Source organism: Triturus cristatus, chromosome 7 (genome assembly GCF_964204655.1).
Source record: "Triturus cristatus chromosome 7, aTriCri1.1, whole genome shotgun sequence".
In the NCBI taxonomy this organism is placed as follows: domain Eukaryota; kingdom Metazoa; phylum Chordata; class Amphibia; order Caudata; family Salamandridae; genus Triturus; species Triturus cristatus.
The window spans coordinates 1,068,745,366-1,068,817,454 of NC_140590.1; positions in this window are offsets into that span (position 1 = coordinate 1,068,745,366).

Here is a 72,089-nt window from a genome sequence, read left to right on the forward strand (position 1 = left end):
TGCACAGTGTACACCTGTGGTGCGTGCTTCCTTTCCCCCATTGCAAAGTACACAGCTTAAAAATGGTGCGTGCTTCCTTTCACACTTCTGCGCATCTGTGGTGCATGCTACCTTTCACATCTCTGCACAGTGCACAGCTGTGGTGCGAGCTTCCTTTCCCCATTGCACAGTACACAGCTGTGGCGAGTGCTTCCTTTCACCCCACTGCACAGTAGTAGTGCGTGCTCCCTTTCACAACACTGCACAGTGCAGATATGTGGTGCGTGCCTCCTTTCACCCCAGTGCACAGCTGTGGTGTGTGCCTCCTTTCACCCCAGTACACAGCTGTGGTGCGTGCTTGCTCTAGGAGAAGACCTCTTGGAATCATATCAGACTTTCTGCACATTGCACATTGCACAGCCATGGTGCGTTTCCTTCACCCCACTGCACGTGCCCCCTCCATCACACCACGTGGTTCTCTTGTTTTCTGTTTAATAAAAAAAATTCACACACAGATGCCCAGGTTTCCAATGTTAGCATTTGTGAAGTGACTGGACCTCGCAGCTTTTCTTACAAGGCGCTTCCCCTCCACCCCGGCCGAGGGACAGACCCCACCGCCATAAGCTGGAATATAAAGTGCCCTGACAGAAGCACCAAGGCGCTGGACCTTGCAGCTTTTCTTACAAGGCACGTCCTCTCCACCCCGGCCGAGGGACAAACTTCTCCGCCCCAAGCTGCTGTATGATAATATTATGATTTTTTATTATTCCTAGCAACTTTGGCATTGACATTATTGCCATTTATTACACTATTTGTTAGTTTTTAATTCATCAGCAGCAACATTTGTGCCCCTGTGCTGCCTAGACAGGAAGCACACCAGTATCGCCACTGCAACAGGAGGCAGACCCACCACCCCTCCCACACTTCCAACAGACGGCTCTACAGTAAACAGTCTGTGTATTGCTTCTTATCGCTGCAATTTATCTCCCTTCACTGGCTCCTCACCCGCCCCCTTCACTCTTTCCCTCTCTCCCCCAACTGTCTCCTCCCCGAGATTGGTGCAACAGACGTAAGTGTTTAGGCTCTGTTAATCTGCAGGAACGTTAATACCCTTAACAGGCCCACGCTGCCACCGTTACTTTATTTTTCAGCTACACTGATTATATTGATATGCCAAAACCATCCAAACATCCAACATGGTGCCTCCTATACAAAATAAAGGACACGGAGCATTAAAAGATGTTTTGTTTTTGGGAATATTGTTAAATAAAGAGTTTTCCGTGGGAGGCCTGCACACGGGGACAGTTCAGAAAGCCAGCACATTTCACTCTACAGGAGGCCTACAGATCAGCCGCTGCGTACCAAGCGTCCCTTGTATTACATCTCCTTTGAGTGTGTTTCTGTGTGTAGTAGTCCAGGCTCCTGGGGCTCGCTCGATCTAAGGGCGTAACGCAGGCCCCTGCTGGGGCCTTAATTTGAGCCGGTGTCTGCAGGTGCGCACATGGGCACTTAATGATTAGCAATTGCTTTTTGTGCATGCTTGCTGGCACCGGCTTCTAAATAATGCATCTGCACAGCTGTGCTGCGTGCTACCTTTGACATGTCTCTACAGTGCCAAGCTGTGATGCGTGCTTCCTTTCCCCCATTGCACAGTACACAGCTCCAAAATTGACCGCACATTTTAACATTTGCGTTTGGCATTGGCATAGCCAATAGGACTCGCCTTTGGGACCTTATAAGTGTTTAGAAATGCAACAGTTCATGTTGTTGCACCAAGGATATTGTGCTGCATAACTTAATACTTATAAAGTGCCAAAGGCGAGACCTATTGGCTATGCCAATGCTTGTTTTATATGCGGACGATGCTGTCCTCATATCTTGGACTGTTAATAGATTGCAACGATTAGTAGAGCTGTATGTAGGGTATATGGAAGGTCTGGACCTCACCACAAATCATCTTAATTTCATGTGATGGTGCTGGGTCCTAGGAATACCAGGTCTAAAACCTTTTGCATCAAAGGGTCATCTTATTTCTAGGGTGGAGTACTTTTCTTATTTGGGGATTCTTCTAGACTCTAGGTTTTTCTGGCAGTGATGGAGAAAAAGTCGCTTAAATTCAAATCGGCTGCCGGGGGTGTTTCCCTTTTAGTTAGAGGCTTGGGTCAAACTAATGCAGAGGGGATGTTAAAGGTCTATAAGGCCAAATGTGTGACACTGGCCAGCTATGGTTGTGAGATTTGGGTTTATGTATCGTGCCCTCAGCTTCAGGTGGTTGAAAACTCTTTTCTTAGGGGCGCCTCAAAGTTTCTGTAAGCACTCCTTCAGAAATGTTGCATGAGGAAGTAGGCATTGGTATATAACAGACTGGATTGCCCTTCGTCCCTTGATTTTCTTGCTATCAGTCTGGTCGAAAGAAGATCTCTTGCTTAATAGGCTCACAATACAAGACTGTATGGTGTTGGATGGAGCGATGAGTATTTCTTGGTTAGCCTATATGAAGCATGTTTTTAAGTCTTTGGGTTGACTCAAGCTGTTCTCCATCCCTGAAGGTATAGTCAGGAGGGATATTCTCTGGGTAAAACAGGCTTTTTTTGAAAGGGCGGATTCATAGCGAGAGGCCCTAACCCTTCATAAGTGCTCGATGCGTCAATTCATTAGGATTAAGACAGTGCAGGGCATTGATCCCTATTTATCACTGGAAATGTCCAATTATCATAGGAGGCTCCTGACTTACTTCAGGTTTAACATATTTTATCAACTCTTGTTATGTAGAGGGGCTTGGTATACTGCCTCAGATCTCCATCATTGCTCCTGCGATAAAGAGTCCCTCCCCGATACTTTCCATATTGTTATGCTATGCCCCAGATTCAACCAGTTGCTCCATAACCTACGCCGGCCTCATCTGTTGAACCACAATTTTAATCAAGTTTGGCCGTTTTTTTTATTTTCTCCCGATATTAAAAACACACACCAATTCTTATTATTTAACCTGTTTTTTATCAGGGGTTGTTAATGGGTGCTCATAATGTATTATAGATTGCTGGTTTTGACAGGAGAGTTTTTTTAATTGATGAGACCGTTTATTTTTACTTTATATGTTTTTATCTTTTTTGTGACTATATACAAGTGTGGGGATATTTGGGATACTGATCCTTTAAATTGCCCGATACTTTTTCTATGTATTTTTATGATTTGAAAGAAAATCAAATACAGTTTTTTTACTTGCTTACTTACTGATGTACTTTTACGTTGATATCAAAGACACTATTTACAAGGCAGTATTTATTTCAGAGACAGTGTTCTAAAAGCAGCAGTTATTTCAAAGGAAGCAATCTCACCTTGATTCCATCTCTGATTACGGTCTGATGTCATGAATCCTGTAGTACATTGTTCTAATAAGTTTATTTTTATTTTTAAATAGAAAAAAAGTATTTTCTGAAGTCCTATTGTTTGAATACAGGGCAGACCAAAAATGAATGAAGGTTTAATAAGTAAATTAGATTTGCAGAATAAAAGAGCCTCTCCTTTTATGAAAATAAATGAGGGTTTCTAGATCTATTTTCCTTTGAGTGCAGCATGGTGTTTGTTTTACGCAAGCTATTTTGCTAGGTCGAAAGAACTATGAAAATAAATAGTGTACCCCTGCTTCCAAAAAAGACAGGAGCATATGTTTTCGTCGAATAACATTTTGAGTATGATCTGTTGGAAGTGTGTTGAAAATGTGTTGAACTTGACAGTGGGTAGTTTTAATACATATTTGATACGTATTTCCTATAGCAACAATGTTCCTTTCCGTTCAATATTTGTTAAAATGGCAAAAGAGATAAATAGTAATGTCACAAAATGTGCCTCGTAGTTAGCCTTTAATCATGTACAATGAGACAGATTTGTATTTCCATGTTAGAAATGCTTATTTCCAACAAAAGTAAGTTAATATGGCCGCCTTATGTGGTCTTACATTGCCTCATAATTTCATTGGCCTTGGCTATAAATCTCTTCAACACATAATGTTCCAAACACATGTGGGTGTTGGGGAGTTAAGAAAATGTGTTCTTGCAGCGAAGCTAAATCAAATATTTTCATCCTCATTTTGTCCGTCTTTTTTCAGTGAAGAGAAGAGGCAACAAGTGGTAAGTGTTTTACTCTGCGACGTTCATCTAAACCACTGCTGTTATCCCAGGAAAACTCTTAGCACATGCTGTTTTGCTTAAAATGGTCCCACTCGACTGAAATTCAAACACAGAAGGGTGCCAGACAAGGGCATATTTTTCACCCAAGTTGGAGAAATTATGGCATGGCTGTTTTTAAGTCCTTGCTTGTAAAAAGAGAAAGTAAATAAATAAAGCAGAAGACCAAAACAGAGAAGCATGTTATTTATCTACCGTTTATTGGTGCTCAGCCTATTCCAAACAGGTTTGGAATTCTGGGCACAGGCCCCAAGAGATGCAGTGTAAATATTCCCATTGGAAAGATGTTTCCCTGCTTTTTATTACTGCAAATAACGTACTGGCTGCTCCATCACGTACTTTGTGCACAAGCAGGGATTTATATATTTAGTTGCTGTCTGAAGGCACGGTAGAGCATTTTGCAAAATGTGTTTCAAAAAGAATTTCTTGCCCATATCACATTTCAAGTGGTATGCACAACTCTAAAGCTAACTGTAAAATGCACTAAATAATAATTTACACACCCAAAGTTCAATACTGACCTGTCAAGCTTAACCATAATGTGAACCAAACAACAATGCTTACAGTCACTGAGCCGACCCCTGAACCTCATGCACGCTAAATGTTATGTTATGTGTATTTTTTAAAAGCACACTACCACCCGCGAAGGTATCCTGGTGCTGAGCAGGTGTCTGTACATAGCCCTGTCTGTGGTAGGCTGCGTAATTGAAAAGCCAGGTCTTCAGCTCCTTGCGAAATTCAACAAGCGACGAGGAGGCCCTGATGTGGATGGGAGGCCATCCCTCACCTCCTGATCTGGTTCTGGGTATGTGTGGGATGTGTGGGAGTAGGAATCCTGCGGAATGAAGATGTCTGGGTGGTTGATGGAAGGAGATGCAACTGTTCAGGTAGGTGGGGTCAAAGTTGTGTAGTGCCTTGAATTTGTGTATGAGGAGTTTGAAATGAGAACATTTATATATCGAGAGCCAGTGGAGCTCCTTGTGGTGTGGCCTGATGTGAGTTCTGTGTCAGAGGTTGAGGATGAGTCTGGCTGCCAAGTTCCGGATCGATTGCAGTCATCTAGTGAGTTGCTTGGTAATCGTGGCATAGAGGGTAATCCCCTAGTCCAACTTGCAGGTGACTAAGGTGTGAGTGACAGTATTTCTAGTGTTGTCAGAGTGCCAGGTGAAGATCTTCCTCAGCCTCTTCAGGGTATGGAGTTGGATACAGTAATGGCCTTGACTTGTGCAGTCATGTTCAGTTTGCTATTTATGATTATTCTGAGGTTCCCGGCTTGGGTGCAAGTGTGTGGGCTCCAGTTCGGCCTGCCACCAGTTGAAGGCCCATGGTGATGTGTTCTTGCCAAAGATCACTATTTCTATCTTTTTGGAGTTGAGCTTGAGACAGTTGTCTTTCATCCAATTAGCAAAGTTGATCATGCAGGCAGTAAAATCGTTTGTTGTGTTGGGGTCTTGTCTGAGTGGGAGAGTATGAGTTACATGTCATTGGCATCGGAAAGGATTTTGATGTCATGTGCACGGATGACGGTGGCCAAAGGGATCCTATATGTTTTGAAGAGGGTGGGGCTTAAGGCACTCCACAGATGAGTTTGTAGGCTCTGGAGGAGCAAGGTGCCATGCTGACAGTCTGTGTTCTGTCAGCTAAGAAGGAGCAGATCCAGCAGATACCTGGTCTTTGGATGCCAATCTCGTGCAGGTGCCTGATGAGAATGGGGTGTGAGCCATGCCAAATGATGCAGAGAGGGCCAGGAGAAAGAGGACTGCTTTGTGTCCTCTGCAAGGATCATGTGGATCTTGTCAGTGGCGGCAGATAGTGCTTTTTCTGGACTGTAATTGGGCCTGAATCCAGACTGCATGGCGGCGAGGAGCTGGTGGTTGCTGATGTGCTCGGCATCGGTTGATTAGTTCTTCTAAAACATTAGTCAGGTATGGTATAAAGGAGATGAGTGTGTAGTTGGAAAGTCTGGGTCAGAGAATGGGTTTTTGAGCAGTGGCTTGACAATGGCACATTTCCAAGTGTTTAGGAAAGTGGTGTCATTGGAGGCATTGAAGATGGATGTTAGTGCTTCACTGATTGGTAGGAGTCCTTTGGTGAAGGCGTGGTGGAGACAAGGGTCAGATCGGGCCCCTGAGTTAATGGTCTTCACGGTAGCAACATTTTTGATGGTGGTGATGGTGGGCCACGAGGTCAGAGTTTGTTCTTGGATGTGATGGGAAGTTGAATTGCAACAGTAAGGGGGTTTGGCTTAAGGTTGAAGTTGCTGTATAAGGAAGTCATTTTCTTTACAGAAGAGTTCTATGAGCTTGTTGCAGAGGTCTTGTGAGGAGATGATGTCACTGGAGGCAGCTAGAGGCACAGTGAAATCTTTGATGATGGTGAAGAGTTCCTTGTTGCTGTTAGTCCTGGAGTCAAAGCGATCTGTAAGAGCTATATTCCTGGTGTTCTGTATCTTCTGGTGGTAGCGCCGTAGGACTGATATGAAGATGTCCCTACCTGTGGTGTCTATCTGTTCTCCAGTTGCATGCAGTGGTGTTTTGTCAGCCTGAGTCAACTCTGAAAAGGAAATCAATATCCCAAGCTGCTGGAGGCACTGTATACTGAAGAGTTGCCTCCTCCTAAACAGAACAAACAGTAATGTACTGGTATGTGAGCATACCCAGCTCTTAATATATACTTTAAAAAGTGCAGAGGCCCAAAGTTTTCCACAGGAGCCTATAACAGTTCTGCCAAATGTCAGAGTTAGCAAATACCAAGGCTTTTCAGTCTTTATTCCTCCTCCCCACAATCCCTGTATATTTATTTCAATCTTGCAGATTCTTTTTCATGCCCACATTTTCCGTTAGTCATTCCTTCCCTATCCTTCTCTTCTCCCTTCAGTATTGCTTTTCTGCCTTTCTCTGTTTTGCAATGGGTCAAAATCTGATGATGAAAAATCAGGTGCGGTGACTACCACCTTTTTAAAAAAATATTTTGAGATTTGTAGAGCGCATGGCTGCCCAAGGGCTACCCAGAGCTAAGAGACTGAATGCTAGGTGAGGCTAGAGGAAAGTTAGTGGTACTGTTTAAACAACTACGTTTTGAACGACTTTCGGAATTCTGCTTCCTTACTCAAGGTTTGCGATTCACGTGGTAGTGAATTCCACAATTTGGGTCCTAGGTGAGAGAAGGATCTACCTCCCCGCCTAGATTTCCTGATTCCTGTCATTTTTATCAGTCGTTCGAAGCTGGATCTCAGGCTCCTATTTTGGACATACGGGGTCACCAGGTTTCTGACTTTTCTTGGACCCAAGTTGTGTAAAGCTCTGTGCATCATAACCAGTACCTTGAATTTGATTCTGGCCTCATCCTGGAACCAGTGGAGTGATTTTTAATGGAGTCCTTTGGAGTGGGAGGGCTGCCAAGGCAGTTGGGCCAGCTTATTGACGCCCTAAGGACTGCCTTATTCCCGAGGACCATGAGCTCCGTTTTGTCTCCCTTTAATTTTAAGCAGCTGTTCGTCATCCATTCCATTACTCTCTCCATACAGGGCGCTAGCCTGTCGGAGTCCCTGTTGGTTCTAGGGTCTAAGGAAATCACCAACTGAGTATCATCGGCATAGGATGTCATAGAAACGTCGAACTCTTGGGCAATCCATGATAGTGGCTCCTTATAAACATTAAACAGTGTGGGACCTAGCGAGGAGCCCTGCGGCACCCTACAGGTCAAAGGCATCGAGTTGGAGAGGAGATTGTTTTCCATAACTTGAAAAGTTCTCCCCTCCAAAAACGAAGTCTTTCACTGTAGAGTGATACCTTGGACACCGATGGGTGAAAGTCAGTTTCGCAGAATGTGGTGGTCTACCGTGTCGAAGGTTGCACTCAGGTCCAGGAGTAGTAATGCTACTGAGCTTCCCTGGTCCAGCGACATTTTGAGGTCCTCTACCACTGTTAATAGAGCTGATTCTGTGTTGTGCTGTCCACGAAATCCCATCTGCAAGGGGTGGAGGCAATGGTGTGTTTCCAAGAACTCTGACAGCACTCTATTTACGTGTTTTTCCAGCAGCTTCCTGACAAATGGCAGCATCAAGATGGGATGGTAGTTCCCTAATTGCGCTGGGTCTGCGTTGGGTTTTTTGAGCAGAGGTCTGATTATGGCATGCTTCCATGCCACTGGTACTGCGCCCAACTCAAGAGACTGGTTCAAGATATTAACAAGTGTAGGGAGGATGGGTAGTTGTGACTTTTTTGAGAATTTGCAGCGGGCTGTGTCTAGTGGCGAGCCTGACCTGACCTTAGCCATCAGTAGTTTCACATCCTCCACGTGAACTGGGGGAAGGTCAGTGATGGTTTGTGGGGGGGGGGGGCAGTTTCCGCCTGATCCCCTTCCTGCCTAATGGTTGTTTCTCTCCCAGTCCTGAAAGTACTGTGGATGTCCTGAACTTTTGTGACACCTGCACTCACTGATACAAATTAAGCACCTTGGGCTCTTTTTAGAACATACTGCCTTTCTGGTGGTGAAAAAATGTGGAATCTACCCTATTTCAATGTTCAAACATTAAACACTGCAGGGCTTGGCTCAAACAGAAGCTCTAGTGTGTACCCCAAGTCTTCCCAGGGATGAAAAATATGACTACCAATCGCTTCTTCAGTCTGTGCGCTGCATTTAATTCTCAGGGATCTAGCTTTTATTCCAGGTGGTATACCTCAACATGCTCTAGATACACCAGAAAATTATGAACCTAATGGGCACACTTTTACCTTCTCCTAAATACAAAAAATAGCTACATTATCCCTCCTCTTAAAGAACTTAATTAGCCCTCAAAACAGAATTTCAAAACCTTGTAAAAGAGTTTAAAGAATTTAAGGAGTTAGCTTAAATTAACTTCAGAAAATGGCAACCAACTACACCAGTCAGCAGCTGTACATCAAAAAAGCTGTACATTGAACAATCCGTGACTAAATTTAACTGCAAGTTATAAGGAGGCAGGAAAATAAGAGTGTAGCAGCCTGAATTCTAGGATGCCTGTCGCATTAAGCATGCAGTCGGTATGTTGCACTAGCAGGACGTGTCATGATAGACAAAGCGGGCCACGCGGTGCCCTGTAACTGGTGAATCCACTCACCACCAACAAGACGCGTGTGTGTTTGTCGAGGCTCCACGATGCAGTTGCTACACTCCTTAGATGCGGGATGTATTTTTGGTGCTCCTCACCAGTCAATCCGCTCTCCAGGCACGATACTTAGTTCCATGCTCACACCGCGCTTCCAGTTGAGATCCAACAGATAATGTGTGCATTTAACAGGGCACCGCTCTCAAGGTGTCACAGGTTGATGGTGTGGGCCCCTCGCGGGAGGTCTTGATGTCCCTGAGCCCTCCACAAGACAACAGGGGGCAATCCTACAAGCACTTGGAGAGCATACTTCAGGGTGCCACACAGCAGCAGGTAGTCAGCCCATGCCAACCAGTATTCAGGAAGGGTGCACGGTCCCTTCCAATGGCAGCAATCCTCTTTATGCACAGCCAATTCCTCTGGCATTGTGCACCACTCAGCTCCAGGATCTCCGGTCCCACATCCCCACAAGTCTCTCTCTACGCTGCTGAAGTAGGCCATCAGTAGTTATACTGTAGTGTGCCTTTGAAGTTGGGGGTGGTTCAGAGGCTTTCCCTTTAAACTACAGATGTCTCATCTAAATTTCCGTCCTGTCTTCCATGGGGGCGCAGAATGCAGAACCTAATCTTTAGTGGGGCCATGATCTGGCTCTCAGAGACAAGTGTCAAAACCTTTTCCTCTAGTTTATCCAGCCAGGTGCTTAAATGGCAGTGGTCTGTCATTCCAGTTGCATGCCCAATGTTTATAGCTGTCTCTGAGGAAGGCACATATGTGCTCCACTATCCTCCAGTGCAGACTAGAGTCAAACTAAACAGCACAGAGATAGTTCTAGAGTAGATAAAGGCCCACTTTCTAGATGTTTTATATCCAGAAGACATGGGCAACGCTATTCGCATGGAACCAGGGCATACAATATATTAATGTAATAATAAACAATATTGTTTGTAAGCACAATGGCAGATTAAACACTGAAACAGAATGCAGAGAACAAACCTTAATACAGACAATAATAGACACCACCAAATACTTATTTTGTAACAAAAATATGACTGTATTGAAATAAGACACACCATTATTTATTTCAGTTGTCCCTTATTTCTATGGTCCTGATGAGACCCTGTATTGTTTTAAGATGTTGAAACACCTTCGACTAAGATTCATGACAAACCATTCTTTAGCCTACCTGGTTGAAAGGAGGCACTTGAACTGTATTATGTAATGACCTATGGTCCTTGTTATGTTTTAAGAAATCTCAATTTAGGTTACAAAAATTCACTTTGTTTTGTTGGTTCTTTTTTACTTGGAAGACTGAACACATCCCGCATGGTATTCAATACAGTCATTAGTTTTGTTACAAAATACGTATTTGATTGAGTCTATTATTGTCTGTATTAAGGGTTCTTTCTCTGAATTCTATTTCAGTGTTTAATTTGCCACTCTGCCTACAAAAAATATTGTTTATTATTACATTGTCTATGTGAACCATTGTTTTCCTAATACACTTTCTAGAAGTGGCATTTCTAAGCAATTAATGAGAAATCCCTCTTTACCACAGGAGAGGGTTTTTCATTGTGAATCCATGTTAGGAAACATTGTAAGCCACTATTGCAGCTTGAAGTAATCTCGGTTATTCCCCCTTCTCAACCTACAGGAAGAGCAAACCTCATAGGTGTTGAAAACACGTGTATTATTCACTACCTGAACAGAAAACATGCATGTGTACCTGCCCTGCCTTTCGCCTACCACTTACTTCACCCCTTAAGACTTACCCGAGAGGATGCCCTAGTGGTAGTGAAAGGTCCCCTCAGTATTGGCCAGTGGTTTGGAAAGGCCATTAGCAGAAGTGCAGTTGTGCACACAGAGGCCTGTAATGGCAGGCTTGACATGTTTGAAAACCTCATAGGTGCAAGTGTGCACCCACAGGCCCACAATGGCAGACTGGAGACATGTTTAAAAACATGAGGTAAGCACCACTTCCTAACATGAGTAGGAAGGGTGTGCACACTTTCACACAGCATTTACAGTGGGGAAGTGCCTAGAGCCCTAAGGCCACTAAAGGGGAGTCAGCAAAATCCCGGTTTTGTCCCATGGGAAGAGCCAATCTTCTAGGTAGGGAAAACCCACATGGGAGTTTTTCACTACCTGGGCAGTGAACACCCATGTGTGCCTGCCCTGCATTTTGCCTACAACTGTCTCCACCCCTCAGGGCTTATCCTAGGCTAACGAGTTAGAAAGGCCAACCTGAGCATAGGCGCAAGTGCGCACCTGCAGGCCTGCAATGGCAGGCTTGATATATGTTTGAAGGGCTATTCTGGTGGGTTGCTTCATCATTACCATCACATCTGCTGTTTTAGACTGGGTTCATTTTGTCTTCCTACACAAGTGCTTTTGAGATGGGAAAGTGACTAGTTCTGCAGATTTCATACCTTTCATACTTACTCGCATGGGAGGTCGCTTTCTTATGTTCCTTGGCCCTAAGCTCTGGAACAATCTGAGATCCTGCACCTCGCCGCCCTCTTTCTGCAGATGGCTAAAGACGTGGCAGTTTTGTATTCATCTCAGCAGGAAGAAATTTTATCTGTTGCTAAAGGCATTGGAAAACCCCAAGTGGGTAGCTGTCCGTGCTATATAAGCATTTTAATATAACACACTCAATGCTGTGTCCCACCATTAGCCAGTGCAGTACCTGCCCCGAGTATGTGGTGTACCTTTTTATGGGGCACTCACAGGTACACCACCTAAACCAATCAAGTAAGCACCACTTCCTAGCATGTGTAGGAAGGGCATGCACGCTTTCACATTGTATTACAGTGGGAAAGCACCCAAGGGGCTAAGGCCACGAAAAGAGTATCAGCAAAAACCAGGAGTAGAAAAAGCAAAACGTTTTAGGGCGGCTCAGTGCTTGCAAGGCCCTTTGATTTTAACATCGACTACCACCGCGCCTTACATTTGCCTTCCGTAGTAAAACATGGTGGCAGCCAAGGTTCATATCAAAGGGTCTTGCATACACTAAGCTGCTTTCACTGACTACCACACAAAGGCAGATATAAAGCATGATGGTAGTGAACACTGTCAATAACTATGTACATTTTCTGAGAATGGACTTTGTTGAGTCGGAGCATGAGTTCTAGCACTGAGTGAAGTGCTTTTTTAGAGAGAGTTGAGCATTGGCGTGGTGGTAGGTTTTTTAAAGGTTTGCACAAAAATGCAAGATGGTGGACATGAGCAGAGAGTGCAAGTCCTTTCTGAGAGCTTTGAAGGGTGTGTAGCAGCTGCAATACTCCTAACCCAAAGGAGATATTTACCATGAACGAAAATAATTCCTATGTAGATGCCATGGATTTACCCAGAATAGAAGAGAGAGGAAGACCATCAAATCTTGAAATCAGCAGGTACAGAAACTTGAAATAAAATCAATGGGCGCATGAGGATGAGTGCATTGGGAATGATTTGACATAAATGTTGCTGCTCAGCCCTGCATGAATTTACTCCACATGAGGCAATAAGAGGGCATTGTTTTTTTAGAATGATGAAAACGGCATTTAAGGACTATGGATTAAAAGTAAGGATGCAATGATGCCTAGTCACAGGTGCAAGGCATCATGGACATTGGAGTCCTGGCAAATGGGAATATTTCGATCATTGACTTACCAGCTTGGCTATTGTGAAAAAGTGTGCATTAACAGTATATTTGACAGAGTATGGACTATTATAAGTGTCATTTGATCCTCTAAAAGTACGAGAAACTGTGAACTTTACGTAACGATTGTCAGTGTATTTTCATATACAAATAAAAAAACATCTGCACTCTAGTCCTTCCTTACTGTTTGATGTTGCAGGGTATTTAAGACCTTCGAGCACCTGCCCCTCGAATTTACTTATGATTATGACCCGGCTGGATCGAAACGCGTTATGCCATGCTGTTGGACTGCCTGCTTGAATAAAAAAGTTTTTTCAAACCACTCTCGATTGAAGGGCTTGTCTTTCATGCAGTGAATGTGCATGGGTCTCCCGGTGCATATTTTCAGCGGTGACATCGTGACCAAGCCCCGACCCGCCAGGGCATCCTTCTTCGTCAAGGTTTGTTTGGAATTAATATATACATATATATATATATATATATATATATATATATATATATATATATACACACGGATTCTTCTGATAGAAGGACTCGCACTCGGAAGGTTTACACATAAAGTTTTAATCAACACTCGTAACGCGTTTCGTCAGTGAAACTGACTTGATCACACGAAGTGCAACAGGAAACAGGAAGTATTTATCTGGCTGTTAGAAACAAACGACAGATACAAATAAAATGGCAAGTATTGACAGTAACCATGGCGGCCATTGTTAAATGTCCAAATACAAAGTAAAGATATAGGACCTGCCATGGTTCAATAGATGTACTTAGTCCAAATATGTTCGGTAGACAAATCAAACCAACAGAAATTAAACACAAATAGTGCGCTTTCTTCAGCAACCAGGTGGATGTTCATGGTGCTTGTACTTTATCATTGATTATTATTGTTGAAGTCTAGTGCTCCTATCAACTGACACGTGGAGTGTCTGCGTTACGCAACCTGATAATAGTATATACAATCTAACAAATGCTGATGTCAAACTTACTTAGATATTAATTGCAAATAATGTATAAAACCTGTAAAATATCATGGTCACTAATTACCATTTACATGATTGCCGCAGGACACGATAAATGTACATCATTAGATTCCATAATGTGTGTATGTGTATTCTTGTACTACCAATAGACATCGGCATAGTGCCTGTAAAAGCCAAAATTCTTGAAAACCAAAATATCAACATAGATCAACACAGTAAATTATTGGAGTCTAGAGTCACAAGCCATTTGTGGGTCATTAAGAATCAACAGCCTCTTCGAACTTCCCTTTCATTCAAAAATAGTGCCCAAAACAATATCAAAATTATATAAAAAATACAGAAATCTTATCTGTGTTCAAGAAACCGGGAAGAAAAGGGTAGGGTAACCGGTGCGGATGAAAGTGGTCCGGTAAGATGGCGACCCTTCCTTTCCTCCTGTGTACAGAAAAGAAAAGAAAAAAGACTCTAGACTCCAATAATTTACTGTGTTGATCTATGTTGATATTTTGGTTTTCAAGAATTTTGGCTTTTACAGGCACTATGCCGATGTCTATTGGTAGTACAAGAATACACATACACACATTATGGAATCTAATGATGTACATTTATCGTGTCCTGCGGCAATCATGTAAATGGTAATTAGTGACCATGATATTTTACAGGTTTTATACATTATTTGCAATTAATATCTAAGTAAGTTTGACATCAGCATTTGTTAGATTGTATATACTATTATCAGGTTGCGTAACGCAGACACTCCACGTGTCAGTTGATAGGAGCACTAGACTTCAACAATAATAATCAATGATAAAGTACAAGCACCATGAACATCCACCTGGTTGCTGAAGAAAGCGCACTATTTGTGTTTAATTTCTGTTGGTTTGATTTGTCTACCGAACATATTTGGACTAAGTACATCTATTGAACCATGGCAGGTCCTATATCTTTACTTTGTATTTGGACATTTAACAATGGCCGCCATGGTTACTGTCAATACTTGCCATTTTATTTGTATCTGTCGTTTGTTTCTAACAGCCAGATAAATACTTCCTGTTTCCTGTTGCACTTCGTGTGATCAAGTCAGTTTCACTGACGAAACGCGTTACGAGTGTTGATTAAAACTTTATGTGTAAACCTTCCGAGTGCGAGTCCTTCTATCAGAAGAATCCGTGTGTATATAGATGCCGGGAGACCTGCTCGGTATTGACTCGCCACCTGCCTACGGGACAAGGATTTCGGAACTCTGGGTCATTCGTGTGCAAAAATATATATATATATATATATATATATATATATATATATATATATATATATATATTCACTGAAAAAACCATAGGTTTCAGGCACGTTATAGTTAGGAATTAGCATTTAAAAAACCTTAGAAATTCACTGAAAAAACCATAGGTTTCAGGGGTGTTTTAGTTAGCTGGACTTTTCACTCGTACAAAACCATTGAAATTCCCCCGTTATAGTTAGTTCAGCTAACTATAACTCGCGCGCCAGCAATGCACTGCTGATGACGTCACATATTACATCACTCATCACATGGTCAGTGACATCACTCATGACATCACTGATGACATCTCAAATGACATCACTGATGACATCATCCAGTGAATGTGTGTTTTTCTGAAAATTAAATATGTTTTATATATGTATATCTCAAGGTCGATGGAAGAATAAATTGGTATATAAGTGTCTAAATGGATGATTTGTTTTTGAAAAATTGATTGTATAACTGACTGATTAAGTGTATCTTAGTGAATGCATGACTTAGTGAGTAATGTTTAAATATGTAAATATCTGTATCAGTCTCTCACTTTGTGTATAAGTGGCTGCATGGGTTGGTGAGTAGCTACATGAGTGTCTATATAGGTTATTAGTTGGTTTTTTGAGTATCAGTATGAGTGTATTATTGTTGACCTCTGAGGCGGAAGCCGGAGGACTGTATTTTGCTCTGTTTTTAAAAAATTTACCTGCATTTGTCACTGCTTTTAAAAACGAACTCACCTTCGCTTGAAGCGCTTGCTAAACGCGCCGAGCAGCCCTCCTGACAAACCCTGATACAGCGGATCTTATCGCTGAGACAGGGAAACCCCTCTAACCGCCATCGCGGCTCGAAGGCGTAGACACGCCCACAACGAGGCCACGCCCTCCCCCTCCTCGCCTCAAATGTGTCGGCCATACCAGCGCAGCGGACGAGCGCAGCGGGAGCGCCGTTTGCGCGCTCGGCCGGGCTCAGGGTCAGAACCCATGCCGGACCCAGCATCCAGTAGGGTAAGCTATTCGCGTCGGGACCTCCTCAGTCTCAGACCCTCCAACGACAGTTCATGCAATTATGTTCACGGGCTAGAAGGACCATTTTTTAACTGTTCACTCTGCCGCCCAGCTCAGCTGCAACTCCCTAGGTCTCCCGGCAGTCCTCCGACGCTGAAACTGGCTACTCTGAATTGTCGCTCACTCCCTATGCATACGCTGCTCATCAACCACCTAATGGAAGACCACGAGCTAGACATTCTATTCCTCTCTGAAACATGGCTCACGGACCATTCGGATTCAGATGTTGTGCTAGCCCTCCCTCCGGGATTCCTCATCCAGTCCCAACCTCGTCCATCAGGCAGAGGAGGAGGACTGGCCATCATCCACCGGAACTACTTCTCCTGTAGAACCAATGACGCTCATATCCTGGACTCCGAAAGCCTGTACTTCACAATCCAGCTAGCGCCGACTAGCTCATTGTCAGGCCTCCTAGTCTATCGTTCCCCTGGCCATGCGGGCCCTTTTACCAACGCTCTCCTAGAGTCCATAGCCTCTCAGGCCCACTCCACATCTAACTTCTCGATACTAGGAGACCTCAATATACACTTCGATGACCCCCTAGACACAGGGGCAGTCGAATTGATTTCAGAATTGGCTGCCTATGGTCTCCACCTCACCAACTCTGGAGCCACACACATCAAAGGCCACTTGCTCGACCCGGTGTTTACTAACATCCCCACCCTCAAAGCCAAAGAGTCCCTCCCCCTCCCGTGGACGGACCACTTCATGGTCCCTCTTCAATTACCAGGAGCCTTTAAGAAACCCCACAAACCCAGGACCTATACCAGGGACAGGGCTTGGTCCAGACTCTCCGCGGAGGAATGGTCCACAACCCTGAACTCTACTACCCCCACCCCTTCGGAAGATCCGGTCACCGCAGATAGTAAATTCAGGGAGTGGATTTCCACATCACTGGACTCCATCCTCCCCATAAAATCCCGTGAGGACAAAAACGGGAAACTAGGTTCAGCCCCCTGGTACACCCCGGAACTACGGTCTCTCCGCAAGAACTGCAAAAAAGCAGAGCGACTATGGAGGAAAGACTGGCTGCACGCCAGCAAGGAAGCCTATCAGAGGTCAGTGAGACTTTACAAGTCAACTCTGAAAATCACTAAAACCTCGCACTACGACACCAGAATAAAAAATTCCACCAACTCGGAAAGAGAATCTTTTCTCATCGCCAAAGAGCTCTTGAAAATACCATCCCCCCCCTCCTCCAACACACTCCCAGCGGATAGAAGTGACGAACTGGCAACCTACTTCAATTCCAAAATCGCCCAGATCCTAGCCTCCCTCCCCCCTCCCTGCCTGCTGAACCCCATGGACCATGATGCATCTACCAACCTTACAGGAAACAACAGGCATCCTCAGCTGACCGCTTTCAGGGCAGTAACTTTGGACGAAGTAGGCTCAACAATAGCCAAAATGAAAAGCGGCTCCCCACTGGATCCCGCCCCCATTAGATTCCTGAAAACAGTAGCCCCTGCCATCGTGCCCACGATCACGGAACTAATAAACATCTCGCTCTCTCAAGGCTCGGTCCCCCCTAGTTGGAAGAGCGCAGTAGTTAAGGCACTTTTAAAAACACCTCATCTGGACCCCGCCGACATGGCAAACTACCGACCAATCTCACTCCTTCCATGCTTCAGCAAAATGGCAGAGAAACTGGTCAATGGGCAACTGTCTCAGTTTCTAGAATCGAACAACCTTTTGCGGCAGTCCCAAACTGGGTTCCGCCCGGGCCACGGCACAGATACCGCCCTTCTCGCTGTCATCAAAGAGGCAAGGTGCATTCTGGATTCAGGAGGGTCAGTGGCAGTGATCCTCCTGGACCTCAGCGCAGCCTTTGACACGGTTAACCACCGTGTCCTTCTCCATCGGCTGGCCGTTGCAGGGCTCGCAGGCTCCGCGATTACTTGGATAGAATCCTTCCTTTCAGGGCGCTCGTTCCAGGTATGGGATGGCAATTCACACTCTGCCTCCCTCCCCCTCCTGAGCGGAGTCCCCCAGGGGTCCTCATTAAGCCCCACTTTGTTTAATGCTTACATGGCCCCCCTTGAGGATGCCGTCACCCCCTTCGGGATCAAGATAGTAAGTTATGCGGACGACACGCAATTGGTCGTCTCTCTCTCACACCTTGACAAACACCCAGACAACCTACTGAATTGCCTCCAGGAAATTCACCACTGGATGTGCGAGTCATCGCTCAAGCTAAACGGCTCAAAGACAGAAGTCATGCTTCTGGGCAAGCAATGGACATCCATCCCCTCATCGGTCTGGCCAGATGTTTTCGGGGAAGTTCCCACCCCGAAACAAGAAATCAAGACCTTAGGAGTCTGGCTGGAACCCGAGCTGTCGCTGAAAACTCAAGCAGCCAAAACAGCAGGCATCTGTTTCGGGCTCATGCGCTCCATCCGCAAGATCCTCCCACTACTTCCGCCCCTATCTAGGAAACTCCTGGTCCAAGGTCTGATTCTGGCGCGGCTAGACTACAGTAACATGGTCTACCTAGGAGCTCCGGAAGCCACCATGGTGAAACATCAGCGCACGCAAAATGCAGCTGCCCGGCTCCTTTTGAATCTCCCTTCCAGAGTCTCAGCCAGACCAGCGATCAAGGCCCTCCACTGGCTCCCTATTCGACAAAGGGTAGAATTTAAGGCCCTGTGCACCGCACACAAACTTCTCAATGGTCTTGGCCCTGCTATCCTGAGAGACCTGGTCACCCCTTACAAAGCCCCCAGATCCCTACGCTCGGACAATGAGCGGCTGGCCAACGTCCCAAGATACAGGAAGGCACGCACCGGCGGCCGTCGCTTTTCTGTAAAAGTCTCCTCCGGATGGAATTCACTTCCTCGCCCTCTGAGGACGGAACCCAGCCATCTCCTGTTCCGGAAAAAATTAAAAACGCTGCTGTTCCCAAAATAAGGTCGCCTGTCCCCTCTGGTCTCTACAAATGCTTAAAGCGCGGGGATGCCTTCGGGTCACCAGGCGCTCTACAAATCGCTAAATAAATAAATAAATAGTGTCTGAGTGTCTGTATGGTTTGGTGGGGGGTATTACATAGTGCATAGGTGCATGAATGAGTGACTCACTGTTTGTATGTGTTGAAGACAGCATGTGTGCAGGACTGTATGGGTGGATGAGTGTGCGCATGAGTGTGTTAGTGAGTGAATGACTGTCTCAATAGTGTCTTTATGAGTAACTACATATGTTTTAAAATAGTATATGTGACTATTGGTGTATATAAGTGAGTATATGTGAGAGTGAGAGATTGGAAGAGTTCCTGTATGAATAAGTATGTGTTTCTATAAGTGATTGTTTAAAAGACTAAGTATGTGTAAGTTTCTGTAGAAGTAAGTGTGGTGGTGTGTGTATAACTGTATATGTAAGTAAATGTATGTTTGATTCTGTATTAGCATGAGTGACTATGTGTGTGAGTAACTCTATGGATGAGTGGTGTTGTGTAACAGGATGTATAGGTGTATGAGTACATATGATGAGTGAGTACATGTATGAGTGACTGTATAGGACTGTTGGTGAATGAGTAGATGTGTATGTGGATCTTAGAATTACTGAATAGGTTGTTGTAACTGGTATTGGTGTGTCCATTGTTTTGAACATTTTAGTTTCTATTTTTGAATGTGTGTATCAAAGGTTATATTGGGGTGAGAGGAGGTCTGCCACTCTATCACAAGGATGATGTCATCAGTGATGTCATCAGTGATGTCATCAGTGATGTCATTTGAGATGTCATGAGTGATGTCATGGGTGATGTCACTGACCATGTCATGAGTGATGTAATATGTGACGTCATCAGCAGTGCATTGCGGGCGCGCGAGTTATAGTTAGCTGAACTAACTATAACGGGGGAATTTCAATGGTTTTGTACGAGTGAAAAGTCCAGCTAACTATAACACCCCTGAAACCTTTTTTTTTTTCAGTGAATTTCTAAGGTTTTTTAAATGCTAATTCCTAACTATAACGTGCCTGAAACCTATGGTTTTTTCAATGAATTTCAAAGGTTTTTTCAATGCTAATTTCTAACTATGCCTACAGAAATAGGGCATGTGAAGAAAGAAGAAAAAACGCACAAAAAGAAAAAAAAGAAATGCAGAAAGAAGCAACAGAAGTCCTCAAAGACGAAGAAAAGTGCAGGAAGAAGGATAACGTGCAGAAAGAACAAACAGAAGAGCAGAAAGAAGCCTTGTTGCAAAATCATCCTGTACCCTCAACTTTTTCAGACGGATACTGGTGGTAACTGAGTCTGACTAACCAGTCATAGAGCCAGTGCTATGTTAAAAGACACTCAGAATACAGTGAAAACACCTACATACACTAGGGAACACTATGAGTTGGGGTCCCCCTGTGATTAGCATGACCTCCTCTGTAAGCCCCTAGTATATAATAGGGCAGGGGGATTAAAACTACCTCTTAAAACGCGCCACAGGGCGTGTTTGCACACGTCACCTCAGGCCCCGTCCCCTCCCTTCCCCACTGTGTAAACACTCCCTGTGGCCGTTTTAAGTTGGGAGATTACGTCCCTTTGAATCCTGAGGATCCCTAGGGTCCAACTAGACCACTAGGTACCTCCAGTAAGCGCCACAGAGCTGCGTTGCAGAGAGATTTAAAAGGGGGCATGGCCTAGACCACCTCTCTGCAATGCAGCGCAGTGGCACTTACTGGAAGCACCTGGTGGGCTAGTTGGCCCCCAGGGTCCCTCAGGATCGAAGGTGAATTATTTCCCCAACTTAAAACACGCCACAGGGCGTGTTTGCACAGGTTAACTCAGGCCCCGTCCCCTCCCTTCACCACTGTGTAAACTCGCCCTGTGGCTGTTTTTAGTTGGGAGATTAAGTTCATTTGAATCCTGAGGGTCCCTAGGGTCCAACTAGCCCACTAGGTACCTCCAGTAAGCGCCACAGAGCTGTGTTGCAGAGAGGTGTAAAAAGTGGCATGACCTGGACCACCTCTCTGCAACGCAGCTCAGTGGCACTTACTGGAAGCACCTGGTGGGCTAGTTAGCCCCCAGGGGCCCTCAGGATTGAAGGGGAATTATTTCCCCAACTTAAAATGTGCCATAGGGCGTGTTTGCACCCGTCACCTCAGGCCCCATCCCCTCCCTTCCCCACTGTGTAAACACGCCCTGTGGCCGTTTTAAGTTGGGAGATCAAGTCCCCTTGAATCCTGAGGGTCCCTAGGGGCAAAATAGCCCACTAGGTACGTCCAGTAAGCGTCATTGCAGAGAGGTGTAAAAAGGGGCACGGCCTGCACCACCTCTCTGCAATGCAGAGCAGTGGCGCTTACTGGAAGCACCTAGTGGGCTAGTTGGCCCCCAGGGTCCCTCAGGATTGGAAGGGAATTATTTCCCTAACTTAAAACGCGCCACAGGGCGTGTTTGCACACGTCACCTCAGGCCCCATCCCCTCCCTTCCCCACTGTGTAAACGCGCCCTGTGGCCATTCTAAGTTGAGAGATTAAGTCCCCTTGAATCCTAAGGGTCCCTAGGGTCAAACTAGCCCACTAGGTACCTCCAGTATGCGCCACAGAGCTGCGTTGCAGAGAGGTGTAAAAAGGGGCGTGGCCTCAGAACACTTGTCTGCAACGCAGCTCCCTGGCGCATACTGGAGATACCTGTTGGGCTAGTTGGCCCTCGGGGACCCTCAGTATTGAAGGGGAATTAATTCCCCAGCTTACAACTGGCCAGGGGGCGCGTTTGCAGAGTGCTGCAAGAAGAGGGCGTGGCCTCTGGCGCAATGCCGGTCTTTTATTTGTTTTATTTTTTTAAGAAGGAGGGCTGTGTGACCCCCTTCTTTTTCGGATTTATTGGCCCTGGGGACCCCATCCCCCAGGACCTGCCCCCTAATTATTTTTTTTGAAAAAGAAAAATTTGGAAGGGGACCGTGTGGCCCCCCCTCCCAAGGCCTTAAACAGCCCCGGGGACGCCAACCCCCAGGGCATGGCCATTTTTTTTTTTTTTATTCTTTAGGAGGGGGCTGCGTTGCCCCCCTCCTCAGGCCAGTTATAGCCCTGGGGACCTCATCCCCCGGTGCCGGCCTTTGTTTTTTATTATTTAAAAAATATATATATTTATAGAAACACCTAGGACATGCTGGACAAACCGTATGTACCTATCACCATGATGATTTGCATGATATTCATTAAAAGGCAACTATGCATACAATGAATCCACGGGGAATGTATTTACACCGCTAGTGAAGCTCTGACGTGTCTGATGCCCTACAGTGCCTTATCCCAGCGCCCCGCCGGTGGGTACTCGCCAAGTAGACACCCTTGTTGTTTATTTATACAAACATGGGTAGCTATTGACGGGCACATTTAATACACACGCACACCAAGCCATTCAAAGGGGATTCGACAAAAATTTGACGAAAACTATGTACGAAACCCACCTCACGGTTAATAAAACACACATCCACCGCCGGATGTGTAATACTTTTTATTTTACTCTCTGGAAAGGAGATGAACCTCACTTGAGAGTCACAGCGCGTTCCTGGCTGAGCCCACTGCTGTGTTACACCCACCAGTGCCCGCCGAGTGCCACACACCTCTGTGTTGTATTCCACCAGCTAGTGCGTATGCTATGACACTCTCTAGCCCGTGTGCACTGTAACACCACCCCGGAATATATCATGCCACACTTGCCTTCGCACGGGTTATATTGCCCCATCTAACGTGCCTTCCTCGATGCCTATGTTATAACGCACAGCGCTATGCCATACATATTACAATCTGGGATCCATAACTTTGTCACAGTGCATATGCAACGTTACACTCCCCAGCACATATTTTATATTACAACTTTAGAGACGAGTTAGGTTACACAACACTGCCCTGTGAATATTACACTCCAAGGCGCATATCGCATAGCACGCGCTAGTGCCTGTGCTATCTCGCGCTCTCCAATGAATCTGTCATTGCGCACAATGTATTGCACATTATATTTCATGCCCCGGTTCATCTTATATCACACTTTTTGGTGCATAGTTTATACCATACACGATATCTAGTTTTCATTTTCATTCACGTTCTATATAATACCGCGTTCACCTACCCTTTTTACGGGCATTACATTTTGCGATGGGGGTGGAGGGTCAGGGGGTGTTTCTGCTAAGTGAGCCCAGAGTCACAGTCACAAACGTCCTCTTCTTCCTGAATAAAAGTGAGATTATGCTGCATACTTGTTCATATTTTAAGTAGTTCGCACAGACACACATTTTAAAAACAATAAAGTTCCTAATACCCACCTTCTGTGAACAGTTAGCTTGCTGCCCCATCCATCTCCTCCCTATCCTCTGTTGTCTGAATCCATGGACTAGCCTCCTCCCTCCTGCCATGCATGGTCTGATGTGCTGCCACTGCCCTCCATTTAGCATGATGTACCATTCCACTCCTCCTGCCCTCCATTGCCCAATTCTATGCCCCATCATTGACCTCCTGCTTAGCCTCTGTGCTTAGCTTGCTGCCCCTATTCTCCTTCCCCCTGTCCTCCGATGTCTTTGTGCATGCCCCTGCTCCATCCTTTTTGCCCACCATGTTCCATGGACCTGCCACTCCTATCTACTCTGAGTGTTCTGTTGAGCTGCCACTCCCTTCCCACCTGCCTAGCATTGTCAGATGACTGTAACCTGTCCCTGCCACCTCCACCCTGCCTGTCCACATGGCATGCCCCTATCCCCTTCCTCCTGTCCTCCATGGTCCATTTTACTGCCACACCCTTCTGCCCTCCCTGGTCTGTTATGCTGCAACTGCTCCTCCTGCCTGCCCCACGCGGTCTGTTGTGAGGCCCCTTCCCCTGAACTCTTTTGTCTGTGCCCAGGTCCTGACCCTCCCTTCTATCCTCCATGGTCCTTTGTGCATGCCCCTGCACCCTCCTTCTTGCCCATCATAGCCATTGTGCTGCCACTAACCCTCCCGCTTGCCATGCATGGTCTTCTGTGCTGCCACTAACCCTCCCACCTTCCCTGTGTGGTCAGCTAGCTGCCCCTGACCCCCTCCCACCTTCCCTCCATGGTCTGTGTGTATGCCATCATAGTCTCACTGTTGCTCTCCATGGTGTGTCTTGTTTCAAGTGCCCATCCTGCCTGACCTCCATGGTCATCTTGCTGCTCCTGCCCTGCTCCCTTGTCCCCAGCCCTCTGTTTCCATGTGCAGACCCCTATTCCCTCCCTCCTGGCTTGTCTGTTCCATTGTAATGCCCCTGATCCGTCCCTCCTGCCCTTTATGGTTTGTTATGCTGCAACTTTCTCTCCTGTCTGTCCATTATGGTCAGCTAGCTACCATTGTCTCTTTCCCCTCTGTTCTCTGTTGTCCATGTGCATGGTCCTGTCCCCTCCCTATTGCTTTCTATAGATTGTTGTGCTGCACTCCCTTCCTGCATGCCCTGTGTGGTGTATTGTGCTGCTGCAAACACTGATGCCTGCCCTGTAGGGTCAGTTTGGTGCACCTCTCCATGTCCCTCCTGTCCTCAGTTATCCGAGTCCATGTCCCTACCCCAATTCCTCCTGCCTACTATGATCCAATGTACCATACTTGCGAACATTTTGAACTTGGTAAGAGGGAGACTTTGAAAAAAAACTGGGGTATTGATTTTCCCCTTTGAGTTACATTGAAAAAGAGGAGATTGTAGACAGGAGACAGATCAAATAGAGCCCATTTAAGCTTAAAAATATTGGACGTTTCCTGGCTGAAACGGGTCTGTTGGCATGTATGGTTGTACTAACACTGCCTCTTCCTTCTGCCCACAATGGTCTATTATATTGCCACAGCCTCTCTTGCCAGTCCTGTATTGTTGGTGTGTTGCCCCTGCCCCCCTTTCCACTGCCCTCCATAGTCTGTTGTGCTGCCACTGCCCTTCCTGCCTGCCCAGGTTGGTCAAATTGTTGCCTCTGCACCCTCCTACCTGCCTTCAATTTTCAGAGTCCGTGCCCCTGGCCTCTGCCTCTCAACAGTATCCTAATGAACAACTAGATTGCTAACATTCTATATTTATTACAAAAGTGTGGAACGCCTGACGTCATCTTGATGTAATCAAAACTGTAATACCTAGAGCATTTCCATTAGAAAATACATATATGAGAGGGTCTTATTTGTATCAAAATTATGGTTAGTGCTCTAAAAAACTAAAATGAGGACATATTTTCTCAGTTTTCAAATAGCGACAAAGCACTTTTAAATTATTTGTTATCTTTATGTTTTTTTATCCAGTTGACCACTTGATTAAATGTTGCACTTAGGGGAGAGGATGTGGTGTTACTTCCAGAGCTGTAGACTTTGCAACTGGGGAACCAGGTTGGAGTTTCTGCTTCACCTCAACATTCTGTGATTCTGGTCAAATCACTTAATCTCCCCATGTCTACAACCAAAATGAACTTGATCTTGTGTGATGTAACCAATGCTCATGTAAAGCACTCCAATACCTGACAAGTCTGCACTATATAAAACTGCAAAAACGCAAAAAAATAAGTGTTTTGCACATTTCTGTCATTGGACTACATGTGGGCTACATCTGGGTGATATTTGTGCTGCATTTGGGCTCTTTTGTCTCTGGTGGCCATCTTGGGAAATTTATTTGTTATGAAGTTTCCTAATTTCCTCATTTACTGCAGTCTCCTCAGTAGGAAATACTTTCAGTTTTTTACTTTGATTCCATCAAGAAGGTATTCAGATATGTCACACATTTGCCATAAATTCTGAATGTTAGCACTCTAGTTGCTCATTAGATCACTGTAGTAAAGCTACTGCTCACCAGGGAAGTCTGCTGCTGGTATTGAAAGTGCATGTTTCAGTCTGCATGTCAGAATTTTGTAATGAAATAGAAGAGGATTTGAGAAGTCACTCACAATGTGCCCTAATTTTTCTTTCTGCAGCACTAACCATACTTTCTATGGCAAAGTGAACCCCCTCATTTTGTTCCCTTTTCAATTAAATGTTTTAAGAGTTACCACTTTATTCCAATCAAGATGGCTTCATGTGTGAAATACGTTTGTCATAAGTAGGACTGTTAGCACTCTAGTTGTTCTTTAGAATACTCTGGGAAGCTGCAGTAGAACACAAAGGAATCAACTGACAGTCTCTGCCCTTGTTGGATGTACATGTTTTACTGAGAATGTCAGACTTCATTCTCACATGACTGAGAAAGATAATATGAATTTACAGAAAATATGCTCTCAGTTTAGCTTATAGATCACCTTCCAAACCTCTGTGGAAAATGCATGAGAAAAAAGTTTTCTCTCAAACATGATTCATGATATCACAGCAGAAGGCTTTTTCACATGGTAAAATCACCTTAGAACACACCACAATTCCTAAAATGAGTATGGTACCATCAACAAATGATTTATAATGTAACTTAAGTCTTAAAACCTTCTATTAACTGCAATGCTTTTCAATGAGGTGCTATCATGTATATTGGTCCCAAGATGGCTGCCAACACTTCTTGGATGAAGTACTGACAGCCAATCAGATCTCACGATGAGAAGTGTGGTTAGGCTCCGCCCAGATATATATGTGATTTTGATTTTGACTTTATCAGGAACTACTGAACGGATTTACACCATTTAAGCAAAAGGCACGACTCTGAACCAAGGTCTACCTTTCTGCCAAATTTGGTGTAATTCCGATCAGCAGTTCGGGCTGTAGCTGCGGCTAAAGGTCCTATGGCAAATTGCATGGGGAAAACACGTTTTGGAACCCCCCTTTTTTCTCAGCCCCCGCTACACAAATTATCCCGAGACTTTCAGGATAGGAGCGGACCGGAGCTGGCCAAAAGTTTAGAAAATTTCGCGAAGATTTGTCAACGGGCGCCAAAGTTATTCCAAATAGAATGTTGCGGATTTCCTATGGAAAATAGGTCCTAACTATAACTACCTACTGGCGACCGCCAGTAGGTAATAAATATATATATATATATAAATATATATATATATATATACATATATAAATATGAATATATATACATAACGCACTGTCCGTATATTTCATGGTTAATGACTCTGGAATCACTGCAAGGAGTATTGTCCGCAGTGCCCGGCTCTGAGTACAAATCCAATGAAAAGGGAGCGCCCGCAACAGAACCTCCGTCCCCGCCAAGGGAAGCCGAAGACTCCCAGCGTTGGACAGACAATGCCGCTGCTGCCACTCATATCCGTTGTTCGTTGTTCGGGGGCATGCCAGCATTGACGCTAGTCATTTAAAGAATTGTGGCTTTGGGCGGCGTGCTCCAAACCGCCGGTGGTGCAAGTATGAGGCGAATACCACGCAAGCCTCATAAGTATAAGAAAGCACTTCCCTTCACTCCAAAGAAAGCTTGCACTCAGTTCCATCAAAAATACCATTCAATTTACTGGCAGTGCGTTAAAACAGGAACGCGTTTCGGCTGTCTCAGCAGCCTTCATCAACCTGATAATGCGCCATTTTAAAAAACCTTAAATGCTCCCATCTGGTGTCATGTGATAGTCCAATATAAAAGAGCCACTACTGACAGGGCTTCTCAAAATTACAGAAATAAACAGTACAATTCTTGGGGCACCATGATGGAGCATAATTAATGAAAACAGAAGTATTTCTCATATTTCAAGCAGTTACAAAGTCAGTGCCAAAATGATGGATGTCAGTGAGCGCTGCACTCGTGTGTAAAGTTCTCAATGCGTTTGAAAAGAATGCCGGCTCCAATCAACACAATTCCTTGATTGTCGGGCAAAAGTTTGCTGCCAGATAAACAAAGTCACACACCTTTTAACTAATAATGACCCCGTAATTCTCAAAGTTCTCGTTGTATATATATATATGACGTTGAGGAAGGCGTTGTGTCGAAATGCGTCTGTCAGTACTTTTCTGTGGCATAATAAATATTTTAAAAACTCCAGAGAGTACACTTCATCAATTGACAACCAGGAGAGTGTTGCCTTGTGGAATCCATCCATCCATCCATCCAATCCATCCATCCATCCATCCATCCATCCATCCATCCATCCATCCATCCACCCACCCACCCACCCACAATTTTACAGAATGACAGCATGTTAAAATAACATACTACACAGCTTCATTAGGCAGTGTGCGCTAGGGCCCGGGTGCTGTTCGGTCCTGCCAATTCTCTGGAACTGTTTTGAGATGGAGGAATGTGGACTTCGGCTCGGTTGGACAGCATTCTTGGCTCTGATCACGCTGTATCAACGGAGCGGAAACAGGACTGTCCGATCACAGGTGACTCTGTCTCCGAATTTATTTTGATGAGACATTCCGGCTCGCGCCGACGACGTAATGTTCCAGCAGCTGGTGTAAAGTAAAACAACAGGATGAACCCGCCTCTCCTACAGCGAATCACACTTGATTTGAAGTGTGTGGAGGATGGAAGGGGGCGGCAGGCTTGAGGTGCATAATCGACACGGTGACTGTAAGTTCATTCAAGGAGAAACTACTAACACAGCTTTCGCTTGTTCGAGTCCTGCACTTTCTGTTCTCAATCCTGGGTTTCAGTTTACTCTGCAATAGAAAAAAATCGGTTCTAGCTTTGTATGATGACTGCTAAATAACCGATATAAAGTCACACTATGTTACTCGGGAGTACAGTTACTTTCAGAATCCTTCTCGTTCGAACACCATGTTTCCAATCCTGTGTTTTCATACAACAACCAGGTGAATTCTGGGCATTGTAGCACTGATGTATGCCTACAAAATGGAATGCAGAGTGACTTTGGGAGCGAGATGATTCAGGGAAAACCTGCGCTACCATATTATCAAATGAAGTCTTTGGTCAGACCAGAAAGAAGTCTTCACACACATGGCGGTTACCATTGAAGCTTTTTAGCTCTCTTCTACAGGCAGCTTTTAGCTGTGTGTAGTTGGAGACACTTTGTGGACAATATCAATGCTTACAGTGGGTTTTGGACCAGCCCACTGGTAGGCAGCTTTTTGTCTAAAGTAAGCCCTTTTTATGTGAAAAATATAAAAGACGATGGAAAGGCAACTGGAGAAGTGAGAACACATCTCTTACAATAATAATTGTTAATATGTCTGGCCTTGGCAAGCCCAAGATATCTTTTTATTTCTTTTTGCAAATATATGCAACAGGCACACACGGTTTTTGTAAACCTATGCGGTAGTCTTTAGAAGAAGTACAATGACAGGCGCCCCCTGCGCTAGGGGAGGGGCACCCTTAGTAGCGACACGGGACTGGGCCTCCTCCGGGGCCGAAAAGGAGGCTGGATGAGGTGATGTCATCAGGATGCGCTGGAAGGATATTTAAGTCCGTGCCCCGGGATCTTCAGCCTCTTTGTCCCCTTGGACCTCCGGCAAACTGCAGGGGCGTATCGTCGACCACCCACCCGGCAAGAGAGCGAGGGCGGAGCACTGACAGTTAACAGCAAAAGGGCATGCACAACAATGGCGGTTCAGTGACTGGATGGCCCCAGGTGGAGGTAGGATCCACGTGTGCAGAGGGTAGGCGGAAGGGGGGACTGACCCGCTGGTGGTCCTGGACTCTTCTGCCCTAACCCACAATGTATGGACTGAGTTGAACCTTGGGGCGGCTGCCTGAGTGCTGGTACCCCGGTGGGCATGCCAGTGTGCCATGCGGGGCCCTGGTTTTCAAGTAGTGCAACTGTTCGCTGTAGCGCGTTGGGGCCTGCTGGCACAATAGTGGGGGCTTGGTGGGCCGAGACGGCCAAGTTCAAACGTATGGCAAGTTCAAGAGTTTAAATGTAATGTGGTGCATATCTTCTTTACTGCCTTTGACAGGTCAAGGCCACTAAAGTGTACGGCCAAGCTCAAGTTCAAGTGTAATGTCGCGCCTAATTGCCTTGCAACCGTCGTCATGTTAATGCCGCTAAAGAGTGATGCTGTAATAACTTTATATTCAAAAAGGATACTGTTACTCTTGTGTTGGTCACTAGTGAATTACCTGTTTCGTGAATAAAAAGGCTACGCCATGAACAACACGCTATGATTCTGAGCTTTCTTGGGCAATTGGGAGGAGTGAATGTCACGTTGTGCGCATACTAATGCTGTTCTCTATAGGTGATATACATATATCTATATAGTTCTTCAACTAATGAAGTCTGGCAGTGGTTGGGGAAAAGTTGTTTGTAGGCTGCGTGGGATCTTCCTGCGGATTCTTGCTTTAAATGCACTTGTGTTGGAGATTAGCCAGGTGAACAGATTTTCAAAGTGGGAATTACTCCACCTCCACCTAAATAGGCCAAAACAGAGTATGCAAATTGCAGTCACGAAAATACTTTTGTCTGGAGTCCTCCTTTGTGGAACTTAGCAATAGAGTGCATTGGTCGAACTTACAATTCACATTCCTGCTAAGTCAGAGAAAAGAGTTAATAGAGAAGATCTTGGGTAGTGGCGAAGGTGGAAACGAGATGAAGGCCAGTATCCTAAAACATGGCTGATGGGAACAGAGGTGGACTGGCCTTAAGGGAAATAGAAAGTTGTTTTGAAAGATTTCCTAAAAAGTGGGTGGGGCAATTAAAAGATACAGTGATACAGTGACATGCCAGGCAAACCTGACATGACTGATTCCACCACAAATCCCCTTTCAGAATTTAGCTTACCATGTAATGCCTTGACAGTAACAGTAACAAAGACAGTGGTGGTGAGATAAATCGAGGAGTGTGAGAGAGACGTTCAGATAATTGCTGAAAATAATGTTTGATCGGTGTCTATTCAGAGAGTTCCAGAAGTTAAATTAGTTGGGTAGCAAATGGGGTTTTTCTGTTAAACGTGTGCATGTTCTTCCTGTAAAGTAGGAAGGTTTAGAGTTATAGTTCCCTTTATTAATGGAATTTCAAGGTTGACCAGTCATTTATGTTTTCCTGTCACACATCCTTCAACAGGATCTTGACAGGGCAGCTGAATTCAATTGCTGCTTCTATAAACCATTCTATTATTTCTTTGGTCCATGTGCTCTAGTCTTTAAAAATCTCGAGCCTAAAAAGACAATGTGAAATGACTCCTCAACTGATTAAACCATGCCTTGTGTCTTTCACACTCTAAGGAACTTGCATTGTCACCAATCCCCATCAGGGACTTGCCCTTCCTCCTTTTTTGATGGCACTGCTGAGTCATCCATTGGAGCCCTATCTGGCTACACACAGGGAATGACATCCAATGGGTGGGATCAGCAGAAGGGGCAAGGAGGTTGTACCAAGCCTGGCTGTGCACGATCAAGCAGCATCACCAGCAGGATCAATATCTGCAGCTTCTGTCCCTACCATGTTGAACGTCTGTGGAACTGAGGTGATGCTCTGCTGTGGCCAGACAATTCCAACATATCGAGAAACAGGCGGTCCAGGCTTCTTCCCCATGTGGGATTGGTGGATGGTAAGAGTCTAATTTTACTGGCAGGAAGGAGGTCACAAGCAGGTGAGTCCCTCGAATCCCCCAGAAACTGAAGCCGAGGCCGCTAGAAAAGGTTATATGGTTTGAAGTCCGCATTTCAACTATCTTGAAATAAAAAGCTTTAACGTGTTTCGGGCATCTGGACACTCGCCTTGAAGAAATCCAGTATGGGATTTGAAGTTTATTGTTAGTTTTATACGGCTTATGTGAAAGTCCAAGACAGGTCTTTTCCTGTGGGTGTATTTCAATTATATGACAAACCATTAATTCACATATTATACTAGTATTCGTTATACAGGGGCAGGTGTGGGTGCTACTGCTGGCCATAATGTACACGGTAATGGGTGTTCCATTGATGACGAGCCACATTCTTTAGGGAAAACAATCACAATAGATTCATCTCAAGGCTCAGTTCGGCAGTGTCATTGAGACAAACCATGACAATGGTCACATTCGCTCTTCCTATCTTTGCACTAGTAATCTAAGAGGGCTAGCATTAGTGATTAGCTGGGCAGAAGTGCTGTTCCCAGGCTAACAAGCATGAACAGGGCACATTTTTATTGTGTCCACATAGTAGGCCTAATTTGGAGGATTTCATACTTCATGAAGAAGTACCAAGTTCTGTGACAAATGAAGCATAGCTAAACTTTTGCCCAATCCCTGCAGCCCAATGTTTCAACCACATGAAGAAGACATCAGGGTACTGGGATATGTTTCCAGTTACCTGAGTTGCCGTGGGGAACTGGAGAAGCACAACAGCAGTTGATCCTCCGCTTCATGTACTTTCCTTGATCCCTCAAGCACTGCTCTGGGACTTCCTGTATTAGTAAGAAAGAGCAGTGTGGCACCACAGACAAACAAGAACACTTCCCTTTCCCCTGTAATTTTAATTAACTTCATCACTCAAGCACGCAAAAATGAGCACTGGCAAAGCAAATAGCTCTGTCACTGGATACCAGCCCTTTAGCTTTGACAATGCTTCTTTTGTTTTCTCATTTTTTTGGTAAAACTTAATTGTTAGGGGATCTGCCAGTCACTCGCTAAAATATATGTCAAAAAGAGGCTAAAAGCAAATTTGGTTTAAAAATGCACACATTTCTGAAGTAGTCATTGTGATTATGTGTGGATGTGCTCCTTGTGAAAAAGCAGAAATCCGTCAGTCACAGTGAAGTTAGCCAATGGAAGAAAGGGGATTAACCATTGCCCCATGCTGTATATGCTGTTCTGGGGCAGAAGAAGAATGTGTTTGATACAACAGCAGGTAATTATCTAGACTAAGTAATTTCTAAGAACTCCTTCTAGATGGTCCCACTTGACGATGAGGTTGAGTCCGCCCTGGTAGTACTATCTTACCAGGGTATGATCCGGTGACCTATAATGAAGCATGTCACATTACGCGAGGAAGCCTACCTTATCAAATTCTTGGAATTGCCCAGATCTAGAGTTGAAGAGTAGGATAGTTAGACAGAATTTCTGGAGAGGCACAAAAAAACACAGGATTGCCTAACCAATGGGCTACTGCGTCAATGTATGATGTGATGATACAACAAACGACCAACGGATGAAGAGTCCTCCCTGAAAGCCCTTATAAGTAAGCACTTTTGCTATATGATTTTACTGAAACTAAAAGGTCTTGGCCAAGGCCAGTCCTAAAAAGTATTGGTAAAGTCAACAGGTCCGGCACTGGCCACAATGGCCATCAGACTTTTGCTTTGTCAAAGTCTGTTATTTTTTTGGGAAGCTGCTATACCCTCATCAATCAAAATCCCTCAAAAATAAAAACATTGTCAGTAAGCAAAAAAATCTTTTGGGTCTCAAAAAGCATACGTTGATTTAGTGGTCTATGCCAAATAAGAGAATGACTTTGTGTCAATGTTCCTTGTGAAAGAGTAGTATGCTGTCACTCACAGTGAAGTTAGCCAATACTTCAAGTGTGCTGACCCATTGCCCCATCTCTTATGGTGTAGTGGGCAGAAGAAAAACATGAACAGACCAATAACAGAGCAATGCCAATGGTTTACAAGTGCTAGCCGAAAGGCCTATAAATAGGTACAGTTTACATTGAATTTTAGTAAAATCAGAAGGTCTTGTATAACACCATACCTAAAAATAAATTGACTCAAAGGAAGCGTATTTTTTTTTGTTTTAAAAAGCAAACATTGACATAGTAGTCTTTAGCAGTGAATGGAACTACTTTGTGTTTGGATGTGCAGCTTTTTAAAGGGAAAAATGCTGTTACTCACCGTGGGCTGACCCATTGCCCCATGCTGTATGCAGTAGTGGGAGGACGAAAAATGTGAAAAATGTGTATGACACAATAGACCACCGAAGTGGATGGCTGAAAGCTCATATAAGTGCGTGTACGACATAAAAATTTAAATATATATATTCACTAAAACACACAAAAATTAAAGTGCCATTTTAGTTAGATGTTGAAATAAGATAGAAACTAATATTTTAAAATAAAAAAACACTGAAATTCCCCAGTTATAGTTTACTGAGCTAATTATAACTTGCGCACCGCCATGCACTGCTTACGACCTCAAATATTACATCATTCATGGCATTTTAAGTGACATAATTGATATCACTGACTGGCTGGTGACATCACTGATGACATTTCACATGACATAGCAGCATGGCATAACATAGCACTAAATAAATTAACATGTTATGTTATGTTATGTTATGTTATGTTATGTTATGTTATGTTATCCGGATTTGTAGAGCGCACAGCTGCCCCAGCAACGGGGCGTCCCGGCGCTATAATGGACAAAAGAAACCGGACAACAGGCAGTATCAGGGAACACGGCCATAACAGCTCTTACAAGTCCAAAGGAAAGAGGAAGGTTTTGATGGCCTTCCTGAAGACTATCAGTTCATCAATGGCATGGATATGAACAGGAAGAGAGTTCCATAGCCTAGCAGCAAGTACTCTAAAAGAGTGGCCACTGGCTCTGGCCCTCTTAAAACGCGGAACTGTGACCAGGTGAAGCCCTGAAGATCTTAGAAACCGTGGAGGTACATACGGTAAAATAAAATGATCCAATATCTGGGGAGAAGAATGCTTCAAGATTTTAAACGAAAGACAAAGAGATTTGAACTGAATCCTCTGAACAACGGGGAGCCAATGAAGTTTATGGATAGTTTTTTTGGCCGAACAAAATCTCGGCAAACCAACCAGAGCCCTGGCGGCAGCGTTTTGAACACGTTGGAGTCTGGAAAGTTCGGCCACATTGGCTCCCAGCAAAAGAGAACTCGCATAATCCAACCTAGACAAGATTGTGGCTTGTACAATAAGCTGTCTGGTTGGAGAATCAAAAAATTTGAGAATGGGTCTAAGTCTACGAAGAGTCCCAAAACACATGGCAGCGGTTTTCTTCGTGTGGGAGACAAAACTAAGTTTTGAATCCAGCCAAACCCCTAGATTTTTTACCTCGGTGACAGGAAGAGGAGTTGGGCCAAGCTCAGACGGCCACCAATGATCGCCCCAAAGATGACTCTGCCTGCCAACAATGAGAACCTCAGTTTTTTTGGCATTCAATTGTAGGCAGTTATCAGTCATCCACCGGGCCACTGAGCTAATTCCCTCGCGAAACTTAGCAGCCTCAAGGTCGGATGCCCCACTTATTGCAACCGCCAGCTGCGTGTCGTCAGCGTAGGACACCATAGTCAGGTTCCAACGCTTGGCGACAGCAGACAGCGGCTGCACATAGAGATTGAAAAGTGTGGGGCTGAGAGCCGACCCCTGTGGAACGCCCTGTGCAATAGGATAGGGTTTAGATTGGAAAGGAGGAGTGACAACCCTAAAAGTACGACCAGATAGAAACGATCAAAACCATTCAAGAGCCATGTTGTCGACACCAGCCTCAACCAGACGATTTAATAAAATGGAGTGGGAGACAGTGTCGAACGCGGCGCTGAGATCCAAAAGCACCAAAGCCGCCGTTTGACCGGAGTCGACCAGAGTACGTAGATGATCGACCATTGAAAGCAGCGCAGTCTCACTACTATGGCCAAATCGAAAGCCATTCTGTGAAGGATCTAAAATATTAGCAGAGTGGAGATGAGTGGAAAGGATAGCATTGACATGGGCCTCGGTCAACTTTGCCACCCACGGAAGAAGAGATATGGGACGGTAGTTCTCCAGCTTTAATGGATCCAGGACAGGTTTTTTTAAAATAGGCATCACCTGGGCCTGTTTCCACCTGCCAGGAACAGAACCTGACGTCAGAGATAGATTGATGAGGTCACGTAGAGGAGGGAGACACAGTGACGCAGATTCTCTAAATTGGGCAGGTCGAAGAGGGTCCATTGGCGAGCCTGATTTGACTTTCGCCACAATTCTGTTAAACTCCTCCATTGATAGCTCTGGGAGAGAGCACAAAGACGTAAGGGTCTTCGGGCTGGATTTCAGCTTCTCCTGAGGTACAGACGAGCCAGGCAAAGAGCGGTAAATAGCCTCCACCTTTCCTACAAAGAAGACAGCCAAGTCCTCACAATGCGAAACAGAGCAGATCTCAGCGACTGGGGCTCTACTGGCTGTAAGATCCTTAAGCACCTTAAATATTAATTTAGTGGGATTGGTGCGGATGTTAAATTCACGAGAGTAATAAGCGGCCCAAGCTTGACATACCGCTCTATGATACTTCTTGATCTTAACAAGATACAGCTTTTTCCTAGCAGGCAGATATGACTTACGCCAGGCTCTTTCAGCTTGTTTACATGATTTTTTTAGGAGCCAGAGTGAATCATCATACCATGGGCTAGGTTCAGCACGACGACATTTACTCTCGGCAATTGGGATCAGACAGTCTAAGGCTCTAGTCAGCCAGCTACAAAAAAGATCATAGCCCGACTCAACATCGGAAAAAGGGCCAAGCGGATAGAGCCCAAGAAGCCGATGAAAATCTGCAAGCTTTAGTTTTTTCCATGGGCGTCGAAAGGACACAGGCGCAATTGCTCTTTGAGGGAAATCCTCAATTGTAAGATGCAACTCTATGAGATAGTGATCAGTCCGGGCCATCGGCCTGGGAGAAAGCACTTTAGCTGAAGTGAAGTTGGTAAAGATAGGGTCCAAAATATGTCCACCAACATGAGTGCAATGCTCAACCAGCTGAAATAGCTGGAGAGCCTCCAGATCGGCAATGGTGCTGCTGACCATGGAAGAAAGAGGAGCATCAAAATGAAGATTTAAATCGCCAATAATACTAAAATTGGCAGCCCCTAAGGCTAATGCGCTCACAACTTCAGGAAGAGCTGACCTAAAGGCAGCATCCGGGCCCGGAGGTCGGTAGATAAGTAGCCCCGAAAAAGTAAAATGAGGACTAATAGAGATACGAAAGTGAACACTTTCGCAACCTGCAATGTCTAAGGCCTTCCAAGTACATGAATAGCAGGATTTTACAGCAGCCGCAATTCCACCACCTCTTGAGTTACGATTATGAGTAAAAATCGCATACTCAGAGGGGAGAGCCAAATTAACCGCTGCTAAAGCTTCCTCATGCAGCCATGTCTCTGACATAAAAAGAACATCAGGAGCTTCCTCCGTAAGTAGATTATGGACATCCAAATGATGTCTAACCAGCGACCTCACATTGAGGTGACAAATCTTAACATCATAAGGGACCTGAGAATTAGGCTGCGGAGGAACAACGCTATCATAGCATCCCAAGGAGGCTGGCCTGTAAGCGGAAATAGGGGCGGGGAGTGGGAGTTTAAAAGCACACTTAGGGCACTGAAAAGGGCCGGATAGAGGATGTAACGAAGTAGAGATGCAGGGTGCAGAATCGCAAAAATGAAGCAGTTCTGATCTAGAATACATTCGTAATAAACAATCCAAAAGCAATACCGAGAAACCAAAGATCCCTGCCCTGCCTTAGCCCTGACTCGGCGCGGACGAGCGCAGACGGGCAGGACTCTGGCACGACTCAACATAAACGTTTCCTGTGCGGCCTGGTAGATGTTTGGAAGCTAGCAGGGAGGGAGTGGGAGGGTGGTTGCACATTAAACACAGCATTAATGTAAGCTGCACTTTCATTATTGTTGATCATAGTCTACTTTGTATTTTTAGCAGTCATAAGTGCAGTAACTCTTCGTTGATGTGCGGACAGACATGGATGTCTATTTTAGCGTGTTGGGAATAAGTAGACAGCTAAGTACTAAACTGTCCTGCTAATTGAACCATCTGATGTGCAGGCAGGTGCTGTTGACTACTTTCCTATGTTGACAATAAGTATTACATTGTGATGTACATGGTACTAGTACTTGAAATTCTAATATAGAAATATTAAAATACAAAAATTAATAAAAAACATAAAATAGAATAACAGAGCAACACAACCACATAATGCTGCATAACTTAACATAGTTTAGCTTTACAGCACAGCATATCATGGGGTAGCATATCAAAGCACAGGATAGAGTATATAGCATAACATAGCATGAAGTAAATTAGCATAACATTGCATAATGAAACACAGCTTAAGATAACAGAGTATAACCCTGCACAGTATAATCTAACATAAGAAAACATAAAAGCATAACACACCTACATGAAAAACACATCTAGGAAGTACTGTATTTTTTTCCCTATATGTTGTTAACTCAGGTGGATTAATGCCTATGGGAAGTATTTTCGTTCTAATCCGGAGATGTGAGAGAGTTTCCCTCCCCACTCAGTCCTTAAAACAGCAATAACCTGCTACAAATGTTTACACTAAGACCGTCGTGCAAGAAGTCCAACATTCCAGGGTGCTTCGAAGGTGAACAAAGTGCTAAAATAGGTGTGACGTGCTGGTGAGCTGAGACAGTGGTGTGGCACTGGTACCAAGGGTCCTAAAGCTAGCATGATAAATGGCTACCCTTCCCCCAGTAGGGTATCAAAAGACTGCAGTACCCTCATGACCTGGGCACCCTTGCCACTGCACCTGCTGCACTAATGATAGACACACGTCTGAAAATTCGGGGATCGCCATATTCATCGCCCTTCATGCGAAGCAGCATTTATGCTTCCAGGAGTGGGCTGGCATACACGGAAACCGAGACTCTTTGCTGTTGCCCAACTCACTTCTGATATTTGCCTTTAGAGGATGTGTAAACGTCTTCCACAAAGAGGGTCAGCTCCCTTTCCCACTGTGGGAAGAATGCTAGCATCTTCCGTAAAACAGCAGTTCCTGCTGGTTTCCATCGAAGCAAGCCTTCCTCTGCCCTCTTGCACAGTCTGTTTCACATTTTGCCTTCCTGAGGTAGCTGGAGGTCTCCAAAGCCTGTAAACTTACACACACTTGGAAAGAAACTGGGGACATTTCCCCGAGGACAGAGAAAGACTGATTTATTCGGAATGGATGCTTTCTTTGAAGCAAATCACAGCATTGCACAACTAGACACAAGGGAACCGCGGAAACTGCTTATATGTGTAAATTACAACGCTCGATTTCCAGAAATTGGGCAGCCATAAGATATCCATCTGATTCTGTTGAATGTGTGGCCTGCGCTGCTCGCTATTGTGGTTCATGTCTGTGACACTGAACATTCTGATTGTCCATTTGGGAATTGAGATGAACAAACTGAAATTTTCAGTTCCAGAATACAAAGAGGAAAACAGGAGTAGATTAAACATTGACACATGAAATGGGAAGTTCTGAGATCTCTGGATCATGTATGTCAGTACAAAGCTTTCCTGAGTCCATTAGACCTGCTTCGCTCATGTAGTTAGGTGGACTTTTGTGTCTACAGAGAGTAGGGCCGCTCAGGGGCATTGCTGGAAATGACAAAGGGGTAACCCACATATTGGTGGATGGAGGAGAGCAGCAGAAATGGGGTATAATTAGAAAGGGTGGAGTCATGCTTGCCGTAAAGGGGGGGGCAAGGTAGAGGTGGAAAAGGGTGATTATTCCCTAGGCTCCATGCTTCTTCCGGGAGTTTATAGCAAAGGAGCTCCAATGTATTAATGATGGAGCAGTTAACCTGGATTTTTCCACTAAATGGTAACAGTTGCTGGATCTGCTATGCATTCTCTCTTCTCGTCTGACATTTTTTTTATACCTTTCACACAAATCCTCTTCTTATAAAGGGCCCGCTTCAGTTTGTTGACCTGGGCTTCACAAAATCTTGTGACATGCTTAGGAAAAGACACAAGGGGCATATGTACAATGAACTGGCAAAGCATGGATTAGCTTCAAAATTACTAACGTCCCTCTCCATCACTTCACAAATGCAGGGATGCACCGTATTTACAATGATACAGGGCACTGCTGCGCTTCCTTTAGTGCTGGCGCTAAATTAAGCTGCCTAGCGTCAACACACACACCCTTTAATGACGCTAGCTCAGAACGGGGCTTCTGGGGTGGGCGTGGGGATTACACAAAAAATAAAAAATAAAATACTGTCTCTGCCGCACACCTCCCTGGCCGCCACACACCTCTCCTCCTCTGCTAGAAGCACTGGAAGCACACAGGGTTCCGGGCTCTCCCAGCCAATCACGATGCTGCAGGAGCAGCGTTGTGATTGTCCTGAGCGTCCTGTTTGAACGCTCAGGCAGTGCCTAGGTTGGCTGGGCATGTTCTCCACAGGGCTGTGCAACAAAGCCCAATGACGAACATGCCAAGTGTGCATGATGGTTTGGCCGGCCCTACAGGGCCGGCCAAACTTTTATGTGCACTTGGAGGAGTGCTTCAAAAGAACAAAGAGGGTCCCTGACTTGACTAAATAAGTTTGGAGATGAGAGCAGGGAATTAAACAATGGCAAACAAAAACAAATCTTCTCCAAAACAATATATATATTAAATGCAATATGTCTATAATATACAGAGAGCCATGAGACAGACCAGAAGTTTTTGAAATGTATTCATCTGGTGTACAAAAATATGTTCATAATTTATTCTTTTTTTCTTTTATATACACAAGCGTAAGGAGCACTATGGAAGAGGAGACAGAAGGAAGAGCGGCGGCTCTCCTCATGTTTTCTAAAACAATGGGTTCTACACAGAACAAAGTGGACAATGCTACCCTAGTACCACCCAATGAAGACAAATTAAGAAAATTAGAGAAGCTAAAATGCAGCGAAACCATCAAGTGGTGGGAGGCGACCTCCTTGCAACACTATTTGGATCAAGCAATGGCGCCTAGAGGATTGAGGATTTTCACAGCACCATTGTACGAGTCACCAAATCCTCTTATGTTAGAGGAATGGTTGCAGAACTCAGCCCTTAGCTCCAAAAGAATGTTGGAAATATTAGTCAAATATGCGTGGATTGATCGAGATGCTCTACTGCTGAAAATCAAAGAACTAATAGAAGATCTGACAAACAGCATGGAAACAGATGTGTTTAACAAGGCGATGGAAACTATGAAAGAACATATAAAAAAATATGAGGAAGATATCAAAGTGCGCAAACAAAGGAAGTGGAACAGAGATTATGCCGAATATGAAAGCGGCAGGATCCTCACTTTTAGCAAGAAATATGATCACTTATATGCCAATAAAACATCTCCACAGATCGCACACGATACACCTGTAAGCAGCTCCATCTCAGACATTTCAGTTACCAGTGGCAGCGAATCAGACATTTCAGGCAGCATAACATCTGGAAGTGAATGACCAGCGAAACAAGTAACTTTTTTAGACGAATACAGACATTTGCGCATAACCACGAAGGATACACCAACACCAAAAGCGAGGGGCAGAGGATGGGGACGAGGCAGAGGCCGAGGAAAAGAAGGAACAGGAGAAAACACATCAAAAAACGATGGCAGAAGAGGCAGGGGATGTGGCGGAATGGGAAGCAACAAGAGCCGTGGTGTAACAACACAATGATGGACATTGAAATGATGAACAAAACCATCATCAATTTATCTAAAAGGTCATTGAACAACATAGAAAAACAGACCCTGTGTTTAGGTCTTTCATTCTGTCCTACCTCCTCTTTTGATTACACCAATACTAGAATGATCTTTACAAGTTTGTCAGAAAGCTCAAATTTAAGAAATGACATAAACTGAAGAGGTTAGACTATCAGAGACGTGACCCTACCAGACAATTACACACTGACACTGAACACACGATAGGGGACATAGAAACACTAGCTACTATGTTAGAATTACAACAAGATACAGACACTGTTACTGCCACGATCAGCGGGACACAAATCCTGGCTGACCTAGATGTTGTATCTGACAGTGCTACTGTTACCCCATTCAGACCATGTTCTACTTTTCTACCTAGTTTACCACACAATGGTATTGACACTTTACATGACAATGTTACCAAGGCACTTAACGCTTTTAGGAACAAAAAAAGCAGAAAACAAGAATTACCTTACAATCTTTCTCTCAAGCAGAGAAAGACATTAGATGATTTAGCCAAAGACAATGAGATAGTGATCCGCCCCGCAGATAAGGGGGGCAATATCGTGGTACTAGATAGAGAACAATATATTCGAGAAGCCCAACGTCAGCTTAGTGATCATAACTCCTATCTACACATTACCAATGAGATCTATCACAACAGCATCACTACCATTTGGGACAAATTGATGGAATGGAAAGACAAAGGCATTCTTACATGGGACAAATATTGTTATTTGAAAAAAGATCATTCCATTCTTCCTGTCCTGTACCTTTTACCCAAGGTGCATAAGGACATGGTCAACCCTCCTGGTAGACCTATTGTTTCTTCGAGAGACAGTGTTACTGAACACGTGTCCAAATATATTGATCATTTTCTCAGAGAACATGTGATCAGTCTCCCGAGTTATATCAGGGATACGAAAGATTTTCTTGCTAAGATACAGGACGTCATTTGGTGTGAAGAATATTTGTTTATTATTCTTGACGTACATTCGCTGTATACTATTATTGACCACCAACAGGGCTTGGAGGCCTGCAAACATTTCCTCAGGGGGAGGTTGGCAAGGTACTGAGAGCACAGTAACATGGTATTGGACATGATAGAATTTTGTCTGAAAAACAATATTTTTTTATTCGATGGTGAGCTATTCATTCAGACTACAGGAACTGCGATGGGTTCTTGCTTTGCTCCCAGTTTTGCCAATCTCTTTATGGGGCTCTGGGAGGAAGAGAACCGTCTGGATCCCCTACTATCTCCGGATTTTGAGCGGGTCGTCATGCGGCTTCGCTACATTGACGACCTGTTCATTATCTGTAGGGGTTCGGTACCAGAAGCCAAAGATTTCATCAAGAAATTGAATTCAAATAATCGTAACATCGTACTGACAGGCAACATTGAGAAGGCAGTGGCAGAGTACTTGGATGTCAAACTTATGATTAGACATAAGACTATACATACCACTCTTTTTCGTAAAGCGACAGCAGGCAACAGTATTCTTCATGCCCTCAGCAGTCACCCGGAAACCCTTAAATGGAGTATTCCATATGGGGAACTGCTGAGGGCCAAAAGAAACTACAACACTGAAGAGTTGTACAGCATTGAAAGCAAGGCCATGTTAGAGAGATTTAGGGAAAGAGGCTACCCCAATTGGGTTTTTCACAGTGCTAAAGAGAAAGTGGAAGGTTTGAATAGAACTGACACCCTAGCCAACAAAACCATCGTTCCCTTGGAAAACATGAGGGTACCACTGATACTAGGATCATACTTTCTTATCACTCTAACACCAAAGCGGTCAGACGTATTCTTGCTAACAATTGGAATACTCTTAAAAATGATAACATCATAGGGGGGATGATCCAAGAAAGACCCAGTATCACGTTTAGACGCAGTAGAAACCTGAGAGACATGCTAGTTCACAGTGACATTGCCAAATACACCACCAACAGTGACCACAATCTAAAGGGATTTTTTCCATGTGGACACTGTAAAGCATGCAAAAATAGCAGGTTTTGTAAAGATGTTATCAACAACCGCAACAAAAGTATTGTACAATTTCTGACATGCAGCACTACATTTGTGATATATGCCATCAGTTGCCCTTGTAACTCATGGTACATTGGCAGTACGACACTGATGGCCAAAAAGAGAATACTTGAACACATGCGTGCTGTCACTAACAACGATCCAAAATACCCAGTGGCCAGACATTTTCAAGCGAATCATTTCTCCGATTGTTTTTGTATTTTGGAACAGATCAGTAAGAACCCTAGATGGGGCAATAGGACACTGACCCTTAGACAGAAGGAGTCGAAACTGATAGTAGATCTCCAGACCATCGGGTCAAGAGGTCTCAATGTGGACAAAGAAGTAGCAATACATTTGAAAGATCATTAATTTATTGCTGGCTTTTCTTTACACTGTTTCCTTGTCTCGCTTCTTCTTTCTGTCTGCTGTTACCCTCTTTCATTTATAGTGCTACAGATTTCCTTTTTATGTATTTTCACCCTCAGGATTGGTTTAGGGCTAAGACAATTATAGAGGGATTTTAATAGAAATTTGTTTTTGTTTTTATTTGTTTCAGGAGGAAAGGAAGGGGCCCACCACTTCATATGATATTTCACTTCACAGCACGAGCACGGGCCACCTAACCTTTTCTTCGATGCCACACCAGTATGGGCTGTTTGTGCACTTGGTATTGTATACACATCTTTGTTCAAGAGTCTGTTTTATAGAATATGGACAATGAGGACCATTCTTGCATGTTTTGATGACTTGAGCTCAATTTACAGTTCAATGCATCCATCAATGTTCAGGATTTTCTGTACAATCAGAGTGGAACGTACACTCTCCCTGGCCATCCATCTTTGTGCGATTTTCAAAAGACAGTGTCTTGACAGTAGGACTCACACATTTGTGCAACATTTGGGTCCTAGATAACAACGCAGTTTTCGCATCATCCATTACGCACAGGGTGACTAAATGTGCATGTACGACTATATGCCTTTAGCTATAGGTATTTACCTTATTGTGTTGCTCAAGATGCTCTAGTATGAATACCTATTTCACCTATTTTTTATTCCTTTTTATTCATTCTTTACATGTTTAATGATTTATGGATGGCGGACGCATGTATTTATTACACATGCAAGGTTTGATTACACATGAGAGGTGTTGTGAGTGCCAAAGGACGTTTGCGATGGTTACTTTTTCCATGTATTTTCTAACGTATCATGTCTGAATAGGGGTACGAGCACATGCAGACAATTTCGGTTTGCACACTTGCGCTCCATATGACATTGGCCAAACTGATTTAGTCTTATATATAGTATGGTTAGCATTTATACCTGTAAACTCCTGACATACATGTGGCTGCGCTTTGACTATATTATTTAAATATGTCTGATATTTCTATTGCACTCGCCAGTATTTCGTTGCAAGGCTGTTAATTTATGTTGTTATTTAACAGGTATAGTCACGCATCCAGTTAAATTTGAGTGGGTTGCGGTGACATGAAGGGTTTATTGTATTGAATTGATCATTCACGTTACGTTATTCTCCCATTCCATCATGGACGCCAATCATTACGGAGATAATTTACTTCCGGTCCGGATGTGCTAATTTCACGCAATGCTATTTAAGCCTATCAACTGCTGTGTTGTTTACATGTGACCAAGACTACGGCTGTAGTCGAAACACGTTATGTAAATAAACACTTTGTGCTAAGCTTATTTTGTTTCCAAATCTTTGATGTCCTGAGAGCGCACGTTACGTTGGAACTTTATGCAAATATATATATGCATAATTTTTTTAAGCCATGAAAAATAGTATATTCAGTATTATAGTTGTATGCATTCAATTAGTGAGCACCCACAAGTATAAGACAACAATAATGAATCTAATATAACTCACAAAAAAACACATAATTTATCACAGTGCAATAATAACAAAACTCACATTTATCAAAAGACTATACAAAACAAAAATCATTTAACATACAAAGAAAGAATCACAATTAATAAAAATTGTTGCTCATTATACAAATGTGTGTAGTGCATTGAGTACTGTATCTAAAGGACAGAAACACGCCGACGCGCTTTTCGGAAGTTAACTGTTGATAAGATCAACCTTCATCAGGGTGCTGTCTGTGTGGATATGTTCTGTGGCAGAAAGCCATCCATTCCAAGTATAATCACATGGAGCTGAGAACTAGGCAGGGGGCTCACAAATTTCACAACTTCTGGTCTGAAAACAAAAGGCATAATTAGATATACTTACTACAACTAAACAGGCAAGGCGGAGCCAGGAAGGGAAGGAGCGTAACCATGTATTAAAGAGTGTGCCATATGAGGCCAGCTGCCACCATTGGAGAGAAACCACGGTGCAAGACAAAGGTACACCCAAGAAGCAGTATGTTTGAGTAAATGCCAACATGTATGGTAGTCAGGGTGACTGGGTCAAGTAAAGCAAAAATAAACCTACTGTGAATAAGGGTTCCAGTGGATAAGAGACACTGTGCCACAAACACATTAATAGAGTTGCATCCACATCTCAAATCTGGTGGAATAGAAGGAGGAATAAGTAAAGGATCGACAAAGTTTCTGAGTAGAAGGAAAAATAATAAAAGCGTAAACAATGAGTAAATGGACTAAAATGAAGTTCAATATGAAGAAACCTAATCAATTTCACCTACCTAATAATGAGGTGAGATACTAAACAGAAATATCGCTCAGGCAGCCGAAGTGGTGGACCAGCCAGAAATGGCCCGATAGATAGAGATAGGAGGCTGAGGTTACAATTGCCTGAAAAAAACAAATAACATCAGCGTAAGAAAGCCTTTTGACTAAATAACAATGATAATGAACAAACTGCCTACGGCAAGGCTTACCATAGGTATCAAGTCCTTACGGGAAAAGAAAACTCCTCCTGGTCTGACAGAGGCCGTATGGTAGAGCTACTGGCGGCAGAAATAAATACATGGAGGTCGCGCGCCAAAGCTCTGGGGATGAGCTGCAGCTGGTACACAGCGATCCGGTGTCTAAAAACTGGACCGATAACCTGTGAGTATATGCCTAAAATCGGCCACCATATTGGAATGTACACCTAACAATCGGCCGCCATATTGAAATGTACAGGGATATCGTAAAGAATCGGAAAGCCAATGAATGTTAGCCCCAAAATACTAGAAAGGGGAAAGCAAACTAATAACCCCAACGGGTCTAACCAAATAGTAACTAGGTAAACAAATAAGTGGGAAGTACATAAAAAAGGGAGCTCGCCACGGAGCAGATGAACATTTAAATAACGCAGACTACAAAGCTTCTGAGTAGAAGGAAAAAAGAATAAAAGTATAAACGGTGAGTAAATGGACTAAAACGAATTCCAATATGAAGAAACCTAATCAATTCCACCTACCTAATAATGAGGCGAGATACTAAAGAGCAACATGGCTCAGGCAGCAGAAGTAGTGGCCCAGCCGGAAATGGCCCGATAGAGATAGGAGGCTGAGGTTAAAATCATCTGAAAAAAATAAATAACGCCAGCGTAAGATAGCTTGTTGACTAAATTACAGTGATAATGAACAAACTGCCTAAGGCAAGGCTTACCATAGGTATCAAGTCCTAACGGGGAATGAAAACTTCTCCTGGCCTGACAGAGGACCGTGTGGTAGAGCTACTGGTGGCGGAAATAAATACATGGAGGTCGCGCGCCAAAGCTCTGGGGATGCGCTGCAGCTGGTACACAGCCATCCGGTGTCTAAAGACTGGACCGAGAACCTGTGAGTAAATACCTAAAATCGGCCACCATTTTGGAATATATGCCTAACAATCGGCCACCATATTGAAATGTACAGGAACACCGGAAAGAATCAGAAAGACTAATGAATGGTAGCCCTGAAACACTAAAAAGGGGAAAACAAACTAATAACCTCAATGGATCTAACCAAATGGTAATTAGGTAAAAAATAAGTGGGATGTACATGAAAAAGGGGTCTCGCAACGGAGCAGATGAAAATTTAGATTACCCAGACTACAAAAAAAGGAGCACGGAGGAAGATACCGCTGGTAATAGAAATATAGTCTGGACCACCATAGCTAAATATGAGGAAAAGTACATAAAAGATGGCACCGTGAAAAAAAAAAATATACAAAAGGTTCCGTATACGTGTAAATATACCAAGAATAGAATGAAATACAGAAGCAAGTAGGGCAAGGGAAATAAATCATCTGAACCCGATAGAGTAGCAGTGAAGTAACCTCTATCTAGAGTATGGCATTTTCCCAAGGTAGGAGTTCGTTCAGACCAGAATTGGCTGTCTGAAGAGTATATATCCAGAAGACGTCTCTTCTTTTCCTCAGGCCATCAGTGTTACTTCCTACAGCCAATTCTGGTCTGAACGAACTCCTCCCATGGGAAAATGCCATACTCTAGATAGAGGTTGCTTCACTGCTACTCTATTGGGTTCAGATGATTTATTTCCCATGCCCTACTTGCTTCTTTATTTCCTTTTATTCTAGGTATATTTACACATATACGGTTCCTTTGTATATGTTGTTTTTGCACTGTGCCATCTTTCATGTACTTTTTCTCATATTTAGCTATGGTGGTCCAGACTATATATGTATTCCCAGAGGTGTCTTCTTCTGTGCTCCTTTTTTTGAAGTCTGGGTTATTTAAATTTTCTTCTGCTCCGTGGCGAGCTCCTTTTTTCATGTATATCCCACTTATTTTTTACCTAGTTACCATTTGGTGAGATCCATTGAGGTTATTAGTTTGTTTTCCCCTTTCTAGTGTTTCAGGGCTAACATTCATTGGCTTTCCGATTCTTTCCGATGTTCCTGTACATTTCAATATGGTGGCCGATTGTTAGGTGTACATTTCAATATGGCAGCCGATTTTAGGCGTTTACTCACAGTTTTTAGACACCGGATCCATGTGTACCAGCTGCAGCTCATCCCCAGAGCTTTGGCAGGTGACCTCCATGTATTTATTTCCGCCGCCAGCAGCTCTACCACATGGCCTCTGTCAGACAAGGAGGAGTTTTCTTTTCCCGTTAGGACTTGATACCTACAGTAAGCCTTGTCGTAGGCAGTTTGTTCATTATCATTGGTATTTCGTCAACAGGCTATCTTACGCTGGTGTTATTTGTTTTTTTCAGACAATTGTAACCTCAGCCTTCTATCTCTATCTATCGGGCCATTTCTGGCTGGTCCACCACTTCGCCTGCCTGAGCCATATTGTTCTTTAGTATCTCGCCTCATTATTAGGTAGTTGAAATTGATTAGGTTTCTTCAAATTGGACTTCATTTTAGTCTATTTACTCACCGTATGCTTTTATTCTCTTTTCCTTCTACTCAGAAGCTTTGTAGATCTGGTGGGATCCTTACATATTCCTCTTCCGATCCACCAGATTTTAGATGTGGATGCCACTCTATTAATGTGTTTGTGGCACAGTGTCTTTTATCCACTGGAACCCTTATTCATAGTAGGTTTATTTTTGCTTTACCTTACCCTGTCACCCTGACTACCATACATGTGGGCCATTACTCAAACATACTGTTTCTTGGGTGTACCTTTGTCTTGCACCGTGGTTTCTCTCCAATGGTGGTAGCTCGCCGTATATGGCACACTCTTTAAAGCACGGTTACGCTCCTTACCTTCCTGGCTCCGCTTTGCCAGTTTAGTTGTAGTAAGTATATCTAAGTATGTCTTTTGTTTTCAGACTAGTGGTTGTGAAATTTGTGAGCCCCCTGCCTAGTTCTCAGCTTTGTGTGATTATACTTGAAATGGATGGCTGTCTGCCACAGATCATATCCACACAGACAGCCCCCTGATGAAGGTTGATCTTATCAACTGTTAACTTTGGTAACACTTGTCTGCATTTCTGTCCTTTAGATGTAGTACTGATTACACTACATGCATTTGTATAATGAGAAACAATTTTTATTCATTGTGATTCTTTCTTTGTATGTTAAATGGTTTTTGTTTTGTATAAGTGTTTTGTATAGTCTTTTGATAAATGTGAGTGTTGTTTTTTTGTGTGTTATATTCGATTTATTATTGTTGTCTTGTACTTGTGGCTGCTCACTAATTGAATGCATACAACTAAAATACTGTATGTACTATTTCTCATGTTAAAAAAAAAAAATAAGGGAAAGAAAAGCTTTTAAGTTTCATAGAGATCGTAATGAATACGACAGCAGACGTATATTTACTGTCGCCAAGAAATATGATTCATTAAAAATCTCCAAATTTGGAGGCGGACAAGCAGGCAGACAAGTACCTGCTACAAGAACCAATACAGCAGAATCCATCTCCAATTCAGACTTGAGCTCTGCACCTGAGAGCAAAACAGAATTTGAGACTCGCAACAAGATGCTCAAGGAAATTCCTACATCTTTGTTACTGGCCGATGAAGTGGATTTTTTAGTAGAAGAGCGCAGGCAGACCCTGCGCCGAGGACCCTATCAAAACAAAACAAAAGTAGGACAACAAAACGCTGAGAAAGAAGGGCGGGCCAGAAAGCAAAACAACGAGCAAAAAATTGCAACAGAAAAGACAACAGAAGAGAAATTGGAGACGCTAAGACCAAATAAATCTGAAGCTGAAACTAATCTGATGGTCATCAACCTCCCTGATATTGTCCTGAATAAAGCAGAACAACAACTACTATCACTGGGATTATCCTATTGCCCGGTTAGCTCATTTAATTATGCCACACAAGGTTCGATGTATACAAAGGGATCCGCAAGTTAAAACGTAAAAAATATTTTTTACAACATATTAAACAGCAAGAGTCTTTGACAATGACTGTCACACAGTCAGAGAATACAGTTGAACAAGAAGATCCTCTATTTAATTTGACTCCATCGGATATGGGAATAATAGCTAACATGCAAGAGCTAATGAACAGTACCAGTACAATAAGGGCGGACCATGAGACACCAAAAGAAGTGCAGATAAAACCAAAGACTCCATTCAAACTCCGTTCAACATTCAATCCCCTTATGGTAAAAGATTCCATTGACAATTTCCACGAGAAGGTGATTGCAGGTCTAAAAGAACTAAACTACAAAAAATTGAATCCTATTGAAAAGAAAGTTAATCGACAAGAAATACAATTCAACACCCTAATGTCCAAGCTGAAGAAAAATCCCAACATTGTCGTCCGGAATGCTGACAAGGGCGGCAATGTAGTCCTGTGGAAGAAAGAACATTTCGTCACTGAGGCTATGAATCAACTTAAAGATACTGAATGCTACAAGCACAGTGACTATCCCACCTGGTGCAAAGTCAACAATGAATTTTATTTAAAACTAATTGGATGGAAGAATCTAGGATTACTATCGCGAGATGAATTTAAATACATCAAAAATGACAAACCAGTAATTCCTATTTTTTATTTCATTCCTAAGATTCATAAGGATGCCCTAACACCACCAGGCAGACCTATTATATCTGGACGTAAAAGTCTGCTGGAAAACACTTCGAGATACATTGACTTTTATTTACAAGAACATGCTCATAATTTGGCTTCCTACATCCGAGATACTAGTGACTTTTTTATCAAAATTGATTGACTATCCATGGCATGATAATGACCTTTTAATTACATTAGATGTAACCTCCTTGTATACCTCCATCAACCTCAGGGATGGAATGAGAGCTCTCGAATTTTATCTATCTAAGAGAGGAGTAGAATACACTCAACATAGTCAGATGCTTTTAAACATGGTAGAGTTTTGTTTATGTAATAATTATTTTATGTTACAAAACACACTTTATCAGCAACTACGAGGAGTAGCGATGGGGGCCAGCTTCTCCCCCAGCTATGCCTGTTTACATATGGGCTGGTGGGAGGAGTTGGTCCTGGCAAAAGAACATGAATCAAGCATCAAGTGCAATGTTAAAGCCTGGTGGAGGTATATAGATGACCTCTTTCTAATATGGTATGGGCCTATTAGTCAAGCAGAGAAATTTGTACAGGCATTAAACATCAATTCTCTAAACTTACATTTTACTGCCTGCATCAGTGCAACCAGCATTAACTTTTTAGATGTAGAGGTCTGTGTTGCAGATAACAAACTTATAACCAAACTTCACAAAGCAGTAGGCAGCTCAATGCTACACACTGGCAGCTCACACCCCAAGCATCTCATCCGAAGTATTCCTTACGGTGAGATGCTTAGGCTTAGACGTATTTGCAGTAATGAAAATGACCTTATTAAAGAACAAGATAGCAGCAAGCAGCGTATCGTGGAAAGGGGATTCACAACTCACTGTATTGATCTGGCTATCCATAAGAGTAAAGCACTTTCTAGAGAGACTCTCTTGAGAAAAGTCAGCGAAACACCCCGGCCTGTCACAACAGAAACGCTCTAGTGCACCGAGGACGACACTTTTAGATGAATTCTGCAATACAATGAACAAGAAAGACAAATCAAAAAACTATTGACCAAAAACTGGCCCTTAGTCCTTAGTGACCCCATGATTGGACATCTACTCCCTAGGAAACCGGCCTTTACTTATAGCAGAGCAATATCCATGAAGGATATTCTGGTTCAAAATGATCCCATAGAGGCCAGTAAAAGCTCTTGGCTGACACAAAGAAAAGGTTTTTTCAAATGTCGGGTCTGCACAGTGTGCCAATATGGCAGTAATAAGACCACATACAAAACACCTTTCAGCAACAATGAAATTGAGGTAGTCAAGTCACTCAATTGCAGGACTGATCATGCCGTTTATGTGCTACATTGGTAGCTTCATTCTACGAGCCCACAAAAGGGTTCTCCAGCACATTAGGGCAATCAAATATCAATACTTGACCTATCCGGTTGCACGGCATTTCAGTGAAGTGCACCAAGCAGACCCTAGTAGTCGAAGATATTTTCTTGTAGACACAGTCACTCCCAAGAAAAGAGGAAGCGACAGGGAAAGAGCTCTCAGACTACTCGAGGCACATTACATCATTAACCTCGATACCAAATTTCCATCGGGTTTAAATGCCACTGGAGAACTTTATACTTGTCTTTAACAAATTGCATCTGCCAACTGTTTAATATTCAATATTCAATTTTCAATTTTGGAGTTTCAAAACAATCTAATGATTATCATTAAAAAACTGATAAACGGTAAGACATCAGGCAGCATTTTGAGAAGTAAATCAAAATACTGTAACTGCCGCCTCCCATACCAATTTAGACACATAGGGTGAATCGATTAAAATAGTGAAGCATGGAGAATGCTGTTACCTGCTGTGCTTTTGCGAAACAACGAAGTGTGTATCTGGTTCTGTATGATTCTGTATATTGTATGTTACGATTGTTGATATTGAGTTCACCTATGAACTCAATATCAAAAATCGTAACATACAACTCACAGGTAACATCAGTGACAGCAGTGTAGAATACCTTGATGTCAAAGTAGAAATCATACAGAACCAGATACACACTTCGATGCACGGCAGGTAACAGCATTCTCCATGCCCTCAGCAGTCACCCTGAATCATTGAAATGGAGCATTCCATATGGCGAACTGTTGAGGGCAAGGAGAAATTGCAGTAGCATTGAGGCTTACAGAAGAGAAAGCTCTAATATGATTGAGAGATTTAAGGCCAGGGGATATCCAATTTGGGTGCTGAAGAAAGCGATTGACAGAGCTGAGAATGTCAGCAGAACTGACACTCTCAGTGAACGGGTAGAGATGGAAGACGGTATGACAGAGAATAGTACCAGGATCATATTGACTTACAACAATGACTCAGATAAAATCCAACACATTTTCACACGCAATTGGGAAACATTAAAAAATGACAACTGCATACGGCAGACTATGACAGACAGACCCAGGATCACCTATAGACGGAGTAGAAATCTTAGAGACATGTTGGTGCACAGTGACATCACCCCCAAAAAAGAAGTGGGCATACATGATCTCCAGGGTTTTTTCCCGTGTGATCACTGCAAGGCATGTTCCACGAGCCATTTTCGCAAAGAATTTGTACATGGTTCAGGCAATAGGAAGATAACACAATTTCTTACTTGCAGTACCACATTTGTGGTCTATGTAATTGAATGTCCATGCAAGTTACACTATATAGGCAGCACTACACTTATGGCTAAGAAGAGAATCCTGGAACATAAACGTGCTATTACCAACAAGGATCCTAAATATCCAGTAGCACGACATTTTCAGGATAAACATTTCTCAAACTCATCCTTATTGAAATTTTTCATATTGGAACAGGTCCGTCTGGACCACAGAGGAGGGAACTGGACTCTCAAACTCAGACAGAAAGAGTCAAGATATATTGTAGATTTACAGACTAGGACTCCTTGGGGCCTCAATCAGGATGAAGAACTTTCTGTACATCTCAAGGAAGAATAGTTCTTCCCTGGATAGTCTCTATGAGCAGTTATTTCTCCACCTTTTTCCTCCTTTTTCCTTCTCTTTCTCTCCTTTTTTCTGTTCTCTATTCATGTTCTTTAGCATACTTATGTGCAGTGGCTGTATGAACAGTTATTTATGTTATCTCACTGCCTAAGCTTCTACATTGAGCAAATTACTGATCTCAGTCCCCTCATCCCATATATATTGTGCATCGAAACTCTACAGTATGATGCGACATGGAGCATCATATTTTAATTTTTTTTGTTTGTTTTGTTTCTTTGCAGGAGGGAAGGAAGGAACCTATTCACCTACACGGGTCCCCAACCTTTTCTTCGATTATCACTTGTGGGATCACTTATTTTGAAATATTCAGTAGCACCTCCTGGGGCAACACGACTTGACATTCTTCGATATTGGTCTGTCATCTTATCATTGTGAATTTTCATGTTATCTTTATCTCAGGGACGGGAGCATCTGCTATCTGATTTTGATGAACCCCTTGGAGGCAGACATTATACGTTTATCACGCAGAGCACTACGCCACTACCGTGATACCCGTCATCCCTGATATTACTATGTCGGCAGACTTTGTCACTCATATTTAGTTTGGACATTTGTCATACTACTCGAATCATGTCTCTTTGTGGGCAAGATATGTCAGTCAAATTCACTTGCGACCACTTCGACCTTGGGTTTGGGTCTAATTACTGGTTTTCCAATCCATTGTTTATTTGAACGCTGGACAGGATGTTTGTCTGATTAGAGTAAATTGTTACTTAGTGATTTCAGGTACAGCCGATTGCAGCTTCATTGAATATAACGCATCAGACACGACAATCTTGTATAGGGATTTTCCCTGGGATGTATGAAATTTTTCATTGAAATTTTCATTTGATGTATTTACACTGTACAAGTTTGCTTCAACATTTTTATTGTCCGTTTGTACCATTCAAATATGGCCGCCAAATGCATTTGCATTTTTGCTTTGTCCTTTCTCTATGTCGTGTAACCAGTATCGGTTGCTATAAGATACGTTCAATTTTTTGTGCACTTGTAATACACGTGACCAAGGCTGCGGAGGCAGTTGAAACGCGTTGTGTAATAAACCTGGTTGTTTCACACTGGATGGTGATCGTTGTTGTACCTGAGAGCACACAGACTTGTGACAAATTCCTTATATATTTATATATTATCTACTGGCGGTCGCCAGTAGATAGTTATAGTTAGGACCGAGTTTCCATAGGAAATCTGAAAATTCTATTTTGAATAACTTTGGCGCCGGTTGACGAATCCTCGCGAAATTTTCAAAACTAATGGGGCGCTCCGCTCAGCTTCTACCCTGAAAGTCTCGGGTGATTCGTCGAGCGGGGGCTGAGAAAAAAGGGGGGTCCCAAAACGCGTTTTCCCCATGCATTTTCCCATAGGACCTTTAGTCGAAGGTACAGCCCGAACGGCTGAACAGAATTACTTGAAATTTGGCAAAGAGGTAGTCCTCAGGTCAGGCATGTGCCTTTTGCATATATGGTGTCAATCTGTTCAGTAGTTCCTGAGAAAATTACAGTTAAAAGTACATAAATATCTATAAGCGCGCACCGTGCACGCACCGTGCGCGCACCCTAACGTGCGCGAGCGTAATTCTGATTGGTGGTTACATGTCAGTCAACATTCGAATCGGTCAAAATCAGGAAGTGTCGGCCGCCATTTTGTGTGTTTTGTGTGTGACAGTGAAACAGAAAGGTGGAGAACGTGAAAAGGGGGCAGGGTAGAGAGTTCCTGACCCCCTAGCCTTTGTCAGGGGGTCCCTGAATGACCCCGAAGGGTGAAAAAAACATTTTATTTTTTTTCAAAATATCGCGGGGTGCGCGCACCGTGCGCGCACGGTGAAAAACCTTAAAAAAAAAAAAAACATTTTAAACGAGCCATTCCATATTACAGGATACAGTCAATCTATAACTATATACATAGGTAGTTTATTGTAAAATAAATATATAAAAAATATAATAATACATACATAACTTAGCATTTAAAAAGCCTTACAAATTCACTTAAAAAACCATAGGTTTCACACACGTTATAGTTAGGAATTAGCATTTAAAAAACCTTGCAAATTCACTTAAAAAAACATAGGTTTCACACATGTTATAGTTAGCTGGACATTTCACTCGGAAAAAACCATTGAAATTCCCCCGTTATAGTTAGTTCAGATAACTATAACTCGCGCGACCGCCACTCTATCAAAAGGATGATGTCATCAGTGATGTCATGAGTGATGCCACTGACCATGTCATGAGTGATGTAATATGTGACGTCATGAGCAGTGGATTGCGGGCAGGCGAGTTATAGTTATCTGAACTAACTATAACGGGGGAATTTCAATGGTTTTCTACGAGTGAAATGTCCAGCTAACTATAACATGTGTGAAACCTATGGTTTTTTAAGTGAATATATATATATATATATATATATATATATTACCTACTGGCGGTCGCCAGTAGGTAGTTATAGTTAGGACCCTGTTTCCATAGGAAATCCGCAACATTCTATTTGGAATAACTTTGGCGCCGGTCAACGAATCCTCGCGAAATTTTCAAACTAGGTGGGGCGCTACGCTCCGCTCCTACCCTGAAAGTCTCGGGGGGATTCGTCAAGCTGGGGCTGAGATAAAAGGGGGGTCCCAAAACACGTTTTTCCCATGCATTTTTCCATAGGACCTTTAGACACAGCTACAGCCCGAACGGCTGAACAGAATTACTTGAAATTTGGCAGAGAGGTAGTCCTCAGGTCAAGGAAGTGCCTTTTGTAGGTTTGGTGTAAATCTGTTCAGTAGATTCTGAGAAAATAGCATTTAAATCAATATATATATCTGTGACAGCTTACGGTGCGCTTACCGTGCACTTACGGTAAGCTTACCGTACGCGTACGGTGACGTGCGCGAGCGCGATTCTGATTGGCTGTTAGATCTTAGTAAACATTCGAATCGGTCGAAACCAGGAAGCGGCGGCCGCCATTTTGTGTGTTTCACACAGAAAAAAAAAGCGTGATAACTTGAAAAGGGGGCAAGGAGGAGAGTTACAGACCCCCTAACATTTGAAAGGGGGTCAAAGAAGGACAGAAAAGTATAAAAAAAACATTTATTAATTTTAAAAAAAAATCGCGGGGTACGCGTACGGTAAGCTTACAGTAAGCTTACCGTACGCGTACGGTAGAAAAAATAAATAAAAAGAGAAATAAAATTCAGATTTAAGTGTTTAGATATTAGGGGGCTCTAAAAAGAGCCGTTGTGTTTATGAAGTGATTTTTTAGTGGTACCTACAAGTAAGTACCGATGCAGAGTCTAAGGTTCAAGAGGAAGACTCTGTTCCCTTCATCATTGAAGTGCACATCATCTCCTCTATAAATGTCTTGCATGTCGTAACGCAAGTTGTTGTGGTAAATGGAACCCATACCATAGTCTCGGAGGAAAGCAGAAACAGATTTGTTGACGTGCTTTCTTGCTTTGTCAATCTGTGGACAGAAATGATTGGACCAGTTCCATTTTTGCCTTTGGCATATGTTAGAAAACACAAAGGCAGTTTTAGGGAAAAGTGAAAACAGTTGTGCAAAGGTCTCCTTCATGAGCATTTCCAGACCTACCCCAGTCAAAGTGCCTAGGTCATTGCCACCACAGTGCACTATTATGAGGTCAGGGTGTTGGATTTGCACGAAGGATTTCACCAATGGCATCAATTGGTACCACTTTAACCCTCTCTGACCAATCCATTTAATGTCTACATTTGGTAAAGCAAGGTCTCTCACCATATCTGTTTTCTCTGCATACTTTTCACTCCAGAAGACATAGCTGTGCCCTACAATCCACACTGTGAACATCTTCAAAGGAGAACTGGATGCACTCAGGAGATTTAATTCAGTAGAATGGTAAAAAGAAATGAAAGACAGTTTGGAAATGGAGGCATACATATTTTTATTTTTATTTTTTAAACTGATTGGCTGTTTCATACCATTCTACAATAAAAACTAGGCTGTATGTGTAAATTTATAGAAGCATGTTTTGTATTGGTACAGAAAAATGTGTTACCAAAGAACAGTACTAGGGATTTGCTGTTAGGTTTGAAAAGTCAAGCACTCCTGCTCTTTGGAAATGAAACATTGTGTGGTGAACTTCTGACCTAACTCTGCACAGCAGTGTTTCAAGAGCTGTTGCTATGGTAGCAGGCAGAAGTCAAGTTGGGGGAAGGGTACTAGGCAGAAGTCAAGTTGGGGGAAGGGTACTTTTGGAAAAGGGTTGGTTTTCAACCAATAGAAATGTGTGATTACATTTGAAAAAAAGGGGGAAGCACTGAGATTTGAAATTAACATGTATATGTGTGGAAAAAGAGAGGGAAACTTTGCCATTATCTGGTTCTGCTGAGAGGAGAGAGGTGTAGAGAACAGAGATCCTGGCTCTGATAATCTGCTGTTTGAGTGCCACATTTCTTTTACAATTAACTAATTTTAAAGGTGAGTTTAGAGTTTGAGAGGGGATGTATATGGTAAATTAAGAAATGAATAATAGAATTGGAATTCCTTTTGTTGAAGTTGTGTTTATTATTTTCTGTTTTGGGAGAAATTTAAATGTGAGGAACATGTAAAATAATATGGACTATGTTTTCACGAAAATTTAAGGTGTACTGGTAAAAATAAGGAATACTTTAAGGGTGTGAGGTTGCACTCAGTAATGCAAATACATTCAGCATCAGTGAGGCTGGTTGCCCTTGCTGGAGTGTAGTGAGTCACCCAGGTTACACATGTTGCTGGTCTCAGAAAGCTGTTTGGTATTGCTCTGGTGATTTTACATTTGCATTAGATGTAAAGGGGGAGGTTTTTTTTTATGCAGAAGCAGACTTTTAGCACACAGCCAGCTGCTTATCCTGTGGAATCATGCACAGTATTTACAACCGAGTGGGGTTTGAGGTTTCAGTCAGTAATGCAAATACATTCAGCATCACTAAGGCTGGTTGCCCTTGCTGGAGTGTAGTCAGTCACCCAGGTTACACATGGTGCTGGTCTGAAAAAGCAGTTTGGACATGTGCTTTTATCAGAATCTGAAAAGTGGATTCATAATGTGTCAGTCTGTAAAAGTGTTTATCACTTGCCAAAAAAAAGAGTAGTAAGTGTGCTTTCAAATAGGCAAAGAAATTTCGTTTTGTGACTAATGTGAAAACATGACTCTGTGTGCAAATAGGAATTACAGGCAGAGATTTATTGCGTATTGCTCTGGTGATTTTACATTTGCATTAGATGTAAAGGGGGAGCCATTTTTTTGTATGCAGAAGCAGACTCTTAGCACACAGCCAGCTGCTTATCCTGTGGAATCATGCATAGTATTTACAACCGAGTGGGGTTTGAGGTTTATTATTATTATTATTATTATTATTATTATTTATAGAACTTATAATGCGCAACAGCTACCCGCAGTGGGTTTCCCGGCGCCAGGGATAGACTAGAGAAGAAAGAGAGAACACAGTTACCATGTCAACACCAATTAAAACAGCAGGAAGACAATTAAAAAAGCAAGGTCTTTAATTTTTTTCGGAAATCCAATAAGTTGGCTTCCAACTTAAGGGCAGTAGGCAATGTGTTCCAGAATTTGGGTCCTAGATAAGAAAAGGACCGCCCACCCATTCTGACAAGTTTAAATCTTGGAACAACAAAGTCGCCATTTGCCGAAGATCTTAACAAGCGGGTAGGTTTGTAGGCTTGAACAAGGCATTTTAGGTATTTAGGGGCCACTCCATTTTTAATCTTGAAAAGATAACACAGGGCTTTGAATTTTATGCGACTAGGGATTCTCAACCAATGCAGGTCACGGAGGGCCTGTGTCGCCGAGGATCTCCGTGGCAGATTACATAAAAGTCGGGCGGCTGAGTTTTGTACCACCTGGAGTTTATTTAAGGTAGAAACATCGGCGCCAAGATAGAGGACATTGCCGTAATCAAGGCGAGATATAACTAACGCTTGTACAACAGTTCTCCGAGTGGAGTGGGGAAGCATCCACAGAATTTTCTGCAGCCATCTTAAGATGGCAAAGCAGGTGGAGGCAACTTTGGTAACTTGCTGTCTCATAGATAACTTGTCATCTATAAGAAAACCAAGATTGCGGACCACAGAGACCGGTTGTGGAAGGGGTCCCATATTACTTGGCCAGTGCTGAGGGCCCCATAACTCTTTGTTCTTACCCAAAATAACGACCTCCGTCTTGTCGCCATTCAACTTTAGGAGATGCATTTGCATCCATTCGGCGACGCGGGAAAGTCCATTTTTTAGAACAGAGTCACAGTTGCCTTCACTACTGGAAAGGGAAAAGACAATCTGTGTATCATCGGCATATGAAAAGATTGTCAGCCCAGCGTCCTCAGCGATGGTAGCCAGGGGTCTAACATAGATGTTGAATAGTAGGGGACTGAGTATAGACCCCTGGGGGACGCCATATGCCGATGAACGAATAGCTGAGGAGGCTTTCGCCGAAAAGACCTGAAAGGTGCGCTCACTCAAGAAAGAGGCAATCCAGGCGAGTGCAGGGCCATCCACTCTAAGGGACCGGAGGGAATTTAAGAGAATAGTGTGGGACACGGTATCAAAGGCAGCACTCAAATCCAATAGGATGAGTGCAGATGTTTCCCCTCGATCAATACCGTGTCGCAACCTCTCCGTAACCCCTAGGAGAGCAGTCTCAGTAGAATAGTGTGCTCGGAAGCCAGATTGAGAAGGGTGTAAAAATTCCGAGCTTTCCACTATTTGATTTAACTGAGAGTTAATATGTCTTTCCAGTACCTTTGAGAGAAAAGGCAACAAAGATATGGGTCTAAAGTTGGACAAGTTCAAAGTATCCGCACCGGCTTTCTTTAGGAGGGGAACAACCATTGCGTGCTTCCATTCTGGTAGCACATAAGACTCAGACAGGGACGCATTAAGAAGACTCATTAGGACCCGACGGGGTTCAAGATCCAGTGACTTTAAAACTCTTACTGGAATCAGGTCACGAGGGGATCCAGATCTGACACTGTTCAAACAGGAAGAAAAGGAGATATCATCAAACAGCTGCCAGTTAGTGACCTTCAGCAGAGGGGAAGATAATTCAGGCGCGTTCGGTTGCATCTGGTGAGAGTCCGTTGCGATCAAGGGAGAACTCATAGAGTCATATATACGCTCAACCTTGGCCACGAAAAACTCAGCGATGGCTATACATTGATCTTCCTCCAGGGCTGGAGGGATCGGGGCAGCATCAGCTCCTGTTAGCTTTTTTACTACAGAGAAAAGAGTGCGTGGGCAATTCTGGGCTTGCGTCACTGTACTCACAGTGTAAGAAGCCCTTGCTTTTTTACATTGGGAATGGTACCCTTTAAGGGCTTCTTTATATTCCGCCTTAGAAGACGCAGAATAGAAATGCCTCCATTTCCTTTCAAGCACCTTGCACTTGGCTCTTAGGATTTTCAGGTCTTCCGAGAAATAAGGTGCAGGAGGATGATGTAATCTGGTGCGCTTAGGTGTTAAAGGCAATAAAGTATTTATAGCACTCGTGAGCCAGTGAGATATTGCCGTATTAAGCTCTGAAGCAGAAACATCCGTGTCAGGACAAGTTTTGGAGAGATACTGATTGAACTCTACAATGTCCAGCCTTCCCCACTGATGAATCAGTTCATTCCCACCACAGCTACCTATGACTGGACTCTTGAGAAGAGACAGGGAAAAATGAACCGCGGAGTGGTCAGACCACTCTAACGGACGGGCACTCCGTGAACAATCAAGATGCAAATTTGAAAGGATAGGGTCCAACAAATGACCGGCAGAATGAGTGGGTCCAGAGTTCCGAAGTAATAAATTCAGGGCTTCAAGATCATTTAAAATGTGTGTACTAAGAGTACAATGGGGATCTTCAAGGTGTAAATTGAGATCACCTAAAATAGTAAAATTTGCTGCTTTAAGAAGCAAAGGAGCTATGGATTCGGCAAAAGACGACGTCCAAGTACTCGCGTTGCCGGGGGGGCGGTAAACCAAAAGACCTGAAAAGGTAAATTGGAAATTAATTGCCAGTTGAAATAAAGCGGCTTCACAACCAGGTAGGGGAAAGGTTTCAAGCTTACACACATAATGAGATTTACAGATTATCGCGATGCCTCCTCCCATTCCGGAGAGTCGATCTTGTCTCACTATAGTATAATTACTCGGAACAGCAATGGCAACATCCGGACCAGAACTGTCCTGAAGCCATGTTTCCGTACAAAATATTGCATCCGGCCTCTCATCCATAATGAAATCATACATATGGTATTTATGTTTAGACAGGGACCTACAATTAATACTCCAAAAATGGAGCGGAGGACCAGCGGGTAGAATTTTAGCAGCACGTCGGTTTCCACGGGTACGTGTGCGAGTCAGCGCTTTGCAGCGAGTCATTTTACCTGTGTTAAAATTGCAACCAGAACATTTAAAGTTATGGGTCGGTAATATGTAAGGGATGCAATTAGCATAGGAAGGGGGGCGCAAATTATAAAGTGCCTCACCTGTGTATGAACCGCATCCTGCCAGAGAGTGGCTAACTGTCATGTTTGAAGCGGAATAAGTGAGTGGCCCCTGGACCCGTACTGACGCGGACGGGCGCAGATGGGCTAAACTCTGGCGTACACTCCGGTGGAAGTCCGGCGTCCCGCAGCGTGTATCCGCTGCGCGTAGCGTGGCAGATTTTATAGTGGTCTCGTGTCCTTGTGACCCTGTACCACTCCAACCCCACAACAAGCACTGAGCGCGATTCCCCGATCCAAGATGGCTGCCAATCACGAGTCGGGACAGAGGGCCCGCCAAACGCGGTGGTCAAACAATTTTATGATGCGGGTAAGCTGGAATGAGTGCGAGTCTGCGGGCAGCCCTAAAAACAAGGGAAAACAAAAATAAAATTCAAATAAGATATTTAACACGGAAATTTTAAAAGAGATTATCTCGGATAATCCGAGCGCATTTAAAAATATCGTAGGTAGTTAAGCATGGGAGCGTTCTCTAATGGCAAAACAGAGTACACTATTTGCCTGCTTTTTATAGTGGTCTCGTGTCCTTGTGACCCTGTACCACTCCAACCCCACAACAAGCACTGAGCGCGATTCCCCGATCCAAGATGGCCGCCAATCACGAGTCGGGACAGAGGGCCCGCCAAACGCGGTGGTCAAACAATTTTATGATGCGGGTAAGCTGGAATGAGTGCGAGTCTGCGGGCAGCCCTAAAAACAAGGGAAAACAAAAATAAAATTCAAATAAGATATTTAACACGGAAATTTTAAAAGAGATTATCTCGGATAATCCGAGCGCATTTAAAAATATCGTAGGTAGTTAAGCATGGGAGCGTTCTCTAATGGCAAGACAGAGTACACTATTTGCCTGCTTTTTATAGTGGTCTCGTGTCCTTGTGACCCTGTACCACTCCAACCCCACAACAAGCACTGAGCGCGATTCCCCGATCCAAGATGGCCGCCAATCACGAGTCGGGACAGAGGGCCCGCCAAACGCGGTGGTCAAACAATTTTATGATGCGGGTAAGCTGGAATGAGTGCGAGTCTGCGGGCAGCCCTAAAAACAAGGGAAAACAAAAATAAAATTCAAATAAGATATTTAACACGGAAATTTTAAAAGAGATTATCTCGGATAATCCGAGCGCATTTAAAAATATCGTAGGTAGTTAAGCATGGGAGCGTTCTCTAATGGCAAGACAGAGTACACTATTTGCCTGCTTTTTATAGTGGTCTCGTGTCCTTGTGACCCTGTACCACTCCAACCCCACAACAAGCACTGAGCGCGATTCCCCGATCCAAGATGGCCGCCAATCACGAGTCGGGACAGAGGGCTCGCCAAACGCGGTGGTCAAACAATTTTATGATGCGGGTAAGCTGGAATGAGTGCGAGTCTGCGGGCAGCCCTAAAAACAAGGGCAAACAAAAATAAAATTCAAATAAGATATTTAACACGGAAATTTTAAAAGAGATTATCTCGGATAATCCGAGCGCATTTAAAAATATCGTAGGTAGTTAAGCATGGGAGCGTTCTCTAATGGCAAGTCAGTAATGCAAATACATTCAGCATCACTAAGGCTGGTTGCCCTTGCTGGAGTGTAGTCAGTCACCCAGGTTACACATGGTGCTGGTCTGAAAAAGCAGTTTGGACATGTGCTTTTTTAAGAATCTGAAAAGTGGATTCAATATATGTCAGTCTGTAAAAGTGTTTATCACTTGCCAAAAAAAAGAGTAGTAAGTGTGCTTTCAAATTGGCAAAGAAATTTCGTTTGTGACTAATGTGAAAACATGACTCTGTGTGTAAATAGGAATTACAGGCAGAGATTTATTGCGTATTGCTCTGGTGATTTTACATTTGTATTAGATGGAAAGGGGGAGCCATTTTTTTGTATGCAGAAGCAGACTCTTAGCACACAGCCAGCTGGTTATCCTGTGGAATCATGCACAGTATTCACAACCGAGTGGGGTTTGAGGTTTCAGTCAGTAATGCAAATACATTCAGCATCACTAAGGCTGGTTGCCCTTGCTGGAGTGTAGTCAGTCACCCAGGTTACACATGGTGCTGGTCTGAAAAAGCAGTTTGGACATGTGCTTTTATCAGAATCTGAAAAGTGGATTCATAATGTGTCAGTCTGTAAAAGTGTTTATCACTTGCCAAAAAAAAGAGTAGTAAGTGTGCTTTCAAATTGGCAAAGAAATTTCGTTTGTGACTAATGTGAAAACATGACTCTGTGTGTAAATAGGAATTACAGGCAGAGATTTATTGCGTATTGCTCTGGTGATTTTACATTTGCATTAGATGTAAAGGGGGAGCCATTTTTTTGTATGCAGAAGCAGACTCTTAGCACACAGCCAGCTGCTTATCCTGTGGAATCATGCACAGTATTCACAACCGAGTGGGGTTTGAGGTTTCAGTCAGTAATGCAAATACATTCAGCATCACTAAGGCTGGTTGCCCTTGCTGGAGTGTAGTCAGTCACCCAGGTTACACATGGTGCTGGTCTGAAAAAGCAGTTTAGACATGTGCTTTTATCAGAATCTGAAAAGTGGATTCATAATGTGTCAGTCTGTAAAAGTGTTTATTACTTGCCAAAAAAAAGAGTAGTAAGTGTGCTTTCAAATTGGCAAAGAAATTTCGTTTTGTGACTAATGTGAAAACATGACTCTGTGTGTAAATAGGAATTACAGGCAGAGATTTATTGCGTATTGCTCTGGTGATTTTACATTTGTATTAGATGGAAAGGGGGAGCCATTTTTTTGTATGCAGAAGCAGACTCTTAGCACACAGCCAGCTGGTTATCCTGTGGAATCATGCACAGTATTCACAACCGAGTGGGGTTTGAGGTTTCAGTCAGTAATGCAAATACATTCAGCATCACTAAGGCTGGTTGCCCTTGCTGGAGTGTAGTCAGTCACCCAGGCTACACATGGTGCTGGTCTTAAAAAGCAGTTTGGACATGTGCTTTTATCAGAATCTGAAAAGTGGATTCATAATGTGTCAGTCTGTAAAAGTGTTTATCACTTGCCAAAAAAAAGAGTAGTAAGTGTGCTTTCAAATTGGCAAAGAAATTTCGTTTTGTGACTAATGTGAAAACATGACTCTGTGTGTAAATGGGAATTACAGGCAGAGATTTATTGCGTATTGCTCTGGTGATTTTACATTTGTATTAGATGGAAAGGGGGAGCCATTTTTTTGTATGCAGAAGCAGACTCTTAGCACACAGCCAGCTGGTTATCCTGTGGAATCATGCACAGTATTCACAACCGAGTGGGGTTTCAGGTTTCAGTCAGTAATGCAAATACATTCAGCATCAGTAAGGCTGGTTGCCCTTGCTGGAGTGTAGTCAGTCACCCAGGTTACACATGTTGCTGGTCTCAGAAAAGTGTTTGGTATTGCTCTGGTGATTTTACATTTGCAATAGATGGAAAGGGGGTGTTATTTTTTTATGCAGAAGCAGACTCTTAGCACACAACCAGCTGATTATCCTGTGGAATCAAGCACAGTATTCACAACCGAGTGGGGTTTGAGGTTTTAATCAGTAATGCAAATACATTCAGCATCACTAAGGCTGGTTGCCCTTGCTGGAGTGTAGTCAGTCACCCAGGTTACACATGTTGCTGGTCTGAAAAAGCTGTTTGGACATGTGCTGTTTTCATAATCTGAAAAGTGGATTCAAAATGTGTCAGACTGTAAAAGTACTTATCACTTGCCAAAAAAGTAGTAGAAAGTATGCTTTGCAATTGGCAAAGAAATTTCGTTTTCTGCCTAATTTCAAACCATGACTCTGTGTGCACACAGGAATTGTTTTTAGATATTTAATTTGTGATGGTGTTATTGTGATTTTCACTTGTAGGAAAGGGGTACATAGTATTTTAAGATTTGAAAAGATCATAAAAAATGTAGTAATATATTTAAATAAAATAAAGGAATTTTTTTTTAGTTTTTTTCAGGTATTGCTAAAGAGCAGTGAACAAAATTTAAGATGCCTACAAAATCCAGAATAAAGAAAGACCACAAAAAAAACCTATATTTGAAGACAACTGGAGGACCTAAGTTAGTTGGAGATGCTCATGTTGGGAAAAAGAACAAATCTTCTGGTAAGTAGACAAAAGATTTTTTAAAGAACATCTTCAAAAAAAGGAAAAATGTACAAAATGTCTGTACTGGAAAGAATGTTTTCAATAGAAAAAAACAGGAAAAAATTGAGAATTTAGTTAATGCAAATATACCTTCTGCAACAACAAAGATTAACTTAAACAGAAAAACAGCGTTTAAAGAGATACGTAGAAAAATGTTTCAGAGAAGAGTTATGTCCAATTTGATAAAGGATGTGAAGAAATATAAGCAAAAGGCAAAATATTACAAGAGAAAAAAAGAAATTAAAGCCATTGCAGCAAAGGCATTAGAATTAAAAAGGAAACTATTCATTTTAATTTTGAATAGGATGCGTACATTAGATAAAATGGTTAATGTACTGAAATCACAAAGCAAAAGGAAAAGAGTAGTGAACAGAACAAACTTTTGTAAAGTGTTTTTAGGAAAATGGATGCATAGTTCAAGTAGTGAACCTTTTTTTAATGAAGAGAGTTATTTTCAAAGTAATAGTTTGCTGCATGCAGTTGACACCAGAGGTCGTGCTTATGAAGTGAAAAATGGTTGCATAATGGAGAAGGAGATAATGGTTCCAAGAGATGAGGTACAAGTGATGGCGGATGAGGCTATGGGGAGACGTCCTAAAGCCCCAGTGTACACTTGGAATTGTAGTAGTATTTGCACTGTGCGTCAGGAATCTATTGATAAATTTCGTGAGTTTCTAAGAGAATATAGTAAAAAAAGTGTAAAACAGAAGATTAAGGTGCTTCAAAGTCTAGATCCATGCAGAGTGAGAGAGAATACTGGTTTGCAGGGCCATTCTCTGGCTTGTCTATCTAGAAAAGTGTGTAATAGTGTTTTCCATCATTTTAGGATGCTGGCTGTTCATCATACTGAAATGAGAAAGTTTGTGAGACGGTTGTATTTTGCTAAAAGTCCAGCAATAAAGTTAGATGAATTGAATAGGGCTCTGTTCCGTGGATCGGTATCAGATGTAGAGAAGGTTGTTGATGAAATTCAGTTTTGTTACTTTGGTCCTGAACAAAACAGTGCAGAAAAGGACACAGTAAATGAGGAAGAAGTGGAAGAGAATGTAGAACCCTCTGTAAGTAAGACATTTAATGATCACATAACAAAATTTGAAAAAATCTCTAATGAAAGACCAAATATTACTTGTATTTGTTGCCGCAGAACTCATTATAGAAAACAAACTAGGAATGTTGATCTCTACAGAAAGAGTGAAAATGAAGATAATTATAAGTGGAAAGATTTTGCCACATATATATTTCTAGAAAATTGTTTTGAATTGGGTGAAGATCAGCGTATTTGTAAATACTGTTACAACAAGTTAGAGGAAAATAGAATGCCGACCAGAGCTGTACATAATAATTTAGAATTGGATGCTATTCCTGCTGAACTTTCTGAATTAAATACATATGAGTCTATACTTATTCAATGTGTTCATCCGTTCCAGACCATAGTACGTATGGAGCCCAAAACTGGTAAATTACCTCCTTCAGATTTACTGAGAGGTTTAAAAAGTAGAGTGGTGTATTTGCCCTTGGATTTGAAAAAAAATATGGAAACTATTGATGCGGATACTTTGGAAACTGAACCATTAGTTATTCTGGTTAATGGTGTACCTACAAAGAATAAGAAGATTTGGCAGGAGCTGGTAGATGTACGGAAAGTACAAAGAGCAAATTTGTATTTGAATGAAAAGGAATAACAAATGGTATGAATCAATTTATATAGAAGAAGAAGAAGAAGATTTACAAGAAGACACAGAAACATCAACTGGACAAATTGAAAAAGTGGACAAGTCAAAGGAAGAAGAAATTTATGAACATTTTAGCATACATCCTCTTCATTCAAAAGAAGTTATGGGAGACAATATTGATCTGTTTCAGATGAAGAAAGCAAAAGGAACTCCCGTGAGTGTATGGGAGGAGAGCTTGGAAGCTCGATGTTTTCCCCAGCTGTTTCCTAAAGGAAAAGGAGGACGATACGATGAACGTCCAGAACAGATTCCAGCTTCTGAGTATCGGACTACAAGACTATATGCTGAAGATCCCAGATTTCGACAAAGTATTCCTTATTTGTTCCATCTTTTATTTGAAAGCGACTTGTCTGCACTGTCTTATGCAGTAAATCACATTTTAAAAAGTGGAGTACATTTACAAAATGTGTCTGCTAAGGATTTTATGGAGAAAGTGCAGCACCGAGATGATCATTTGGAAACACAACTGATCAATCTGATGGCTTGTCAGCGTGGGACAAATGAATATTGGTACCGACGCCATGGTGAATTAAAATGCATGTTACGGAATTTAGGAACACCAACATGGTTCCTTACCCTAAGGGAGGGGCCAACGACATAAAAGGCAACAGCACAAACATTTACGCAATTTCCCCGAGAAGAAGGTCAGGAGACTGAAACGCGTAGGGATGTTGACATGTTCCGGCTTGAATAAAATGCAGGATTACTGAAAGCCGAGTGCGCCTCTAATCCTTTGCAGGACACGTGAGGATTGTGTTTGATGTTTTGGCGGCGCCGGTCCAGCGCCGTTACAGAGGCTGCACCACCTCGCTAATCGCGGATTGCTGCGTAGGGGGTCCTGGTTTGCCTTTGATAATGGACTTTCCAGGAGCTTTCAGGCGTGGATGCCGAAATATATGGAACATGAATATTGCGGCCCATCCAGGGATTAATTTAAAGATGGCTGTTGTCTTTTTCTAAACCACGATGGTTTTAACGAACTACTATGACCAGAATACATCTGGAGGTCACTACTGTGGTTGGCCCAGATGAGGGAGGGGCCAACGACATAAAAGGCAACAGCACAAACATTTACGCAATTTCCCCGAGAAGAAGGTCAGGAGACTGAAACGCGTAGGGATGTTGACATGTTCCGGCTTGAATAAAATGCAGGATTACTGAAAGCCGAGTGCGCCTCTAATCCTTTGCAGGACACGTGAGGATTGTGTTTGATGTTTTGGCGGCGCCGGTCCAGCGCCGTTACAGAGGCTGCACCACCTCGCTAATCGCGGATTGCTGCGTAGGGGGTCCTGGTTTGCCTTTGATAATGGACTTTCCAGGAGCTTTCAGGCGTGGATGCCGAAATATATGGAACATGAATATTGCGGCCCATCCAGGGATTAATTTAAAGATGGCTGTTGTCTTTTTCTAAACCACGATGGTTTTAACGAACTACTATGACCAGAATACATCTGGAGGTCACTACTGTGGTTGGCCCAGATGAGGGAGGGGCCAACGACATAAAAGGCAACAGCACAAACATTTACGCAATTTCCCCGAGAAGAAGGTCAGGAGACTGAAACGCGTAGGGATGTTGACATGTTCCGGCTTGAATAAAATGCAGGATTACTGAAAGCCGAGTGCGCCTCTAATCCTTTGCAGGACACGTGAGGATTGTGTTTGATGTTTTGGCGGCGCCGGTCCAGCGCCGTTACAGAGGCTGCACCACCTCGCTAATCGCGGATTGCTGCGTAGGGGGTCCTGGTTTGCCTTTGATAATGGACTTTCCAGGAGCTTTCAGGCGTGGATGCCGAAATATATGGAACATGAATATTGCGGCCCATCCAGGGATTAATTTAAAGATGGCTGTTGTCTTTTTCTAAACCACGATGGTTTTAACGAACTACTATGACCAGAATACATCTGGAGGTCACTACTTTGGTTGGCCCAGATGAGGGAGGGGCCAACGACATAAAAGGCAACAGCACAAACATTTACGCAATTTCCCCGAGAAGAAGGTCAGGAGACTGAAACGCGTAGGGATGTTGACATGTTCCGGCTTGAATAAAATGCAGGATTACTGAAAGCCGAGTGCGCCTCTAATCCTTTGCAGGACACGTGAGGATTGTGTTTGATGTTTTGGCGGCGCCGGTCCAGCGCCGTTACAGAGGCTGCACCACCTCGCTAATCGCGGATTGCTGCGTAGGGGGTCCTGGTTTGCCTTTGATAATGGACTTTCCAGGAGCTTTCAGGCGTGGATGCCGAAATATATGGAACATGAATATTGCGGCCCATCCAGGGATTAATTTAAAGATGGCTGTTGTCTTTTTCTAAACCACGATGGTTTTAACGAACTACTATGACCAGAATACATCTGGAGGTCACTACTGTGGTTGGCCCAGATGAGGGAGGGGCCAACGACATAAAAGGCAACAGCACAAACATTTACGCAATTTCCCCGAGAAGAAGGTCAGGAGACTGAAACGCGTAGGGATGTTGACATGTTCCGGCTTGAATAAAATGCAGGATTACTGAAAGCCGAGTGCGCCTCTAATCCTTTGCAGGACACGTGAGGATTGTGTTTGATGTTTTGGCGGCGCCGGTCCAGCGCCGTTACAGAGGCTGCACCACCTCGCTAATCGCGGATTGCTGCGTAGGGGGTCCTGGTTTGCCTTTGATAATGGACTTTCCAGGAGCTTTCAGGCGTGGATGCCGAAATATATGGAACATGAATATTGCGGCCCATCCAGGGATTAATTTAAAGATGGCTGTTGTCTTTTTCTAAACCACAATGGTTTTAACGAACTACTATGACCAGAATACATCTGGAGGTCACTACTGTGGTTGGCCCAGATGAGGGAGGGGCCAACGACATAAAAGGCAACAGCACAAACATTTACGCAATTTCCCCGAGAAGAAGGTCAGGAGACTGAAACGCGTAGGGATGTTGACATGTTCCGGCTTGAATAAAATGCAGGATTACTGAAAGCCGAGTGCGCCTCTAATCCTTTGCAGGACACGTGAGGATTGTGTTTGATATATATATATATATATATATATATATATATATATATATATATATATATATATATTATATATATATATATATATATATATATATATATAAAAGAAAAAATGAGTAAATGATTAATATATTTTTGTACACCAGATGAATATATGTCAAATACTACTGGTCTGTCTCATGGCTGGCTCTCTCATGTACATTATAGACAAATTGCATTCTGAATATATATTGTTTTGGAGAAGTAGCGATAGCAGTGGGGCGATTCTCCTCCACCTTACCGGAGAAGCCGCAACTGGCACCCTTGCACCATAGTGCAAGGCTGCCTGCATTGGGGGTAATGATTGTTTATGTGCAGGAAGCTCTCCCTTCCTGCACATAAACACTCAAGAATGGCAATTTGTAACTCCTATGTGTCCTGCATTGTGCAGCACTCATAGAAGTTAAAAATCGTAATTTTTTCAGTGATTGTTTATGTGCAGTAAAGCACACCTTCCTGCACTTAAACAATCATTCAAGGCAATTTGCTGTTCTAGTGTGCTGCACAATGCAGCACACATAGAAACAGCAATTACGAGGAGAAAATGAACATTCCTTCTTGTTTCGCCATGTTAAGACCGGATTTTTTTTGTCTAAACTTTTTGCGTTGCCTCGTATTTACACCAGCCTTGTAAATTGGGAGCAGCGTCAAAATCAATGGGTGTTGCGGTGGAAAGCCCACCACAACACCCATTGCCCACCCCTTTTACTTTAAGTGTACCGTGAAAGGGAGCCTTATTTCCAAGGTGGTGTTAAGCCATGTTAAGTGGCTTAATGCCATCTTGTAAATTAGGTGATGGTCTTAACATCACCAGAACGTCTTAAACTTAAAAAATGACGCT